General features: G+C 39.9%; 2 protein-coding genes across 5 annotated transcripts; both read left to right on the plus strand.

Moving 5' to 3' along the window:
- The first annotated feature begins 24,317 nt into the window (after positions 1-24,317).
- On the plus strand, positions 24,318-47,249 carry LOC131248369 (DNA repair protein RAD51 homolog 3). 4 transcript variants are annotated; one of them, XM_058248633.1, is made up of 10 exons: positions 24,318-24,456; positions 25,034-25,124; positions 29,230-29,332; positions 33,794-33,916; positions 34,110-34,143; positions 34,231-34,301; positions 34,392-34,618; positions 35,543-35,674; positions 35,986-36,052; positions 46,887-47,249. In XM_058248633.1, exons 2-10 carry the CDS (start codon positions 25,101-25,103, stop codon positions 47,060-47,062), a joined length of 957 nt encoding a protein of 318 aa, XP_058104616.1. In that variant the 5' UTR covers positions 24,318-24,456; positions 25,034-25,100; the 3' UTR covers positions 47,063-47,249. The 4 variants fall into 4 exon arrangements, with proteins under 4 accessions (XP_058104616.1, XP_058104618.1, XP_058104617.1 ...); XM_058248635.1 differs by lacking the exon at positions 35,986-36,052; XM_058248634.1 differs by lacking the exon at positions 29,230-29,332.
- A 15,759-nt stretch (positions 47,250-63,008) lies between these two features.
- Positions 63,009-67,215, plus strand: LOC131248371 (transketolase, chloroplastic). Its single transcript, XM_058248638.1, has 7 exons — positions 63,009-63,777; positions 64,393-64,483; positions 64,599-64,704; positions 64,823-65,105; positions 65,196-65,344; positions 65,723-65,876; positions 66,003-67,215. Exons 1-7 carry the CDS (start codon positions 63,289-63,291, stop codon positions 66,957-66,959), a joined length of 2,229 nt encoding a protein of 742 aa, XP_058104621.1. The 5' UTR covers positions 63,009-63,288; the 3' UTR covers positions 66,960-67,215.
- Positions 67,216-72,089: the final 4,874 nt, after the last annotated feature.

Consider the following 72,089-nt stretch of genomic DNA (forward strand, 5'->3'; position numbering starts at 1 on the left):
TTTCATGTTTGCCCCACTCAATTCTTAGTTTGCTCCGCTGAATTTCTAGTTTACCCCAATGAAATTCGTGTTTGCCCCGCTCAATTTATTGTATGCCCCACTGAAATTCATGTTTGCACCGCTCAATTTCTAGGTTGGCCTGCTGAAATTCGTGTTTGCCCAGCTGAATTTCATGTTTGCCCTGCTCAATTTCCAGTTTGTCCCACTCATTTTCCAGGTTGCCCTGCTGAATTTCCAATTTTCCCTACTCATTTTAGGCACAAATAATGAAATTGTATTAAAATTTACCCAATTCTAACAAGGACTTGATTGACAAGATAAGAATAATGGAATTGTTCTAGATATTATAAAATGAAAAACCATTGTTGTCAAATGCGATCATATATGCGCATACTATGGATCAGATCTCAAATACCATCATGGCATATGCAATCTCAGCAAGTACGCCATGACATAGTTTGATATGCAACTAATATGCAATCACATATGTGAGTACGTGATAGCATATTGCATATGCAATCACATATTACTCAACAGTCAGAAATATGACCATTGGGAGCAATCTTTTTTATTTTTTTTGCAATGTGGGACACTTTTGCCTATAAATAGGCACTCATATCCCCTCCATTTTCATTATTCTTAACTCTAAAGGTCTCATTCTTTCTCTCTTACTCTAATCTCTGTACAACAATTTCAAGTTTCTCCCTATTACTTTTCATTTCCCATTTACAAATTTGAACATTTCCAAGACCATTCAAGATTCCAGAATACCATCCAAGATGAAGATTCATCATTCGAGTATCCAAGATCGAGCTTCAAATTTAAAGTTTAAAGTTGAAGCGTTCAACCATCGAAGATCAAGATTCAACAATTACAATCATTTCATTTCTTCCCTTTTCTTTTATAGTTTTATTTCTCATTCACTCATTCATAGGCAAGTCTTCCCTTATTTTTTAGATTTTTTTAAAGGTTACATTGCCTTTTAAGGTTACATTCTCTATGGTGTCTTAATGTTTTATTATTATTATTATTTATTATTTATTTTGCTTTATTTATTTATTTACTTTTGCATCAGGTGTGAAGAAGAAAGTTGATAAAGTAATAGTACTTGTGGGGAAAAAAGAGGAGAAAATGACCACAGACCTATGGCTACGGATCATAATCGTAGCCATAGATCATCGATAATATCGACTATAATTCGATAATATCGAAGATGAATGCCAAATTGGCCAGCAACAAAACTGAAAAAATGGATAAATTTTCGATATTATCAACATATGTTCAATATTATCGAGCATAAGTCATCGATAATATCGAGACATGATCGATAGTATCGATAACTAATATCGAGTAATTACTGTAGACCTATCGCTATGGATTATAGCCGTAACAATAGGTAGCGTCGATATATCGACGACCTTTCGATATTATCGAAAACGCCCATTAACTATACAACGTGTTTGCCTAAAAATTCTACAATTTTCAATTCATTATAGCTACGGATTATAACCGTAGTTGTAACCGTAGCCAGACTGCACAGCTGCTACACCGCGACAGTGTGTTTTTTTTTTTTTTTTTTCTGTGTTGCTTTTGTGGGTCCCATCATGAGGTCTATATTATATCCAAACCATCCATCTATTTGGAGAGATCATATTAAGGCTTGAGACGAAAAATAAGATAGATCTAACTATCAAGTGGACCACACTCTAAAAGGCAGTCGAGAGTTGAATGTCTACCATTGAAACCCTTTTAGGGGTTACAGAAGTTTTGGATCATTATGAAATTTGTTTTTCCTCTTCATTCAGGTCTTTGTGACCCTATGAAGGAACTTAGAAGGGAAGGATTTCTCACAAACATCACAGTGGGCCCCCTAAAATTTTTTAATGGTCGACACTCATTCAACACTGTTTCTTGTAATGTGGTACATTTGAGATGTGAATATAACTCATTTTTGGTCTCATATCATAAAATAATCTGGAAAAATATATGGACGGCATGGATGAAGAGCAGATATCATGTTGGGGCCCACAGACCACCGACCATCCGCCATTGGCTGGTGGCAGGCGGAGTACCCAATCCGTTTCCGTGAAAGGAGGGGTATTTTCGTCCTGAAATTCAGTATCTGCGCGTGGAGATCTAAGTTGCAAAATAAGGTTTGTCTTCTTTCGTAAAAACAGCTGGCTAAAAGGTGGGGTCCACAGTCCTAAATTTCTCTCTTTTCGAGGGATTGCTGTTCACTTCCAGGCAGAAACCTGCATGTCAGTGGTGCGGATTAGATACTGACAAGGTCAGTAGCCAAATCGCAACTGAAGTGACGTCACCAAGGTTTGTGTACCCACCATGATGCATGTGTTGTATCCATACCGTCCAACCATTTGTAGAGATAATTTTATGGCATGAGAAAAAGAACGAGATAGATTTAAATTTAAATGGACCCACCACAGAAAACCGTGTGATCAGTCACACCCAACGTTGAAACATTTATAGGGCCCACCATGATGTAGTTTTTAGATCCAACCTAATTATAAGTTAACATAGACAAAGATGAAGTGAAAAAAAAGCTTGATCGGAAACTTCTATGACCCTTAAGAAGTTTTGAACGGTGGATGTCACTGTCCGCACTGTTTTCTATGGTGGGCTCCACTTGAACTTTAGATCTATCTCATTACGTTTCTCATGCTATAAAACGATCTCTCCAAATGGATGGACGGTATGGATACAACACATGCATCATGGTAGGGTCCACAGAGCTTGGTGGCGTCACTTCAGTAGCGATTTGGATACTGACCTTGTCAGTATATAATCCGCGCCCCATGTCAGTGTGCTGCCCAGCTACCAGTGTCAGCACTTCAATGGAAGGGTCTGCTGGACCCCAGTTAGGTGGTGTTGCCAACACCAACCCAGCAGTAGTGCGTCCATACGTTGATGCTCTAAGGCCAACGTGATGTACGTGTTTTATATCCCCACTGTTCTTTTCAAAAAAAAAAAAAAATGAAAAAAATCTAAAGCTCAAGTGGACCGCATCATAGGAAACAGGAGTGATTGGATGCTCACCATTAAAAACTTCTTAAATGGTCACAAAAGTTTTGGATCATGTTGATATTTGTATTTTCATTTCATCATGTTGGAGTGACCTTATTAACATTTCATTTGGAGCACCTAAGAACCTGAAAGAGACAAACTGGCAGAGCGGGTGTTGCTAATCCTGCTGAGATTTCTCGAACTCCAGATTTTACTGATCCTTCTCCAACGGGTATCTTCCCTGGACGTATAATGACCCGAAAGGGCTTACGTTAGCCTTAGGCACCGTTTGATCATAACCAAACTGACAGGCAAACCCGCTTGGATGATATATCTCTCTCTAGAATTCGCGCTGCCTTCTCTCAGCCGAACACTGTTGGACTTGATTAAGATAAAGAAAGCCCGTTTTTAGGGAGGAAGGGAATCATTATCCATCTGGGGGGGTTGTGTTGGCAACACCACCTAATCCGCGTCCGAGATTTGCTAACCTCACACGTACCAACCGTGGCGAGTGGGAAAACTGAGCGACGCCCCCCGCTGTGAAGATAATCAGGCGACCACGTGTCCATACCGTTTCATGTATTTTTGAACTGACCATTCTTTTCTTTTGGGAGTGGCCCACCTCATGAGCTGACCAGAATGGTTTTCTCCTATGGTTATCTTATGCAGGGCTCAGATGCCCCCACATACTTACCACTTTGGCACGTGTGCTGCGTTAAAATTGCTGGTGGAGACTGGACAGGGGCTGCCGAGAGCGGATTGCCTTGCTTGTGACCCCTGGCACAGAGACATCTCTGTGCCCGGGGTTGTGTGGAGTCCACATAGATGTCTGTGACAAATCCACTCCGTCTATATGTTTTTAAAGATCATAATAGTATATAATGCCAAAAATCAGGCATACAAAAAAATTTAGGTGGGCCACACCAACAAAACAGTAGGAACAGCAATGTCCACCATTGAAACCTTCTGGAGCTGATCAGGATGTTTATATGGAATCCAAACCGTTCATAGGATTATTATCATTCAGATCAAATGTACGAACAAATATCATACTGATACAAAACTTATATCATCGGCAGCGATTTAATCCCCGCTGTTTCGTATGGTATAGCCCACGGGAGTTTTTGATCTGCCTGATTTTTAGAATCCAGTCTTATTATGATCTTTCAAAACATATGGATGGAGTGGATTTGTCACGAACATCTCTATGGACCCCACACAGCTCCGGCGGGGTCACAGGCAATCCGTTCCCGGGGCTGCCGTGAGGCATGCAACCGTCTCCTGTCCCGCACATACATTTTCAAGCTTCATTTGGTGCACTGGCGGAGTACGGTTATCCACACACGTTCACACTCGGAATGTTTGTACCTTAACCCAAACCATCCAAATGCAGGCCCTGGTGCTGTTTCAGACCGATTAGAGGATCCTAGCCTCTGATTAATCAGCGCTTATTTCTTTTGTATCTAGACTGTTGATGATTCTCCGTTCAACTGTCCATTCAACGATTACAAATCCTAAAGTCAGGATCAACAATTCCTTTTTTTTTTCTTATTAACCATTAAATATGGGCCCACATTTGAATGGTTTGGATTAGAAAAGTTATGCCACTTGTATTCAGACCTCGTCCTGCGTGAGTATAACAGCATTTAAAGCAATAAAGAAATCCATCCGCTCCATAACTCGCTTGTTTTGCGTGTCTCGATTCTCTTCACGGAATGTCTGTTCGGTCATTCAAGGCTCGTACTGAGGTAGTTCGCGCTTTCCCATTGGCTTAACTGATGGGACCCCACGCACTGCGGAACTGTGAAACGTGGCGTATATGTAACTCAACTAAGCCGTCCAGAACATGGGCCTTTCCTTCGATGAGATCTAAACCGTCCATTAATTGCACTGATATGATGTCCTAACTAGCTGATTATGGAAGATAAAATGGACAGTTAAATGAAAAATAGTAAGCAGTGCGGCTTCAATAAACAAATGTTCATTTATCACAGGTTAGGTTCGTCAAATCAGTCAGTGGGTCACTTGGGTAAACAATAAACACGCATGCTTGTACGTTTGTACATTTTTTTTTGGATGCATGCATATGAACCATCACATCCTGCCGGAGTAGCAAGTAATTCAACAATGTAGTGAAGAGTGGTGGGCCCAAAGATTGGACGTATCTTTCGTGCATGTTTTGAGTGTAGTTAGGGCCCATTGTGCCGTGATCCTATTGTTCTACTGTGAATGGTCCATGCACGGGGAAAAAATAAAAATAAAAAAGATCCTCATCCTTTAAATAGAGAGCCACAACGTTAACAAACGGTGGAAAGAGAAATACATCAACGATTCTGGGTTACACTGGACCTGACATTATCAGATCTGACGGCTAATAGGCTGACAGGTGGTAGCAGCACTGTACAGAAAATGAAGGCGAGATCCTTGTAGCAAATACAAGTTACAACCCGCAAGAGAACAAAATCACCCGGATGATGCTAAGCCAAAAGCACCCAACTGACAAATAGACTTGGTGAAACATGAGTGGCCATTACTTCTATAATGGCATAAGAGAGTGAGCAATGGAATAGCCAATTGGGTATGATATGCTCAGCCACATTCGGCCTAACATAATTGAATAGGTTTAGTTAACAATTGGTTGAAAATGCGAAGATTAGGGAAGTTATTCTTAATACCTAAATATAATGTTTTAGATAATTGGTTGACTGTATAAAGATGATAAAGACTTATATTTAGTTGGAATTATAATTGACCATATTTGTTAATTAGTCAATTAATTCAAAAGGAGATCGTGGAGATATTCTAAATATAAGTATTTAGCAATCGCCTTATATCATTACAAATTAAACGAAGAATGAAGAGCTCAGGACCCATGCCACTCCAACATAATACTGATTTTTTAACACAACACTATCTTTCATCCTCCATGTACACTTATATTAGTTTTTACAATCTAACTCCTCCATTGTCAACTAGCATAATAATGCAAACCTACCCTGATCGATTAGATTATAATTAGTTAGCTTACCACCCTATATCCACGTTCACACTACCGAACCTCTAAGTATATCATTGTCAACCAGAGTAATGATGCAAACCTACCCTGATTGATTAGATTATAATTAGTTAGCTTGCCACCCTATATCCACATTCACACCAACGGACCTCTAAGAAGATCTCTAAGTTTCAAACGAAACGCTAGTAAGGCCTCTTCCTTACTTGCTTAGAGATTTCATAGATCATCTCATCACGAGGTTCAACGTAAGTAATGAACAAACTACTGGTAATCTTGATTGTCTCGCTACGGAGTTTAATTTGAACATCGAACAAGTTGTCAAATCTTGACAAACTTGCATACGGAGTGAGGTCCCAAGTAACAACAGATAATCGTCCTGCGACTATCTTGCTTTCAAAGTTTGGTTCCAAGCGACGAACATATTGTCATCCCACTGACATTCTCAACCACAAAGTATATGGCTAAGTAACAAATAGTTGATCGTCTAATCATGACTGTCTCACCCTTGAAGCTCAGTCATGCAAGGTGACAAACAGATTGTCGTTTAGTGACCATCTCACATCGAAGCCCAACTGATAGTCAAATATTCACTCGCCATCGGTCGTCTGGCAATGGAAGCCGATCAGGCATAATAAATAGGCAATAGCCCCCAACGACCACCTTGCCATCAAGGCAACTAATGACGAACAGATGGCCATTCCCGCGAACCACAATTGTCTCGCTTAACGAAACCTAGTGACGCAACGAATGGGTTGTCATTCCCAACGATCGTCTTGCTTACGAAACTAGCTAAGCAGGCTAACCAGTCTTCGTGCCCGTCGACAATCATCCTACGAAGCCAAGTATCTTACCAGGAAATGAATGAACTACCGTTAGTTGTCCTTTTATTTTTATTTACCTTTCAGTCAATTATAGTTATGCATATAAACAATATTTATATTATCAACTTTGTCATTGTTGTTACTTTTAATACATGTTGACCTATTGTTAAATGGTATTAGCTATTATATGCTTAATTGAAAGTCTTTTCTTTACAGGGGAAAAAAAAAAAAAAAGAACTTATGAGGACGAACCCTCCCCTTCCCAAATCGTCTGATTCTTTTATAATTAGTGGTTAGAAAAATGGTCGATCTGCACAGATCTAGTCTTAATTTATCTATTTTAGCTAAGGGTGTCAACAGCCTTGGTTAGAGTTGGGCTAAGCTTTATGCAAGCTTGACTTGCATTGTTCAAACTAAGCTTGGCTTCAGCCCGAGCCTATAATGAGCCAAAATAGTCCAACCTAAGCTCAGCTTAGAATGCTTAGATAGGGCCTAGCTTGAGCTAGATGAATGTTTTAAAAAATCACTCGAATGCATTCAATAAGGAAAAATTAGCAACACGCACATGCACACCACCATTGATTTTCAACAATCTGGGTTAGGGTTGAGCTGAGCTCTATCCAACTTCGGCCTACTTTGTTCAGACTAAGCCCAAATTCGGCCAAAGCCTATGATGAGACAAAATAGTCCAACCTAAGCTAAGCCTAGAATGCTTAGATAGGGCCTGGGTTGAGCTCGATGAATGCTTAAAAAATCACTCGAATGCATTTAACAAGTAAAAAATGGCAACACGCACATGTGCACCACCATTGATTTTTTTTGTGGAGCCCACAGTGATGTGCTTGTGAGATCTACTCCAACCATTAGATTTGTGATTCAGGTGAACCACACCAAAGGAAATAGCTGCAAATATGTCCACCCATAATTCTTATAGGGACCATCGTGGTGATTATATAAATCCACTCTTATCCATTAAATGTCATACCAATATTTAGGCATAGAGCCCAAAAATCAGGTGCATATATGATTCAGGTGGGCCACTCAAGGCCAATGCCTCTCAAGTTTAGCTCTCCATTGCATGCTTGTGATTCAGGTAAACAATAAACATGCATGCTTGTACGTTTGTACATTTTTTTTGGATGCATGCATATGAATCACATTCTGCCGGAGTAGCAAGTAATTCAACAATGTAGTGAAGAGTGGTGGGCCCAAAGATTGGACGTATCTTTCGTGCATGTTTTGAGTGTAGTAGGGCCCATTGTGCCGTGATCCTATTGTTCTATTGTGAATGGTCCATGGACGAAAAAAAAATAAAAATAAAAAATCTCTAAGATGAAAAGATCCTCATCCTTTAAATAGAGAGCCACAACGTTAACAAATGGTAGAAAGAGAAATACATCAACGATTCTGGGTTACACTGGACCTGACATTGTCAGATTTGACGGCTAATAGGCTGACATGTGGTAGCACCACTGTACAGAAAATCAAGGTGAGATCCTTGTAGCCAATACAAGTTACAACCCGCAAGAGAAGAAAATCACCCAGATAATGCTAAGCCAAAAGCACCCAACTGACAAATAGACATGGTGAAACATGAGCTGCCATTACTTCTATAATGGCATAAGAGAGTGAGCAATGGAATAGCTAATTGGTTATGATATGCTCAGCCACATTTGGCCAAACATAATTGAATAGGCTTAGTTAACAATTGGTTGAAAATGCAAAGATTAGGAAAATTATTCTTAATACATAAATATAATATTTTAAATAATTGGTTGACTGTATAAAGATGAGAAAGACCTATATTTAGTTAGAATTATAATTGACCACATTTGCTAATTACTCAATTAATTCAAAAGGAGAACGTAGAGATATTCTAGATATGATTCTTCAGCCACCGGCTTACATCATTATAAATTCAATAAAGAATGAGCTCAGGGCGCACGCCACTCCAACACAACACTATTTTTTTCTACGCAACACTACCTATCATTCATCCTCCATGTGCACTTATATTAGTTTTTACAATCTAACTCCTCCATTGTCAACCAGTGTAATGATGCAAACCTATCCTGATCGATTAGATTATAATTAGTTAGCTTACCACCCTATATCCGCGTTCATACCACCGGACCTCTAAGAAGATCTCCAAGTTTCAAACGAAACACTGGTAGGGCCCTCTTGCTTACGTGCTTAGAGATTTCGTAGATCATCTCATCACGAGGTTCAACCTAAGTAATGAACAAACTACCGGTAATCTTGATTGTCTCGCTATGGAGTTTAATTTGAACATTGAACAAGTTGTCAAATCTTGACAAACTTGCATACGGAGTGAGGTCCCAAGTAACAACAGATAATCATCCTGTGACTATCTTGCTCACAAAGTTTGGTTCCAAGCAACGAACATATTGTCATCCCGCTAACTTTCTCAACCACGAAGTATATGGCTAAGTAACAAATATTTGATCGTCTAATCATGACTGTCTCACCCTTGAAGCTCAGTCATGCAAGGTAAGAAAGAGATTGTTGTTTAGTGACCATCTCACCTCGAAGCCCAACTGATAGTCAAATATTCACTGGCCATCGGTTGTCTTGCAATGGAACCCAATCTGGCGTAATAAATAGGCAATATCCCCTGACGACCACCTTGCCATCAAGGCAACTAAGTGACGAATAGATGACCATTCCCGCGAACCACAATTGTCTTGCTCAACGAAACCTAGTCGTGTAACGAATGGGTTATCATTCCCAACGATCATCTTGCTTACGAAGCTAGCTAAGCAGGCAAACCAGCCTTCGTGCCTGACGATCATCCTACAAAACCAAGTATCTTACCAGGAAATGAATGAACTACCATTAGTTGTCCTTTTATTTTTTTTTACCTTTCAGTCAATTATAGTTACGCATATAAACAATATTTATATTATTAGTTTTGTCATTGTTGTTACTTTTAATACATGTTGACCTATTGTTAAATGGTATTAGCTATTATGTGCTTAATTGAAAGTCTTTTCTTTAAAGGAAAAAAAAAAAAAACTTATGAGGAAGACGAAACCTCCCCTTCCCAAATCGTTTGATTCTTTTATAAGTAGTGGTTGGAAAAATGGTCGATCTGCACAAATCTGGTCTTAATTGGTCTATTTCAGCTAAGGGTGTCAACAATCTTGGTTAGAGTCAGGCTAAGCCTTATCCAAGCTCAACTTGCATTCTTCAAACTAAGCCTGGCTTCGACCCAAGCCTATAATGAGCCAAAATAGTCCGACCTAAGCTCGGCTTAGAATGCTTAGATAGGGCCTAGCTTGAGCCAGATGAATGTTTTAAAAAATCACCTGAATGCATTCAATAAGGAAAAAATGGCAATACGCACATGCACACCACCATTGATTTTCAACAATCTAGGTTAGGGTTGAGCTGAGCTCTATCCAAGTTTGGCTCACTTTGTTCAGGCTAAGCCCAGATTCGGCCCAAGCCTATGATGAGACAAAATAGTCCAACCTAAGCTAAGCCTAGAATGCTTGGATAGGGTTTGGCATGAGCTCAATGAATGCTTAAAAAATCACTCGAATGCGTTTAACAAGGAAAAAATGGTTTTTTAATGTGCTTGTGAGATCTACTCCAACCATTAGATTTGTGATTCAGGTGAACCACACCAAAGGAAATAGCAGCAAATATGTCCACCCATGATCCTTATAGGGACCATCGTGGTGATTATATAAATCCACTTCTATCTATTAAATGTTATATCAATATTTAGGCACTGAGCCTAAAATCAGGTGCACACGTGATTCAGGTGGGCCACTCAAGGCCAATGCCTCTCAAGTTTAGCTCTTCATTGCTCACTAGTACAGCAATGCTGCTCATAGAATGGGATCATAGTTTTTATTCTTAATTTATCTATTCACCTTTCATTCATGGCATTCCGCTAGATCAAAAGAAAGATTGTTAAGTTTTGAACGAAAAGTTGTGGGACTTTCCTGGTATGTGCTAGGTGATTCTCTTGGCTATCTTGCTATAAAGTTTGGTTCACACTAGACAATAAATAGATAGTCGAATCATGATTGTTTAAATATGTGCTTGGTTTCTACCAAGTCCTCAAATAGATTAGAACTCACCGGCCATATCTCTACAAAATTGGAGTTTAACTGAGTGACAAACATATTGTTGAAGATCTATCCTCCATTCCTTGCTTACTACGAAGCCCAATTTTTTATTGAATAACAAATAGATGATTACCCCGCACTTCACGACCGTCCTGCTATGAAAGTCAGTATACGTCGGGGGATGAACGAATCGTCATTCCTCAGGCTGATTGTGAGTGCATATATTATAATATCATTAATAAAAAATAATTTCAGCTTTTCTCTCATTATATCTTCTTTATCTATTGTTCCATCGTTGAAATGCAGTTGTAATCATGTGAATATTAAAATTCTTCTTATCAAAAATCAAGAAAAAAAAAAAAATCCATTTGAAGAATAAATCCTTTCCTACGTGAATCACTTGGTCTCGTATAATTGGTGACTAGACAGACGGTCAATCTTCACCGCTCTGATTTTAATTGGTCTCTCTGTGCTTGGGGTCAAAAGAAATTTAATTTGAATCGAGTTGCATCCGGCCTAGCATAGCTGACACACGTGCACGACTAATGCAGAACACATGCAACAAATAAGGATCATTCATGTCCTATACCTTTACTATAGACGTTGACCGTTAGTTGGAACTTTCCCTGGCCGGTCGTCTTCTGTAATCCTCAACTGAACTTTGATCAGTAGGTACGGCCGAGAGATGAAAGGTCTGGATTTCATACACGTACACTGTATTTACAGATAATGAATGCCTGTTCACCAATCCAAATAAATATCCATAGCACCAATCACCTGTCTTTACTGTATTATGAAAACTATGATCTTGGTATCACTAAATCGCATGAGATGGTTGGATTTTGTACTACATGTGCTAATACATGCATGTACATGACGTGTCCTTCATCACTTGCGGTCCACCACGAACGTGACCTGGCCAAAAAGTAATCAGGCCACACGTGTATATTAAATATGGACGGTCAGCAATTTCTTTGTCTGTCAATGTCTGTGTTTAAATGCGTGGGCCACCTAACTAATAAACTGGCCTGGTGATTGGGCCAAGAAGTCATAGAGGATATGGGAGCCAGCTTGGATCTCACTCATGTAACGCCCATTGACATTTGTGGGTGGCAAGCTGAATATATATATATATATAAAAAGAAAGAAAGAAAGAAAAAAACAGTACAAATGCATATTTAGGGGGTGCTTGGATTGATGTTACTTTGGATAAGCTACTAATTATATCGTATAGCTTATTTTAGTTTTAATTATTCAGCCGGTAAATATATTTAGTAACCAACATACTCATCAACCAAAAAGTAAAAAGGTATGTTTAGTTTCCAACATCATAAGTAATTATCTCTTGAGCCTGGTCCTCCTCACATCCGCCATCCATTATGTGGAGCCAACCTTTAATGCGGGCCTTTCATTTGTGTGAGCCCCACTTTTGATGTGGACCGTTCATCATATGGGGCCCACTTTGGATGTGGGTCATTCATTACTATGGCCCAACCTTGAATGTGCACCACTCATTATGTAGGCCCACCTTAATGTTGGTCATCCATCAAGTGGGGCCCACCATCAATGTTATTTTCCATCATGTGGGGCCGACCTTCAATATCCACTGCCTATCATGTGGAGCCCACCTTTGATGTGGACCGTCCATCATATGGACCCCACCTTTGATATGGGCCATCCATCATGTAGGGCCCACCTTGGATATGGGTCACTCATAATTAGAGTTGGCCTTTGATGTGGATCACTCATCATGTGGGACCACCTCAATATCGGTCATCCATCATATGGGGCCTAGCTTCAATGTTCAGTGCTCATCATGTAGAGCCCACTTTTGATGTGGACCATCCATCATGTAGGCCCCACCTTTGAAGTGGGTCATCCATCATATATACCAACCCGCTTTGAATGTGGGCTTTTTATCGTTAGGGCCTAACCTTTGATATGGACCATCTATATGTGGGCTCACATTAATATGGAGTCATCCATTATGTGGGGCCCACCTTTTATATGGACCGTCCACCTTGTAGCCCTACCTTCAAAGTGAATAGTGCACCACGTGGGACTTCCTTTGATATGGATGGTGAGGGAGAGCCTTTTTTAACATATGTCGTGAGAGAGAAGCGGATAAGTCATAAGTTAAAAAACTAAACAAAATTACTTATTAAAATAAGTAGCTTTTGGCACAAAAGTTATTTTTGCAATAATGCTTACCAAATTAACATACGAGAAAAAAGTTTCTTAAGTATTAAAAGATAAGTTAAAAAGTAACTTATTTGTTGGTATCCAAACAGGACCTTAATAACATCTTCCCATGATTTCGAAAAATCCAATGGATCCATATTTACAACGAGCATGGTGCCCACTAGATAGCTTAATTAGCCTTGGGATGTTTGGGAGCGTGTTGTAGGTGATAATTTGCATGTTTAAAAGAGTGTATTTGATGTGAATTGGAACCCAATGTTTGATTTGAATTGGAATCCAATTCATATCAAATAAAATAAAAGCATTCTTCTTGAAAGCCCGGCAAAAACGTATAATTCCATTTCATATAGATTATGGTTACCAACTATTCTCAAACCATAGCTCTCTCCACTGATTCATTTCAAATATAAGCCATCAGGCTCATTCACTTGAATTCAAGTGCACTCCAGTCATATGCTGCCGAATACAATTGGGTGATTCCAATTCATATACATTCTACGGTACTTGTCAAATTATTTCTAATACATGGCCAAACAGGGCCCTCATGACTCACCTCACCATATGTATGTTAGCTGATCCATGTATTAAGAGAGCATTCATCATGTGGAAACTAAGCCTATCCTATTATTAAGTAGGCCATATCATAGAAAACTATAAACAATCACCCAAAAACCTCCAAATGCATGTAATGGCCTACATGATAGTTGGAAAAGCATGATTTATGGGGTGTCCTACATCATGGACAAGCTGAGGGCATACATACCATTTTATGCACAAGGGTAGTCTGTCATTTACAATTAGGTGGCATTAAATAAGAAGGGGCAATTTTGTCATTTATGAAAAAAGTTAACATCATCGAATTTGGAGAAAACTAACAAAAAGTGATGCAATGAAATAAACTTAATTAATGAGATCGCGTAAGGAAAAGCATTATTTAATTATGCACCGGAATATAAATATCTAATTATTGAGGTAGTCATTGGTGAACTCCTTTTAACTTTCTTACAAAGAATTTAGATCCTCTGCCTGGGACAAAAAGAAAAACCTGTTTTGTAGGAAAATAACTTTTGAGTGAGACATTTCATAAGAATGCACTCTTATAGCCCACGTGGCACAACCAGAAAAATTTTACTTGTTGCAATCTAATTGGACCACATCATTACACTGCATTTAATATAGCATTGCTGACAATGTCATCAACCAATCGGGATGCAGGAAAGCAGGATTTCCTTCTTGTGGCAAGCAAAGGATCCGGATTCTATTCCAATAAACCATTCAAAATCGTGGGCCCATTTTTAGATGTGTCATTACCCAAAAATTGCATTGAACTGATGTTCTAACTGGAAGAATCCTGGGCATCCGATGTGTCGTTAATCTGAAAAATAATAATAATAAATAGTCAATCGTCTCCATTCAATGAACAAATATCCCTTTAATCTAAGGCTATGATTGTCCAATCTGTTCATAGTCAGTGACCTATCTACAGAAGATAGCCCACTGGTGCATGCTAATTAATGGTCTGATTGGCTGCCATAGACTGCAAGCATCTAAAAATAATAATAACTCAGCAATGGTCCATGTTCAACCGCAAATGGGCCGAAGATGGGTGGACGGGATCTTCCAAATATTGTAGACTTTTGGGAGCAGATCCTTCCATGGTTGGGCCCATCAGATCAACAGTCTGCATTAACTAGACTGTGGGCCCCGCTATTACAAAAGCAAGCCCAGTAATAAGATGCATATCCCCGTCTTGGGGTTAGCCATGCCCGAGCGTCTCGGTCGAAACCGGCCCACCTGAGAAGTTACTTTATCCAATCAACCTACTATGTTTGGTTGCCCACGCTGGATTTGCCATATTCCATTGGATCAATGGTCAAATTTCCATTTTTATTTCATTTTTACTATTTATAGTAAGTTTTAGTTTGATCATAACTTTTTAATCCTTTTAAATTTAAGGAGAATAATGAGGTAAGGCCAAATTGGATACTTAATATTTGGCCAAAAACCATGAAATCTAGTAGAAATCATGAGAGTATATAAATAATAAGCTTAATATTTATAGTAAGTCACGTTTTTAGATTATGAAACTTCTTCCTAGGTTTGATATTACTATTTAAAGGATTCTAAATTCATTTTTATCATCAATTAATTTATTTTTAAATTTATTAGAATTTATTTTTATTTTCTTATTTTTCTTCGAGATTTCTAGAATCTCTATGGAGATTCTGGAGTAGAGATTCCAGAGAAGCTCTATGGCTTCAGAGTAGTTATCCTTGAGAAAGGTGGTAAGCGGCCTCATCACGTCTATACCTGCCTCACTGGCCCTAAACAGCTGAAAAGGCCAAGGTCATGCTCGCAGGATAGTAAGGAAAAGAGTAAAATGATCAAATATTTGAAAATAATTTAATTTAAGTTTTTATTTTATCTTATCTTATCTTGTTTTTATCCTCCATCCACAATGTGTCCCAAAAACGAACGGATTGGATCATTAAAACAGGACCCAAATCGAAAGAATGTCTTTAAACTACACGTCCATGGAACCATTAGCAAGTGTCTTTAAATTGGAGATTCTTTATGAATGATGGTGGCCCACTTGATGATTGATCTGGTGAATGGGCCATTCATCATTGGATTGCAAGCTTGAAAGTCAGTCAAAGCTTCGTCCATGTCTAACACCGGCGATGTGTGGGCCCAGGCTCACAACAGCTCCGAATGGAAAGATGTGGTAGCTAAGGTGTTGGGCTTGGTTCAATCTCTTTATTTTCACTGAAAATCAGGCCCATGTGTAAGATCTGATGGTGATCTGGGCCAAAAGAGCCTGAAGAGAGGATTTGAAAAGACATACCAATATGGCACAGGTGTACCCTATCCGGGCCATTCATCCAGTGGGTTCACAGTGATCATGCCAGGTCCCAAAAACTAGGCTAGCCTAAAAAGAATGGACGGTTAGAAATAGAGGATCCAGACACATTTAATAGCTGCAGCGCCAATTTTCTTGATTTTGGGCCAGTGCATGCTTGTGGTGCCTCTACCTGATGAAGCATCCTGATACCTCACATGCGTGACACATGTTGGCACGTGTTACACTGAATAGACTCCTCAATCCCTTCTTGCTAGGATGGAAAATGGGCCTGCTTCTTCGACCACAGGTAGATGCAAGCTAAAGTCCAGCCCAGTCAACTAGTGGGCTTGAACTCAAGCCCAAACATGGTCAAACGAAAGGTGGACTGGGTTGGGCTGGGCTGGGCTGGGCTGGGCTGGCCCATTTGCTCCCACTTTCTTTTGCTTCATTTACCAGTAGATCTTGGCAAATTTGACCTAGACCGATCATCAGATAGGACCTACATTATACAAGCCACATGTCAGAATTCGGGCAATCTTAGCCCTTGGATTTTTAAAACTATGTTATTTTTTGGAAAGTCCGGAACAGGATCTCGGATTCGGTTGTGACACCTCCTGTAGGGTCACTATTGGAAAAGCTTGTGGGTCCCGCCAAGATGTATGTGTTTTATCCATGCCGTACATCCATTTTGCTAGATCATTTTAGATATGATCCCAAAGATGAGGCAGATCCAAAGGTCAAGTGGACCACACCACAGGAAACAGTGGGGATTGAAGGCCTTCCACTGAAATCTTTTTTGAGGGCAATGAAAGTTTTAGATGAAGCTGATATTTGTGGTTTTCCCTTCATTCAAGTTTACGTGGCTTTGTGAACAGGTTGGATGTAAAATAAATATCATAGTGGGCCTTAAAAAGATTCAATAGTTGGCATCGTTATTCCATTGTTATCCTTGCGCTTATAACGTACTATGTTTCACCTAAGCTTTAGATCTATTTTATATTTAGGCTAATGTCCTAAAATGTGTGGGCAAAATGGATGGATTACATGGATGCTCATAGAGCTTTTCTAGCACTGAACTCGCAGGAGGGGTCACAATTGAATACAAGCCCCCAAAATTGAATGGTTAGGATCATCAGATTGGTAAAGTTTCTAGAGGGAAAAACTCAATACTAATTAGTGATGAATAATACACACTGTTGCTTCCTCTGATATTCAGTTACATGTGATACTTGCGGCTGAATTAATTCCAACTGAACAACTTTGACCCTGAGCAACAAAATAGGCAGATACGTCAAAACTGACAATATATAATCAAGATCTGAGAAGACCAATCACATATTTAGCCACTTGCAAAATGTTGTTTAAAATGATATGGTGATTATCATAGGGTAGAATTCATCCTCTAAGAATGGGTTATCTATTGCATTCGGTACAAAAATGACTTTCAAACATAAAAGCAAACAAAAAAGAAATATTTAAATGGAATAGCTACAAAGCACATTTTTAGAAGAAGTATTGCTTGTATTGCAATAGAAATTGTCTAGTGTACAAGTGTAGACTTGGATAACAACTAATCAGTTATTGCTGCTCCTAATGTAAGATTAGGCTATTGGTTAGGTAAGGAATATAAAGGACAATTTATGTCAAGGAACATGAAAGATGATTGAAAGATAAATTTAAGGTATGAGACATCTTATTTTATTGAAATCCTTTATTATTTATAGATCTTGTGATAATTATCTAGATGTTTTTTGTCACGCCCCGAAATTCGAGTATAGAGTGTGCACCCTCAGACCCGAGTTTCGGCCCATGACACGTACACTGAATGTGCTAATTTCATTCAATTATACAATTATTCATTTCCCTACTAGCTCTACCGTAGATTTACATTCCATTCATACTCAACAACATCTAAAAAATAAGAAACGATCATTTATTCCAATAATTAATCATAAACATAACTAAGGACCCTCTCAATTGAGATCTTATGAAATGAAATAAACACGTCCAACAACTTAAAAGAATTAATTTACAATTTAAGAAAATTAAATATAATTAAAGTAAAAATATCATGACTAGTTTGAGGCTGCAACTTCTTCTTTTGTCAAGTAAGGCAACGTGTCCCTTAAGTCCTTTCTGGCTTAACCACATATTTTTATTTTTGAGCCACCGGCCCACCCTCTTTCACATCTGTACGGTTTTTCCATCAATAAAAATATAAGCTGGCTAGGCTTAGTGATATAACCCAGCATGGTTCATAATCATATCAATTAAAATAATATAAAAATACATGTACAATGATGTAAAATGGGGTATAAATGCATCAGATAGGGTGATTGTCCATCTGCTTGGGTTGGAAGTCGTCAACCAGCATCCACCCGTTGGGTAGGCTTCCACCTTTCGGTAGACTTGGGCATAGCCCGCATCTGGTAACGCTCTACTAGGATCGACATTTCTTCTAGGGAGAGCCCCTAGGATCGACCATACATGCAATGCAATGAATGAGGGATGATATGTAAATGCATATTTTTCATATTTGGCATAGTTGTCTCGATTAAAATATTCACATATAAATTTATCGTACAATTATCATATCAAAATATTCAAACCAGTAAATCAATCAAACAATCACAATGATTTATTTTAATTTTAATGAATTATGAGACAAGTTGGGTTACTCACCTTAGTCTGATAGTGTAGAATCCACAGGGTAATTATATTGGTTTGAATTCAGAAATCCTATCAGTTATATCAACAACATTATTATTCATATGTTTTTATTACATAGTGGGGCCCACCTCTGATTAATATCTTAGGTGGCCAGATCCAAAATAATCAAATAATTAAAATTTATTTCCTATTTTTTTTCTCATTTTTAAGATTATAAATTTGAATGATAATTACTTGATCGGGATGATCCATCGGATGGTCAGATTATTCAGATTCTTGAGGTATTATGTTTTGCTTCTATACATTAGATGGATGGTGTGAATCTTACCACACATACACTGATGGCCCATCTCGACCTTCTACGCCAAGTGATACCAATACTTCGCAAAAATCTAAGATTCCTTTATTAAACATTTTTAGATCTGACTAATGTGGCCTACCTGATTGTTAGATTGATATAAAAATTATGGCCCTTATATATTTTGGCCTTAAGGATCATATGATTCGTACAGATCTATCTTAGCACAATCAGATTCCATCCATTTTATTTATTCATAAAATATTACTAATTAGATCAAAATCATAAAAACATTACTTTATTAAAATTGACTCTACACACCTATACAATGATGGTGTGGATGATCCACGCCATCCATTATATAGATGAAGAAGAAATTAACAACATAATAAAAAGATTTAACGATTAGAATTTACCTGATCGAGCCTTCTTAGAATTTCCTCTTCCTTTTACTTTAGGCTTCCTATCTTTTTTTTTTTTTTAATGCAGAAACCTTCGTATCCCTTTTAAAAAAAATTCTCCTCCCTTATCCTGAATTTGAATTTTTTAATGATATTTAATAAAAAAATTATTATTACCACTTCAAGAATCGATCCCTAAACCTCTCTCTCAACTAAGAATTTCGCTACCAATTCAACTATTGACTTGTTTTTATTTTTTATTTTAAAATAAAATCTTTAAATATTTAATTTAGTTTTTTAATAACGTACCCAAATTTAAGATTGTTACATTTTTTCTCACATTTAGTTGATTATGCCAATTACTTTAAAACCATTGTCCTATAAATTATTCTTGTACCCTTGTCTTATAATAGCTTCAACACCGTTTTTCTCTATCATATTTTGCTTTCAAAACTTCTCGGTCATACTTGGATGTTTGACACCTTGATAAGTGCCAACTATAATTCCACAAATAACATTCAAAATATTCTCACTAGTCTTAAGCATGTTGTATATTTTCATGTAATGAAATGTGTTCCTTTTTAATTGGCTGTCTAATAACAATAAAAAATAGAGTACAATACACATGCACTTAAAATTTACACACGTGAAAGACAATTAAAACAAATTCAACTATCCAAATTATGTCTCAGTTGAAATGTAAAAATGTATAAAAAATTATACTTATTTAATAACATTACTATCATATTAGTGGACATTTATTGGATGGTTAAAATTGAAAATACCCAATGGTCATATTTCAACGAACAAGTTTTCACAGATAGAGGTTACGATTGCTCAACTAATCTGATTTTGGGACTCAAAATGAGCAAAGTGGGTTTGACGACATTTCAGTTAAATGTAAGTTAAACTAACGCAACGCGTACAGATTTACAAGTGCCCGCGTATAAAGCATCACGCGCTGCCTGACTATTATATACGAGGCCTCACCCAAAACGGTACAGCTCTTACCGTGGGAACCTCTTTGATGTATGTATTGTATATCCTCGTCGTCCATCCTTTTTTTTTCAGATCATTTTAAATTATGAGTCAAAAAATGAAGCAGATCAAAAGCTTAGATGGACCATATTTTAAGAAACAGTGGTGATTGAATGATCCACCATTAAAAACTTCCTTGGCCTCACTCTTATGTTTATGTAAGGTTTATTTTCCATCCAACCTGTAGATAAACCCCAAAAATCTGGATTAAGGGAGACAAATATCAACTTGATTCAGAACTTTTGTGGCCCACCAGAAGTTTTTAATAGTCATTCACCACTGTTTCTTAAGGTATAGTCCACCTGAGATTTGGATCTGCTTCATTTTTCGAATCATTCCTAAAATGGTCTGGAAAAGCGGATGGACGGGGTGGATATATAATTCATATATCAAAGTGGGCCCCACGGTTAGGGCCGCACCGTCTTGGGTAAGGCCGGTGTCGCACCTAACCAACTCCCCAATTTCAAAACGGAGGCGCGAGACGAGTTTGGGGGTTTGGCGAACTACAAAACCCCTGCTAGGGTCGAAATCGAGAAATGGAAATCCCCGATCCGGCCTCTCTCACATTCTCTGAAATCGAAGCTCCTTCCCGCGGGCTACAGAAATCTACGGTTCTTCGCTTCTCTCTCTTCCACCGACTTAGTCCGAGGTAACCTCCTCTTCTACCTATCCTGTAGAAGAAATGTAGAAAAAAACGCCCCCAGGCGTACCCACCGAGGCGTATCGAATCAAGAAGGGGCCTTTTTTGTATTCTAAATGAGGAATGATCCAGTAATATTGGGCAAAAGTGGGCCCCACATGCTGCGTGTATGCCATCCAAACCCTCCATCAGGTGTAATCCCCGATCCTTGTCTTCATATCTGTAAATCAGGCCAATCCAATCATAAGATGGACCACACCGCAGAAATCAACCGAAAACGCCCAAAGAAGTACAAATTCACGTGCCTGATTTTTTGGGGCGTTCCGTCATCACGGTGGGGCACACCTGATTGGATGGCATACACACATCATGGCGGGGCACATCCGATGCTCGGGTTGAATGGCATACACACATCATGGGCACACCTGATGCACGGTTCTGATGGCAGATGTGCATTGCAATAGGCCCCTGCTTTTGCTACCGCCAGTTTGTACGGTTCCATGGTTAAAATGTCACAAGCATCACCAAAACATGGTTCTCTCTCTCTCTCTCTCTCTCTCTCTCTCTCTCTCTTTTGGGACAGATTTAAATATATCCAATAATGAAGCACTTGAAGTTTGCATCGCAAAGTAGTAAATCTGAAGGATCAGATGGAAGTCGTAGTATTGTTGCTGGTACGACTCTATCTCTGAACTATGTTTATTTGAATAGTTTTCTTCATGCAACTGTTTAGACATTAGATAAAAGAAACATCCATTCGCATTCACTGTCGAGTTCTAGAATTTTATAATGTAGAGATGGAGTCCATAGGAACATTAATTGTAAATAATTTGTCAGGCTTTTTGCCTATGAGTTTTCTAAGGTTGTAATTTCCTTTTTCTACCTTTTAACTGCAAACACATGAATACATGTATCTAATACAATATTAGATAGAATAACAATGTGATGGATCCAGACAATGAATGTATTATGTTTAGGGCCTTTAGGCATGTAAGTATAGTATGTGTTGATGACCCATATCAATTGCATGTGTTGTTTAGTGGGTCAACTTCTGTTCTTATGTGATTTGGTTTGGTTTTTGGGCTTAAATGTTTGTTGGGGTAAGTCTTACGCCCATGGGATGATGTATTACAATGACTTAAAGGGTGAATGGTATACTTGCAATTTTGCATTAATTAGTGAAGTAATTAAAATTTATATTCTATTTTTTTTCTCATTTTTAAGATTATAAAATTGAATGATAATTACTTGATCGGGATGATCCATCGGATGGTCAGATTATTCAGATTCTTGAGGTATTATCATGTTTTGCTTCTACACATTAGATGGATGGTGTGAATCTTACCACACATACACTGATGGCCTATCTCGACCTTCTACGCCAAGTGATACCAATACTTCGCAAAAATCTAAGATTCCTTTATTAAACATTTTTAGATCTGACTAATGTGGCCTACCTGATTGTTAGATTGATATAAAAATTATGGCCCTTATATATTTTGGCCTTAAGGATCATATGATCCGTACAGATCTATCTTAGCACAATCAGATTCCATCCATTTAATTTATTTCTAAAATATTACTAATTAGACCAAAATCATAAAAACATTACTTTATTAAAATTGACTCTACACACCTATACAATGATGGTGTGGATGATCCACGCCATCCATTATATAGATCAAGAAGAAATTAACAACATAATAAAAAGATTTAACGATTAGAATTTACCTGATCGAGCCTTCTTAGAATTTCCTCTTCCTTTTACTTTAGGCTTCCTATCTTTTTTTTTTTTTTAATGCAGAAACCTTCGTATCCCTTTTAAAGAAAATTCTCCTCCCTTATCCTGAATTTGAATTTTTTAATGATATTTAATAAAAAATTTATTATTACCACTTCAAGAATCGATCCCTAAACCTCTCTCTCAACTAAGAATTTCGCTACCAACTCAATTATTGACTTGTTTTTATTTTTTATTTTAAAATAAAATCTTTAAATATTTAATTTAGTTTTTTTAATAATGTACCCAAATTTAGGATTGTTACATTTTTTCTCACATTTAGTTGATTATGCCAATTGCTTTAGAACCATTGTCCTATAAATTATTCTTATACACTTGTCTTATAATAGCTTCAACACCATTTTTCTCTCTATTATATTTTGCTTTCAAAACTTCTCGGTCATACTTGGATGTTTGACACCTTGATAAGTGCCAACTATAATTCCACAAATAACATTCAAAATATTCTCACTAGTCTTAAGCATGTTGTATATTTTCATGTAATGAAATGTGTTCCTTTTTAATTGGCTGTCTAATAACAATAAAAAATAGAGTATAATACACCTGCACTTAAAATTTACACACGTGAAAGACAATTAAAACAAATTCAACTATCCAAATTATGTCTCAGTTGAAATGTAAAAATGTATAAAAAATTATACTTATTTAATAACATTACTATCATATTAGTGGACATTTATTGGATGGTTAAAATTGAAAATACCCAATGGTCATATTTCAACGAACAAGTTTTCACAGATCGAGGTTACGATTGCTCAACTAATCTGATTTTGGGACTCAAAATGAGCAAAGTGGGTTCGACGACATTTCAGTTAAATGTAAGTTAAACTAACGCAACGCGTACAGATTTACAAGTGCCCGCGTATAAAGCATCACGCGCTGCCTGACTATTATATACGAGGCCTCACCCAAAACGGTACAGCTCTTACCGTGGGAACCTCTTTGATGTATGTATTGTATATCCTCGCCGTCCATCCTTTTTTTTTTTCAGATCATTTTAAATTATGAGTCAAAAAATGAAGCAGATCAATATCTTAGATGGACCATATTTTAAGAAACAGTGGTGATTGAATGATCCACCATTGAAAACTTCCTTGGCCTCACTATTATGTTTATGTAAGGTTTATTTTCCATCCAACCTGTAGATAAACCCCAAAAATCTGGATCAAGGGAGACAAATATCAACTTGATTCAGAACTTTTGTGGCCCACCAGAAGTTTTTAATAGTCATTCACCACTGTTTCTTAAGGTATAGTCCACCTGAGATTTGGATCTGCTTCATTTTTCGAATCATTGCTAAAATGGTCTGGAAAACCGGATGGACGGGGTGGATATATAATTCATATATCAAAGTGGGCCCCACGGTTAGGGCCGCACCGTCTTGGGTAAGGCGGTGTCGCACCTAACCAACTCCCCAATTTCAAAACGGAGGCGCGAGGCGAGTTTGGGGGTTTGGCGAACTACAAAACCCCTGCTAGGGTCGAAATCGAGAAATGGAAATCCCCGATCCGGCCTCTCTCCCATTCTCTGAAATCGAAGCTCCTTCCCGCGGGCTACAGAAATCTACGGTTCTTCGCTTCTCTCTCTTCCACCGACTTAGTCCGAGGTAACCTCCTCTTCTACCTATCCTGTAGAAGAAATGTAGAAAAAACGCCCCCAGGCGTACCCACCGAGGCGTATCGAATCAAGAAGGGGCCTTTTTTGTATTCTAAATGAGGAATGATCCAGTAATATTGGGCAAAAGTGGGCCCCACATGCTGCGTGTATGCCATCCAAACCCTCCATCAGGTGTAATCCCCAATCCTTGTCTTCATATCTGTAAATCAGGCCAATCCAATCATAAGATGGACCACACCGCAGAAATCAACCGAAAACGCCCAAAGAAGTACAAATTCACGTGCCTGATTTTTTGGGGCGTTCCGTCATCACGGTGGGGCACACCTGATTGGATGGCATACACACATCATGGCGGGGCACATCCGATGCTCGGGTTGAAGGCATAAACACATCATGGGCACACCTGATGCACGGTTCTGATGGCAGATGTGCATTGCAATAGGCCCCTGCTTTTGCTACCGCCAGTTTTGTACGGTTCCATGGTTAAAATGTCACAAGCATCACCAAAACATGGTTCTCTCTCTCTCTCTCTCTCTCTCTCTCTCTCTCTCTCTCTTTTGGGACAGATTTAAATATATCCAATAATGAAGCACTTGAAGTTTGCATCGCAAAGTAGTAAATCTGAAGGATCAGATGGAAGTCGTAGTATTGTTGCTGGTACGACTCTATCTCTGAACTATGTTTATTTGAATAGTTTTCTTCATGCAACTGTTTAGACATTAGATAAAAGAAACATCCATTCGCATTGACTGTCGAGTTCTAGAATTTTATAATGTAGAGATGGAGTCCATAGGAACATTAATTGTAAATAATTTGTCAGGCTTTTTGCCTATGAGTTTTCTAAGGTTGTAATTTCCTTTTTCTACCTTTTAACTGCAAACACATGAATACATGTATCTAATACAATATTAGATAGAATAACAATGTGATGGATCCAGACAATGAATGTATTATGTTTAGGGCCTTTAGGCATGTAAGTATAGTATGTGTTGATGGCCCATATCAATCGCATGTGTTGTTTAGTGGGTCAACTTCTGTTCTTATGTGATTTGGTTTGGTTTTTGGGCTTAAATGTTTGTTGGGGTAAGTCTTACGCCCATGGGATGATGTATTACAATGACTTAAAGGGTGAATGGTATACTTGCAATTTTGCATTAATTAGTGAAGCACTAATGCTTAGGGCTGTCAATGGGCTAGGCCTGGTGTAGGTCTTGTCCCGGCTTTTGAACTGTTTCGGGCCAGGTCGTCGTTTTGGCCCTATTCAAAATTCTGATTTTTCTGGCCCAAGCCCGGCTCACTGACACCCCTACTAGTGCTAATCTAATTAAGAATAGAGGTGGGGGTGTGTGGAGGCTATTGTAGTCCCCTTTTTTTCTCGTCTTCGTTTTCCTCATTTTTCCTCTCTCTCTCTCCCTCTCTCTCTCCATTACATGTTTAAGAACATGGTATTAGAGTGCCATTGATCTAATACACCGTCTCATTTCCCTTTTCTCCCATTACTTCTTCTTTCTTCTTCTTTTTATGAAACCCTAAAGTGTTTGTTTAGTGCGGAATAGGGTAAGTATATGATAGGTGTGGCCTTGTTCTTTCGTGGTGCCCACCTGTATGAATGTACAACCAATTTTCTAATCAACAAAGTCACATCGGTGGTGTGCTACAGTCATGGCGTGCCGTAATGATGGTAACCGTTACATGTTATGGGGTCATAAAGGTCGTAACAGCCGTTACGGAAAAAAAAGAAGACCCCTAAAGGCCATTTCAGCCCTCGTAATTGCCTTTAACATCCCTTGTAAAGGTCGTAACGGCCTTGTAATGGTCCGTGATGGGGTCGATACATGTTTTTCAGGTTTTTTGTTTAATAAAAAAAGAGACTGTTATGGCTGTTACGGCAGCTGTTACAGCCCGTATCGTAAAGGTAACGGTGGTGGCCATTACAGCCACCGTTACAGTTGTAGGCCTCCCACCTTTTTGGAAAAAAAAAAAACCCTAATGTGTTTGGGGTTGATCTAACATAAATCCATTCCATCGTTGTACCTCCACTTGATGAATGGTGTAATCATGTTTTGTGAAGGTGTGTGGGGCCCACTTTCATATTCTACCACTATGATGGGTCAAAGTAGGCCATTGCGGTAAGATTTGAAGACAATAGTTGTGTGTGGAAGTTTTTTGATGGCTAAGATTGGAGATCAAGTGTACAAGTGAAAGACGCGAAGCAACTACTGTTCCCAATTGATTGTGTCTATGGATATGTGTCATCTTGAAGTGCATGTTTTGGTAAGATTAAGTTAAAAAGTTCTTCTCTCGTGTGTTTGATTTATTTATTTCTTTGAATATGGATGTCAAGAATGAAACCAAGAGTAATCTCTTGTCTACATCCGAGTTGATGAATCTGCAAATCGCATTGACTAAACTTAAAGGAGTAACTTACCTACTACAGTGGGCCACATCTGTAAAAGTTTTTCTTATGGGTAAAAGAAAGTTAAAGTATTTGATTTCCCCCAAGCTTACAAAAGACTTAACAGAATATGATGATTGGGTGGCAAAAGATGCTTAGAATAGAGTGTGGTTGTGGAATAGTATGAAAGTTCACATCAATGCGAATGCCATCTTCTTTAAGACAACCAAAGAAATGTGGGAAAACTTTAGGGAGAGGTATTTGGGTGAGAAGAACTTAACTTGCATCTATGAGTTATTCTAGAATATTTTTGCTCTCCAACATGGGGATAAGAGTGTGGGGGAATATTACTTAGCCTTGAGAGGCATGTGGGAAGAACTGAATATATACTAACCATTGTCGACTTGCTATAAGACCATGCAGTGGTAGAGGGAGGAATTTTGTATTGTTAAATTCCTCTTTGGTCTTCATCCTAAGTTTGAGCATGTATGAGCTCAGATCCTTTGGAGTGGTGAAATTCCATATGCCACAGAGGCATTTGTCCTAGTTTAGTGGACAACTAGCATAAATGCACAAAGTTCATCATTATTTATTTATGCACATGGTGGAAGGGATGGGGAAAGTCGAGGTGGTTGTGGTCTTGGTGGACTGTTTGGTGGTAGAGATTCTAAGGAAGGTCATTTTAGAGGCAGGGGTACATAGGGTCGTTGTAGCATAGATTTTGGTGGTCACGGATGTGGTAGTCGGTGTTGTATTCATTGTAGGCTCAATATCCACATATTTGGTATGTGTTGGAATCTTGTTGGTAAATTAACTTGGGAAAATCAAGTTCGTTCTTTTGAAAGATGGTTTTGAGGGTTGTCTCCAAGTCTATCTCCACCTATTCTAAACCAAGTACTTTAGGTGATACAATTACACGGTTCAAGGAAAAGTATGCCAAGCTTTTGAAAGATTGCTCCACTCATGCCTCATCCTCAACTACTCTTGCTCAATTAGGTATATATATATATATATATATATATATATATATATATATATATTTGTACTTTTGAGAGTGTTCCTTGAGTCATTGACTTTAGAACTTCTGATTATATGATCGGTAAGCATAGCGTGTTATCTCAGCTATTCCAGTCTTCATTTATTTCCTTTGTAACATTAGCGGATGGTACCTCAACCTGTGTATTTGGAGTTGGTACCCAACTCTTTCATTATCATTAGTACTTTATATTCTTATATTTCATTTGAGTTTATTGTTAGTAAGTAAAATAACCAAATCCTTAAACTGTTCTATCAAATCCTATCATTCCTATTGTGAATTTCGTGATCTAAAGACGGGGAGGATGATTAATGAAGGATACGAAGTGAATGAACTCTATTACCTTGACAGTGCAACAACTGGAGCTGGGTTATGAACAAATGTCTTTCCTCATTAGTGGCATTCCAGGCTTGGTCATCTGTCTTTAAGTAATTTAAAGAGTCTTGTCTTGTCACTGTCATATGTGTCTAGGCTAGAGTATGAGGTTTGTGAATTAAGCAAGTATCATATTGTGTTATTTCTTCATCTTGTGGATTTAGGAAGTGATAAACGTTTCTATTTGACACATTTTGATGTTTAGGGTCTAGTTCGTCTTACTAGTTTATCTTCTTTCAAATATTTTGTTATCTTTATTGATGATTGCCCAAGAATAACGTGGTTATACAACGATTGTTTTGAAGTGTTCTCTTGTTTTAAGGAATTTCATATGCAAGTACAAACTCAATTCAAAGCTTAAGTGTGTATTCTACATTCAAACAATCCAAAGGGATATGTATCTCACGACTTCGACTCATATCTTCTTTCTCATGGCATTTTTCACCAAACTTCATGTGTATACATGCCACAACGAAATGGAGTAATAAAATGTAAGAATTGACATTTGCTTGAGGTTGCTAGGGCATTGTTGTTAAATATGAAGGTTCCGAAAAGAGTTTTGGAGTGACTTTGTTATAATTGCATGCTATTTAATAAATTGGATGAAAAATCTCCTTTTTGTCTTACGTCATTATAGTCAAACATTTTCAATTTTCTCCTAAGGTATTTGGTTGTATGTGTTTCGTACATTAGTTTGACCATGATTCTAACAATTTTGAATAAAAAGTTGTGAAGTACATTTTTCTTAGGTATTCTCATACCTAAAGAGGATACAAATATTATAATCCTGTTACTCGTAGGTGTTACATTTCGGTCGATATACATTCTTTTGAACATACTCCATAATTCTTTGAGGGAGGACAATCATTGCAATTTGAAGAAGGCTCTACTACTCTACCCATTGTGCTAGACACAACTTCGATATGGAAGATGTTCATGTAGATCTACCTCTACAGGTCTACTATAGATGTTCCAAGAGAGAAGATGGAGTGCATATAAATGTGTCCTCAATCAGTCATTCTACACTGTCGAAGACTTCACCGATACCATCAAATGAAGGTGACTTGCCCATTGCTCGTGTAAGGGTATACATTTTTATAGTTAACATCTTATATCTCATTTTCTTTCCTCTACTGGCTTATCTCCTTCATTTCGACAATTTGCCATGTTCTTGTTGTCCGTATATGTTTCTCACTCTTTCTAGGAAGCTCTCAATAATGCTTAGTAGAAACGTGCTATGGAAGAAGACATGACTGCACTCTATCAAAATCAAACTTGGACATTAGCTGAGCCACCTATTGAAAAGCGTGCAATTGGGTGTAGATGTTGAAGTATAACATGATGGCTTAATGAACCGATTAAAAGCTCGATTAGTTGCAAAAGGGTTTTCTCAGACCCAAGGAGTTGACTACGTAGAGGCTTTTTCTCCTGTGGCCAAACTTCACTCTACATGTGTAGTTGTCTTCATTGCTGCAAATTTGGATTGACCATTGTATCAACTTGATACAAAGAATGCCTTTCTTCATAGAGATCTTATTGGAGAAGTTTATATGGAGCAATTGCTTAGCTTTGTTGCTCAGAGGAGTCAAATAAAGTATGCCACCTTAAGCAGTCAATTTATAGTTTAAAACAATTTCCACAAGCTTGGTTACAAGTTTAGTAAGGTGATATGTGAACTTGGGATGAAGCATGACTAGGCTGACCACTATCTTTGTAAGACGAAGTGAGATAGGTGTTATTGTGTTGGTTGTATACGTGGATGATATCATCGTCACTGGTAGTGACAATATAGGTATTGACAAGTTGAAGAAGTTTTTACAGCAACACTTCTATATAGAGGATTTAGGTCACCTTCAATACTTCTTGGGCATTAGGGTGGCAAGGTTGAAGGTGGGCATTGATTTGTCACAACGAAAGTATGTGATGGATTTACTGAAAGCAGCAAATCTCCTGGGAGCTAACCTGTCAAAATTCCAATGGATACAAATCAAAAGTTGTGTGTGGATCAAAGAAGAACTGTTTGATAATCCAAGGAGATATCAACGACTTGTTGAAAAACTGATTTATATAATAATTAACCAACCAGATATTACTTATCCAATCAATGTAGTTGGTTAGTTCATGTAGGCTCATCTTATTCTTCATATAGAGGTTGTGGTTCACATCCTTAGGTATTTAAAGGGAGTTCCTGGTCATGGTATTCTCTAAAAGGGAAATGCCCATCTCTAGATAGAAGGGTATTCAGATGCAAATTGGGTTGGCTCTTCATCCGATATGCGGTTTACAAAGGGTTATTGTACCTTCTTAGGTGGTAATCTTGTTGTATGGAGAAGTAAGAAGCAGAGTGTAGTTGTCGTTCAAGCGTTAAGGCATAATACATTACAAGGTAATAGCCCACGCAACGTGTGAATTCATTTGGCTGAAGGCATTAATGTGCGAGCTTGAGTTCATAATTGATATCTTTGTGAGATTGTTGTGATAGTTAAGCTGCTTCTTTCATTGTTAACGACCCGGTTTATCATGAAAGAACCAAGCACATCAAAGTAGATTGTCACTTCATCAAGGAGAAGGTTGTTAGTAAGGAAATATGTATGCCGTTGTATCAAGTCTCAAGATCAAGTGGCAGACATGTTAACGATGGCTTTAAATCATGTTCATCATGATCTCTTCTTTGTCAAGCCCAGCATTCATGATGTATATGCTCCAGTTTGAGAGGGAATGTTCTTTTTTTTCTTTTTTTTTGGAGGATGAACAAATTTTTTAAACCAAAAGAACCAACAAAACTATACAAAAGGGAAACAGAAAAGAGAGAATCGCCCACATTGATCACACGTGTGGTTTAGTGGGCCAACTTCGGTTCTTATGTGATTTGGATTGGTTTTTGGGCCTAAACGTGTGTCGGGTTAAGTCTTAAGCCAATGGGCTGATGTACTACAATGACTTAAAGAGTGAAGGGCATACTTGTAATTTTACATTAAGTAGTGAATTCCTAATCTAATAAAGAATTAGAGGTGGGGGCTTGTGGAGGTTATTGTAGTCCTCTCTCTCTTCTTCGGTTATCTCATTTCTCTTCTCTTCTCTCTCTCTCTCTCTCTCTCTCTCTCTCTCTATTACATGTTTAAGAACGGTATGACTTAAGAATAACAAAAGCATGCAAATAACTTCATTTGCCAAGGTGGTGGATTTACTATTGAATGAGGAGAAGCTACAAGGGATTATCCAAAAGGCCTGGAATACTTCTTACAATCTGCCTATTGCTTTACATGGACAGTTCTTTTTTGAAAAGGGCAACACAACAGAGACTCTTAATGTCCACCTGGGAGTGGCGAATGTTATAAAGCTCTCCGTTTCAGTATGCTTTGACAATTGGCATAGCATTGTAATTGGATGATCGTCGTCAATTTCATCATTTGGGGTGCTGTTTTGCGATGCCTAATTGTGGGTGTCGATTTTTGTTTAGTTTTATGTACCCTTAGTGGAGCATCAATCTCACACTCTATGACTGCTCTTCAATAGGCCTTCACTTGCTTTGAGACCTACTACCAACACCAGTTATGGCTGCAATCATTCCCTAATGACTAGCTTTACCTTGAGTTGTTTTATTTATTTATTTATTTATTATTATTTATTTTAAAGTGCAGACGTTCTTAAGTTTGTATAGGTATAATCAACATTCGTTATATATTTAAATACAAAAGCATTTCTAATTTTTTTAAAAATAAAACTTAGATGCTTCCTTTTCTTGAGAAGAGAGACTTCTTCTTTCCTTGAGGAAATATGCTCCCACTCTTTTCCACAAGGCATGTTCTGGTCTAATGCCTTTGGCAGTCTGGGTGCTATAATATACTTTGTGGCTCTTGTGAGTTACCTATTTGGGTTAAGAGCACGGGAAAATGCTGTGTCAGACTTGCCTAGATTGGGCATAACAGAAGACCTTAGATACAAAGTAATGATGAGCCATGAGGGTGGCTAAGTGCAACCTAGGGCTTGCCTAGTTTTAGAATGATCAAAGGAGGAAATGTCTGAGTTAATCTCCAATGAATGGAATCATCTGATGGCCTTGGCAGTTTGGGCTACTATAATTTGTTGTGTTTTTTGTGAGTTATCTATTGCAGGCATGGTGTGTCGTAACGGCCATTAAGTAAAGGTAACAGTGGCAACCATTACATGTTATCGGGTCATAACAGCTGTTATAGAAAAAATTACCCGTAATGGCCCTTTACACCCCCTGTAAAGGCTGTAATGGCCCCATAACGGTCCATTATGGGGCTAATACAGGTTTTTCGGTTTTTTATTTTTATTTTTTAAATAAGAAAAAAGAGACCGTAATGGCCGTTACAGCCCATATCATAAAGGTAACGGTGGTGGCCGTTATGACCACCATTACTGTTGTGGAATACCTTGATTGTAGTTGTAGGATACGAGAATGGCTTCACCCATTGCAAGCTAAGTGAACAGCTAAATGCCATTTGGATCTTCTTTGGATTTAGCATAACTCGAAGATTGAGATGACCCCAATGTAGGGCTGAACTGTGAGAGAATCCAGTTGCACTAGCAGTCTGAAAGGATTCTAGGCAAGTGGATCAACTGTGGTGGAAATTGCATTAGTGAGAACCATGCAGACCTGATGAATGTTTCAGTTGAAGACTTGAAGCAGTGTCTGACTTGAGGGTTGTGTCAGTTGGAAAGTAGCCAAGTGGGCTACCCATCATTGATTGATCAGATAAAGTTTGAGCAAACTGTGAGATGAACATGAAGAAGTAAATTAATGGCGTTAGGGTAGTGTATCTAGACTAGGAGGTAGGAAATGCAACAATTTTGTAACAACAATTATATTGACATTATAGATCTGCTTGTTTGTCGTGCTCCATCCCTTGGTCCCTGATTCTAGTTTTGAGGCTACAGGGGAACTCATGCTGTCATTACGACTACATGCACCTGAGTCAATACATGGCTAAGACTCCCCCGGTCAATGCAGGAACCCAAAAGTGGTCATGGATAGTTTCTGGTGACCTGGAGAAGAGTGTAGTTGATTTGCATTGAGTTGACTCATAAATTATTTCTGTGACCATGAATGTACCATCTGATGCAATAAAGTGGAGTTTGTTTTCTGTATTATCACAGAGATATCCAACCCATCACATTTTTAATCTAGATAAATAATATACAATTTTCTTATATTTGAGCTTTGCGGAGCCCACACGCACTTCTGCACGCTTCTACATTTGCCTAACTTGCATGTGTGTGGGACATCCAACCCTGCATCAGGTCAGCACCAATGCTGATGGCAGGCATATATGTACAAAAATGATGGATGGTTTAAAGAAATTGCTTGTCGTCCACATTCAATGTACAACATACGTGACCGTTCTGATGAATAAACTTGCCTGCTATTTCAGCCAGGTCATCTACACGGTGCTGACTGCCTGATGCTTAATGTTCCACAAACGTGTGAGGATAGCATTTGTGGACTTAGCAAGAATCTTTTTATTCCCTCTTGCTGATTCTTATCTCATGCAGGGGCACAGACTGCCTGGGATATGCTACGTGAGGAGCAGACTCAGACACACATTACGACATCTTCTGAAGATTTAGATGCCATACTGGGTGGAGGAATAAACTGCAAAGAAATTACTGAAGTTGGTTAGTGTTTTTTTTTTGGGGGGGGGTGGGGGTCGGGGTCAATTTGATGATACCTTTAAGTGCATACCTACATGTTAAATTTCTATTATCTTTAAATTTATTTTTTTTCAATATGATACAAAGCAGAGTGTATATTAGTTGTAAAGTATGAATCTTTCTCGATTTCCTCTAATTGCCTTGGACATGTTTTTAGGTGGAGTCCCAGGCATTGGCAAAACACAGCTGGGGTATGGTTGCTTGCTCAAGTTCAATTTGATCGATTTTTGTGTAGTCATCCTTTTTGTTAGCATTTCAATTCATACATGAATATGCAGGATACAGCTTGCGATTAATGTGCAAATTCCAGTTGATTATGGTGGCCTAGGAGGAAAAGCAGTTTACATAGGTTGTCCAAGCTTCTTTGTTGGCATATCCATTCACCTTTTTACACTGTTCTGTTATCATAATTAGTAAGATTATGCTTGCATGGTGCCAGATACAGAAGGCAGCTTCAGGGTGGAGCGTGCTTTTCAAATTGCTGAAGCATGTATTCAAGACACACTTAATAGTTTTGTTGTTCAACAGAGGGATGTTAAAGTATGCCAAGAAAAAATGCAGCCTAAAGCTTTCCTGGCAAACATATTCTACTTCCGGATCTGCAGTTACACTGAGCAAATTGCGGTGATAAACTACTTAGACAAATTCATCGCAGAGCAGAAAGATGTAAGCAGAATAATAAGCTATAGTACTTTCTGCTGAAGGTTTTTGTTAACAAGCAATGTTGACGGATGCAGAATTTCATGATTCATTCATTCATTCTTCTTCTTCTGTATGTATGTATGGGCCTATTTAATTTGCTGTATTTACTTGTAATTTGACCAAATTCAAAATTTATTATTTACGTTGGTAAAATCGGTCAGCTGTCAGATGTAAAATGTTGACATCTACACCTTTTGGGCAGTCTGTGTGGCAAAACTGTGGGCCCCACCATGATGTATGTGTTTTATCCACGCCATCCATTCATTTTGCCAGATCATTTTAGGGCATGAGCCCAAAAATGAGGTAGATCTAAAGCTCAAGTGGACCACACCACAGGAAGCAGTGGGAATAATGATGCCCACACGTAGGGCTCACCATGATGCTTATTTGAGATCCAACCTGGTCATAAGGTCACCCAGGCATGGATGAAGGGAAAACACAAATATAAGCTTGATCCAAAACTTCTGTAGGCCCCAAGAAGTTTTCAATAGTAGGCGTTCAATCCCCACTATTTTCTGTGGTGTGGTCCACTTGAGCTTTGGATCTGCCTCGATTTTGGGTTCATGCCCTAAAATGATCTGATGAATGGACAGCATGGATGTAACAAATACACCATGTTAGGGCCCACAGAGTTTTCGCTTGGAAACACCTGTTACAAGGTGAGCGTTTTGCCTGGTCAAGGTGAAATTCTGCACCTCTTCCAAACAGTGAAAGGAAATGATTAACCTTTAATTCACAGTAATTACAGTAAATGAAACAGGCTCTATCCTTTTTGTAGACATTATGATGTAACTTCTCTAATTTTACTTTTTAATAGGCACGTGGAAACTACTCTGTCTCTTGCTTCATATTTCTTGCATTGTTTTACTTAATGGGACCTTTTTGCAGGTAAAAATCGTTATCATTGACAGTATCACCTTTCACTTCCGTCAAGATTTTGATGATTTGGCTCTCAGGACTAGAGTACTTGGTGGAATGGCTTTGAAGTTGATGAAACTGGCCAACAAGTACAGTGTGGCGGTGAGGATCAGCTCTTTCTCTTGATTGAACTATAGCCTTGTTGATTTTTAACAACCGAATAATAAAAAAGGATTCTTTTTGGCTGGAGATTAGAAAACATTTACTGTGCTTGGTAGTTGCTATACACATTTTCAAGCTTTACTCCAATATTATAATATAAATGGTCTTCATTAATCTTCAAATAAAAAAATAAAAATAAAAATAAAAATAAATGGTCTTCATTGACTTAAAACTATGGGAATGGGTCATTTCTCAAGTAAATTTGTTTTTCCAGTAACTTTGTTACATTCATCCATATCTTCTTTGAGCAGGTTGTATTGTTGAATCAAGTAACCACTAAGATTACGGGAGGTTCATTCCAGTTAACTCTTGCACTAGGTAATGTCTGCAGCTCTTCATTTTCTCTTTGCCATTTCTAAACACTGCACTTGGAAAAGCTCATCATAGAATTCTGTGCATTTAGGGCATGTTTGTATGTGACGGTTGATTGAATACAATAGGATTAGCCTGATCTATTCATTTCAAGCAGGAGATGAAACAGATTTGAAACAAAATTTTGGCACCCTTTTAAATTTTAATGCATTTCTGCTTCTTCTTCTTGTTATTTATTTATTTATTTTGGTTGGGGGTTGGGGATGTTTGGGTAAATCATGTGTCTGACTTGTTTGGATACAAATCCTTTTGGAATTTGGATTGAAGTACTGAAAATATCACCATTCAAACCCCATCCAAACAGGCCCTTAATTACTGTTTCTAGTGTTGCCTATTGTGTATGCTATCTGTTTCTGGACTTGTTAAGTTCTTGCTCCCTTCTCCCAAATTAATTTTCCACAATAGTTTTTTGGTAGTAAAGCACTAATGCTTTTTGTCTGTAGATACTTCAAGGACTTTTGAGACCAACTTGAGCCATTTTTCGTGCCTACTTTCTCCTATGAATTGTAAACATGAACAATACACTTCGCTGGCTCCTCTGACAGTTTCTGAAATCATTTTTGATTCTTAGTCCTTTCTTGTTCAGTTATCTTTTGCTCTGCTCTTCTGACGTGTGTCTACTTGGGCCTCCCCCTTGGGGGGAATCCATGATCTGGATCCGATTGTCAAGAGGATTGGTACGAAGCTTGATAGATGAAAAGGTACTGGAGGAAGATTACTCTTATCAAGGTGGCCTCGGCCAATCTTTCGGTATATTACCCGTCTCTTTTCAAATTTCGCGTTGCGGTGGCTTCAAAGATTGAACATATCCAAAGGTTTTTTGTGGGAGGGCTGCCAAGAGGGACACAAGTTCCATGTAGTAGTTGGAAGGAGGTGCAAAAACCATTGCAGTATGGGGGTCATGGGATTGGTAACATTAAGGAAAAGAATTGGGATTCGTTTAGCAAATGGGTGGAGATTTGGTGGGGAACCAGAAGCATTGTGGTTTGTGGAGGAAATTAATAGGGGGAAAGTATTGGGAGACATATGGTGGATGGTTTCGGGGTTTTGGGGACAGGTGGAGTGGGTTGATATGGAAATATGTGAGCAACATTGGTAGACAGGTGCTTAGCTGCAAGAATGGGAGGCGAATTTGGCAGAGGCATGGGTTTTTTAGTGGGAAAAGGTGATAAATCAGGTTTTGGATGGATGTGTAGCTGAACGACAGTCTGTTATCAGTGACATACAAGCTTCTATTCCTGATTGCAGCTAGCAAGGAAGATTTTGTTAGTAATTGTTACAACTTTCGTGGAAATCCAATTGTTTGGAACATTGGAATGAGAAGAAATCTGGATGATGAGGAGGCAGCTTAGTTCGAGTCTCTATCAAGCAGAATCTTGCTATGCACATTGATAGTGCGGTGATTGACAGAAAGGTTTGGAGTGGATGCCGGATGGTCAGTTCTCAGCAAAATCCATGTTCACCAGATCGTTAGTAAGTCCAAATGATTCTCCCCCTTCTGCTTTGTGATGCAGGGACATGTGATGGTGATGGGGACATCATGCGCACACGCGCACGCACACCACCCCCTGCGCACGTACGTACGCAGAAGGAGGATCCCACCATTGATCTGGCTCGATGACGACGTCCAGGGAGGGCCTCCTAGCTAGAAGACAAGTTTTGGTTCAAAAAAAGTGGGCCCGATAGTCAAGAAAAGCCCATCATGGGATCTCATGATTGTGGCCTACTCGTCGAATTGATTTCATATTTTAGGTTTTGCTTATTGTTATTATTTAGAACATCGTGAACGCTTTAGATTTCTTTGTTTGGTTTTTATTTTAGTTTACTTCATCGCCAAGTAATAGGTTGCGCATATGGTGCGAGTTTTTGGGGTATAGGGTTTTCCCTATAAATAGGCACCCCTTGTAGTTCTTTTCATTCATTCAAGTTAAATAAAAATCTCTGCTTTATTTTTCTACTCTCTTTGTGAGTTGTGGAAGAATTCAAAAGTGGGTGCGAAAACCTCCTTCTTCGAAGGGCTAACTATCGTGGTGCGAAGCCACATCTATCCCCATCCACCCCTACCCTCTTCCATTCATATCTCTCGTCTTCTATCATCATTATTGCTTTGAATTTCCCAGCTTTTGCAGCTATTCATCCCCCTACAGCGAGTTTCCAAAATCTGGACCTGTAGGAGGGCTAAAACTTTGGCGGATCACTACGCCTCGACCTTACGTCGGATCGTCGTCAAACTTAGAGGGATTGGAGGTCTCCTCCGGCCGATCAAGGCATGGGTGTCACTTTGAGGAGGCGGGCTTCCATCACACATGCAGCCAGCCCACCCGTGCACGTGTGTCATCTCCGGGTCACCATCTGCACGCAGGAGCTTTCTCTGGGTCAGGTTTTCCTCTTTTCATTCCTATTTTCTAAACCCTAGCCTTAGTTTGCATTAGCCCTAATTTATTTGCCCCATTTTTTTCACCCTAGGGTTCCTTGAATTGAAATTGGGGAATCCTTTAGATTAAAGACTGATTCTTATACATGTGTGGTTGATTTCTATTTCCCTTGGACATCGTTTGGCTTATAATTTTTATTGGTCCAGCCCTAGCCTGTGTCGGCATGGACCTGCATAGATTCCCCTTTCATTGAATGTTTGGACTATCATGTGGGATGTGGAATTTGTGTAACTGTTTCTGAATTGGTATGATCTAAGCCTGAATTCTTGCACATCATACTTGAATTTCATGTCCTGCATCAAATTTGGTATCAAAGCTTAGGGTTCTTATAGGGGAATACATTACATGTTTAGGATTAGTTTGTTTGAGTCCATCATGCATTCAGTTCATCATATGTAGCTTTTAGGAGTCCATAGTCCCTAATATTAGTTGCTGAAATTTCTGTTAGCAGGAAGTTACCAATTTACATTGCTGTAACTTTCTGTTATTCCTTTATTTTGACAACTATATTGTTGGATTTTAGTAGCACTGCGTAGTTTCCCTCATATAGAGTCTCATAGGATCATTTAGTCCCATATAGTCGTCATAGAAAGTCCTTAGGTGGAGTTGCAAGTTGTACGTCCAACACATACAGGTCATGGTTTTGGCTAACACCCTACACTAAACATGGAACAATTGCTAGAGTCATTAAACAAGCTGTCCCAGCAGATCGAGTCTTGGGGTAAGCGTTTGGAACAAAACATAGATCAACGCCTTAACCAAATAGAGGCCTCCCTCAAGACAAACCCCACCATTAAGAAAGATGGTCAATCTCAGGCAGGTGGCCAGGAGGATAGACCAATGAATGGAGGTGGCTAAGGAATCAGTCATGGGCGTGCACCTGTACCCTCACCCCATGAGGGACATCAAGACCATAATTTTGAGGGGTACAACATGTGCAGCCTCGTGGCTAGAGAAAGTACACCAGATGCTAGTGTAGAGTTACCTACTGAGGCCATTCCGGTAGTGGATGAGTTTCATGATGTCTTTCCTGATGATCTACCGGATGAGTTTCCCCCTAAGAGGGATATAGAGCACACCAGAACATGGGACACCGTAATACCTACAGCCGAGTTTGCGTTTAATAGTTCTGTCGATAGGTCCACAGGTCTCAGTCCTTATGAAGTTGTTACTGGTTATAAACCTGAGAAACCTATTGATCTTGTCCCTATGTCACTGTCCCATAGGCCGTTAGAGCCTGCAGAGTCCTTTGTGCATCACATTCATTCATGGCATCAAGAAATCAGGCAGAAGATCACTACTAGTAATAAACATTACAAATTTTCTGCAAATCAGTATAAATGTTTTAAGGAATTCAATGTAAGGGACTCTGTAATGGTCCGCACCAGGCCCAAGTGGTATCCTCCGGGGTCCGTTCGTAAGTTACATGTGCGTAGCGTTAGACCCGTCAAAATTATAAAACGAAACGATCTCAATACGTATGTGGGAAATCTTCCACCCTCCATGTGAATTAGTTTTACATTCAATATGGAGGATCTAGTTGCATTTCGAGGGCTCATTGATGCATTGTCCAGCCTTTCGCCTAACCATCCTGATTCATCAGACATTTTCCTTGATCCATGGTCCCCTCCCGACCCATTTTCCAAGCCTCTACCTCCTATACCTATCCGTCCCGACCCATCTTCCTAGCTACTACGTCCCATACCTACCCCTCCCGACCCATTTTTTCAACCTCTACCTCCCATACCTACCCGTCCCGAACCATTTTTTCAGCCTCTACCTTCCATACCTACCTGTCCTGACCCATCTTCCCAGCTACTACGTCCCATACCTACTCCTTCCGACCCATTTTTCTAACCTCTACCTCCCATACCTACCCGTCCCGACCTATTTTTCCAGCCTCGACCTCTCATACCTACCTGTCCTGACCCATCTTCCCAGCTACTACGTCCCATACTTACCCTTCTTGACCCATTTTCTCAGCCTCTACCTCATATACCTACCATTCCCACACCTAGAGAGGAAATAGAGGATATTCTGGACCATCAGATAATATTCACGTCGGACGGCGGGTTTCAGAAGTACTTGGTTAAATGAAAGTCACGCCCAGCTTTAGACAACACGTGGCTCACTGAGGAGCTTCAGAGACCTGATCCTGACATCCTAGATCGGTCCAGGAGTTTTATTTCGCCGGTGGTGAAATCTTCACAGCCGGGGAGAATTGATGGGGACATCATGCGCACGCACACCACCCCCTACACACGTACGTACGTAGAAGGATGACCCCATCATTGATCTGGCTCGATGACGACGTCCAGGGAGAGCCTCCTAGCTAGAAGATAAGTTTTAGTTCAAAAAAAGTGGGCCCGATATTCAAGAAAAGCCCATCATGGGATCTCATGATTGTGGCCTACTCGTCGGATTGATTTCATATTTTAGGTTTTGCTTATTGTTATTATTTAGAACATCGTGAACGCTTTAGATTTCTTTGTTTGGTTTTTATTTTAGTTTACTTCATCGCCAAGTAATAGGTTGCGCACATGGTGCGAGTTTTTGGGGTATAGGGTTTTTCCTATAAATAGGCACCCCTTGTAGTTCTTTTCATTCATTCAAGTTTAATAAAAATTCCTACTTTATTTTTCTGCTCTCTTCGTGAGTTGTGAAAAAATTCAAAAGTGGGTGCAAAGGCCTCCCTTCTTCGAAGGGCTAACTATCGTGGTGCGAAGTCACATCTATCCCCATTCGCCCCTACCCTCTTCCATCCATATCTCTCATCTTCTATCATCATTATTGCTTTGAATTTTCCAGCTTTTGCAGCTATTCATCCCCCCTACAGCCAGTTTCCAAAATCTGGACCTATAGGAAGGTTGAAACTTTGGCAGAGCATTACGCCTCGACCTTATGTCGGATCGTCGTCAAACTTGGAGGGATTGGAGGTCTCCTCCGGCCGACTAAGGCCTAGGCATCACTTTGGGGAGGCGGACTTCCATCATATGTGCAGCCAGCCCACCCACGTACGTGTGTCATCTCCGAGTCACCATCTGCACGCAAGAGCTTTCTCCGGGTTAAGTTTTCCTTTAGTTTTCCTCTTTTCATTCTTATTTTCTAAACCCTAGCCTTAGTTTGCATTTGTCCTAATTTATTTGCTCATTTTTTTCACCCTAGGGTTCCTTGAATTGAAATTAGGGAATCACTTAGATTAGGGACTGATTCTTATGCATATGTGGTTGATTTTTATTTCCCTTTGACAATGTTTGGCTTATAATTTTTATTGGTCCAGCCCTAGCCTGTGTCGGCCTGGACGCGCATAGATTCCCCTTTTATTGAATGTTTGGACTATCATGCGGGATGTGGAATTTGTGTAAATGTTTCTAAATTGGTATGATCTAAGCCTAAATTCTTGCACATCATACTTGAATTTCATGTCCTGCATCAGATGGCCTAACCATAGATACATGTATAATTAGGTTGAAGAGATTTAAATAATAAAATTAATCAAAATTGTTTTCAATCACGTCGATTAAGTAAATCTCAACATAAAGATGAAATCATTCTGTTAGAATCAGGCTCCTTAGCATAAAATCACATAAACAATAAAAATGGAGGACCTAGAGATATGAAGATATCTCTGATCTAGCATAAACCATTCCACAGTCAAGTTTGGATTCGATTTTCCTGACTAGCCATGCCTCTTTTCTGTTCAAACAAAAAAGGAATATCTAGAGAGGAACAAAAGAGATGAAGAAGAGTTGGGTTCGAGATGAAAGAGAGTACGAATTATAGGGCAGCAAATTCTTATCTTTTACTGCACCTCAAAGATTTATAAAGAAGGAAAATCTGAAATCGGGGTAGAATCCTCAATACCCAAGGGTCAATCCTGAAATCCTAATATATTTGGTAAAAGAGGAAGAAAACATACGAATTCTCATTCATTCACTAAATAAAATAGAGTTTCTCATAGTGTATATATAAGCCACGAAAAAACAAAAAATGCACTAAAGCCTCCTGAAAATAAGGAAAATAACAAAAAAAATCCCTAAAACTAAAACACATGCGCAACAAGGTGTGAAATCTGCCCCATGGGCCTGTGGTCAGGGTGCGGTCATGTTGCTCTTGCACTCGTAACGTGTTAGAAAATGGGTCTGATGGACCTGACGTCCATCCACATCAACTTTTCCACTCCAGTACTATGTCGGCGACACCTCCTCCTATGATACACTCTAAAGGGTGCACCACTGATGTCTGCATTACTTTAGCATGGAAAGTCCTGGCTCCCCAAAGCCTTTGTGTGGTGAAGCGGGTAACCATGGCACTTGCCATAGGGAATTAGGGATTCCTCTCACTCTCTCTCTCTCTCTCTCTCTTAGACATGATTTTGCAAAATCTGGTATTGATAAAAATAGTGACGGAAGGAAAAGCCTTAATTTTAGTGCAGCACAAAATCCATAGAGGAAATACAAAGATCTAAGGTCAGAAATCTCATCTTCCTCTTCTTTTTTTCCTGGTTTTAATGAATGCACACAAGGAGCATAGCACTTTTAATCCAGTATCTAGTCTAGTTCTAGTTCTACTTAGTTTCAATTGATGGGGAACTGATTTACTTTTCTCCATCATCAAACTCCATAATATTAGAACGAATTCACCACCTGCCCATCTAATAGGTTGATGAGGACATCCGACTACCTTTAGAGATAGTCAGAGGAGGAGGAGAGTTGCTCTGTTTCTTTATGGCTAGGTGATCATTACATGGAGCCTGGTGGGCCCAATTCGAGTTCCTAGCCATGTTGAAGACCCCACATACATGATCGTACATTTTTGAAGACCCCACACTGAGAAGATGCATGTGGGCTGCTTATTTGAGAGTATTGGACCGTTGGCTCGATTGGACCATCTTGACCGTTGGACCATTTTGATCGTTGGGTCATCTTGATCGTAGACTCATATTAGACACTAGTGTTAGTTATTTTGTTTAGTTAGTTTGATTATTTCGGTTTATTTTATGATTTAATTGATATTAGGGGTGATTGGATATTTTATAGTATTAAGGGTGTTTTTGTAAAAACACCACAAATATGGCATATAAGGCTTGGACGTATGAAGCTTAGGGCATTATTGGCTATTGAATGAAATTTTCTTCTTGCTTTGTTTTGGGGCAAAATTCCTCATGTGATTGGAGTTTGGTGTGAAGCCATGGAGTGATTCCTCTTTTATTCCCTTTTCAGATAATCTTATCCCCCCCCTCTTGCTTCTTCGTTTCCCATCTTCAAACCCTAATTCCCAAACCGTATTTCAAAAAGATAAAAAAAAAACTTTGAAGTCTAAAAAATACCCTAATTCATAAAAACATAATTATCAAAACCTCAATTCCCAAATCTTAAAACCCTAATCCTAACTTACCCAAACCTTAATAAAACCAGGTGATTTCCTTTGAACTAGGATTTATCCCTATGCTAGATGGAAGTTCTACCTTTCATAGGTCTTAATTAATTAATATCCTCTAAGACCTACACTGCAGAATTGTATGTATTCTTGAACTGAAGCATCATTTAATGCTTGAACTCTTTAACCTTATGATAGATTAGCTTTATTTCGTGTTTTGATTTCTCTAATTAATTCGTTGATTAATTTCATTGCATCATTTTAGGTTAAGACTATCCGTCATGCGTCATAGGCTCTTCCAAATAGGCTCAGAAATGGCTTGGTTTCTCAATATTACATGTGGGCTACTTCATCTAAAAACCATAGAGGACATATGGGATAATGCTGTCAGGTCCTATTTACAGAAGGATGATTCAGCTAGAAGTAATCAATTGCATCATAAAAGCACAAATATGCAGCAAGACAATATGTTTGTGGAGGAATATTTTGCGGCTATGTGTAAGAAATTGGAGGAATTAGATCATAGCCAAGCCATAGCCCTCACATTTGATAGCCTTACTTTCAAAACATGCTGACATTTGAAACATGACCAAATTCAAAACCTGCCATCACATAGTGCTCACATCCACTTAAAAGGACATGCATATACAGCTAATGTTTAAAACCTATCCAAATTCAAAACGCGCCATCACACTGGTGGTCAAATTCATTTAAAGGACTAATAACCATCACATGACAAAAGTATCCATAATGTACTTGAAAAACACAATCACTAATTCATAATCTGGTACTATCAACTGCACAAACATCTGGTACCATCTTAAGAATGTGCTCTTTAATCAGCAGCTTCTGACTCCAAAATCTGCTATCATTTCCTTGCAACCTTCCCCTTTAAAGTGGTCCTTTTCCGTTGATAGTACATTCATATTCACATCAGTAGCTCCAACTGATAAGTTGCCGTGTTGAATACATATTTCTTCAATTGCTTTAAACCAAACCACTTCCTTTTTAGATAATACTAGCTCCTTTTGAATGAGTTCCAGCTCCCTCTCCTACTGTATCAACTCTCGTTCCCTCTCCTTTAGTTCCAAATCTAGCTCCTTCTCCCTTTGTGCTAGCTCTAGCTCCCTCTTCACAAATTTCAGTTCACTTACAATGTTGGAGGAAAGCTGTTGTGCTTGGTAGTCATTGCACCAATGGAAGAACTTGCAATTGTTATGCACTGCAATGATTTCCAACAAGAAAATCAATGTAATATCATTTATATAAAATTTCTTTGCTTAAAAGTTTAATTGCATATACATACCTTCCTAGGGCACTTTTAAAATGCGTGCTAAGATTTTTTTTTTTCAATGCGTGATAGCGGGATTAAACATTTCCTACCCCACAAGGACAATTTACTTCCGCAACTTGAGTAGTGGCCATTGCTACAAATTGCACCTACACAATTCCAATATTAATCTCATTCAATGCAATGCAACTCTGTTTGAGAGTAATCAGATGTAGAAGTTCAAAATGCAAGACCCGTTGAGAAAACCAACCATACCCAATACCAAAAAGCCAGATATGATGAAGTCCAAGCACATGTAGAAGTTCAAAACGCAAGCCCCATTTGAGAAAACCAACAACACCCAATATCCAAATTCAAGATTGGAGAGGCCAACTGGATGTACAAGTTCAAAATGCAAGACCCATTTGAGAAAACCAGAAACATCAAACATCCACAAAAAAAATTAAAAATCCAGATATTCTAAATAATTCTTATGCATTCCAATTACAGTCATTCAAACACAAATTTTCAATTACAGTGCATTCCTATACAGGCTGCCAAACACAAATGAGGATTCCGCTTCACATCGGTTCCATTGTAATTGTTAATTAGATTCAAATCCACATTCCAATTAGAAGGTGCCAAACGGACCCTAAATGCATTCCATTGGAAGGTGCCAAATGAGCCCGAAATGCATTCCAATTGGAAGGTGTCAAATAAGCCTAAATGCATTCCAAATACAAAATTTGCAGACGGTCTGGGTTGTTTTGTGAAAAAAACAAATGGTGACCAAATCATCTTTGTAAATGGGGCATAATTAACTACTTCAATTAGAATAAAAATGCAATCCAATTACGTGGGATGGACCACAAGTGTTACCGCCGATCACAAACCCCATACCACAATATTGAGACAAAAAGAAAAAGAAAAGAAATACAGTTTGATGATGGAGAAAAGTAAAATCAATTCCCCAAAAATTGAAATTAAGAGAGCATGAAATAGTGGGAAAAGAAAAGGAATTTTTTTTTATTGATACTAGATTAAGTGTGCTATGCTCCTTGTGTGCATTCATCAAAACCAGGAAAAAAAAGGAAGATGAGATTTCCGATCTCGGATCTTCACATTTCCTTTATGGGAGGGAGGGAGGGAGGGAGGGCCAATTGGTGCGTCATGTGCAAGTCCGGACTGGAGACAGTGAACCCCATTTTTCTTGTTTTATGATGCGGCTATGTAAGTTTGGGCATTCTTTTGAGGAAGATTTGGTAGCAGTTGGGTGTTCAATGGGTCGTGGGAGATGTGATTTGTGTATAGATCCACGGTCCTTCTAAAGGGGGGAAAAAAATCACCTGAGTCTGGTATTTTTTGGATTCCATGGGTGATATGGAGGGAATGGAACAGCAGGATCTTTGAAAATAAAATTCTTCTTGTAGTTCCGTGGCTTCAGCCTTTCTCAATAAAGTGATTATCACTTTAAAAAAAGTCAACAAAGACAAAGGATCCGCCATTCTTAGATGTGATGTTTATACACTACATTGCGCGAATTGAAAATAAAGCCAGTAAAACTAGAAGTTTCAGCTCATCTCTTCCATTCTTTCTAGTACATGACTAGTAAATGTCTCATTATCGGTCCAATCATCATTTCCCCCGGAAGGCTGATGCAATTATCTTGTGATTCTTGTCTATCCATGTCAAGCAGGTGATAGTTGGTCTCATGCCTGCACCAATCGGATCATTTTATACTGGAGTGGCAACGAGCGACATGCATACATTGATAAGTCACCCTCTCTGCCGTCGGCCTCAGCACCTTTCTCTGTTACAGGTAAAGGGATACGAAATGCTGTTTCAAACTGTAAAAGAATTAAAATGATGTGAATACTTATATGGGGTGAGAAAGTGGATGCTTTACACCCATTGCAAGAAGTTGTTGTCATGTGGGGCAGGAAGCTAAACACAGTCTCAGAAATTTTGCAATGCTCTCCACTGAATATTTTCAAAACTTCTGGTGGGACCAGAAATTTTGAATATTGCTACATGGGGTGGTTGGTGGAACCTTATGATACTCTGCCAAGAGTAAATGATTCATTGCCGTACACAGGCTTTCAACTCTGACAACTTGGATCCACGTTTTGGTAATCCAGACCATTTGTCTGTTGTCTCTCACTGTGGATGGACTATGCTTCAAAGATCTCGATGGAGCGATCTTAATCATCAATTTCTGGACTACAGATGGATTCTTAAGAAAGAGAAATACAACGGCTCGCATTCAACTGAAAAGGGTTCTGATTCTAGTGTTGGTCTTTTGGATCTTCTGATATTGAAGGATTTTGGGTATTCCCCATTGGGAGTGGGACTCAACAGATCAATGGTCTGCATTACCAAACCATGAATCCCACTTGTCAGAATCGGGAAGAGGCAAAATGATAGGACAATATTGTTAAAACTTGGACGAGGAAAAGTTGGAAGTGAAAGGAAACAATCTACCATTAACATTTTTTGTTAGGGAAATGCTTTCTTGCAAAACAGTTCTCAAACAGCGACTCAGATCAAAACTCAGCTTGTGAGTCACTGAGTAAAGATCCTGAGTTTGATTTCGAGCTGTAGCCCAAAGAGCTTCACATTGGGGCTGGGACTGGAGGGCAGCGTTGCAAGAAAAGGACAATCCTTGAGTTGGGAGTGTAGACCTCCTTGAAAACTGGTGTCTAGCCAGGTCAAGTCCCTCTTGAAGACTTGATATTTTATTAAGTAAAATTAGTGTAGGCTCATAATCATCATCATCATCTAAGCCTTATCCCAACTAAATGGAGTTGTCTATATAAATCCCTTTTTCACCATTCCACTCCAAGGGCCATAACTACAGTTTGACCATAGGTACTCCCAAGTCTTTTCTTACCATCTCACTATCATCCTTTTGGGCCTTCCCATTGTCCTTGTAATGGATATGACTAAATCATCTAAGTCTACTTTCTCTCATCTTATCACCTATTGCTGATTCTCCTAAATTCTTCGAATGTATTCATTTTTAATTGTATCCTTCTCTTGCCACGCATTCATATCCGGATCCTCGTTTCAACTACACTTATCCTATGAACACTGTTTCTTATCTGCCCAACATTCTATCCTATAAAGTATGGTTGGACTTACAACCATCCTATAAAATTACCCTTTTAGTTTGAGTGGCACACAATGATCATATAGAACTTTAGAGGCATGTCTCCATTTCTTCCACCCGCTTTAATTTTATGGGCAATAGGTTTCCAATATCTCCACTCATGACTAATTGACTTGAAAGTGATCATTTGGGAAAACTTCTTGGTCAACATCTTAACTAATTCCTCATTCCCTCACCATTTTTACTAAAATTGCACTCTATATGCTCTATTTTAGTCTATTAGGTTAGTAGGGGCCGGCTTCATGGCTCAGTGGTAGACAGACTTTGTATATGTGGTGTGGGTGTGTGTGAAAAAAAAAAAAAAAAAACACAGGTTGTGGGCAAAATTTTAAAATTGTTGGAATAAAGTTAAAGTAAAAAATAACCAAAAAAGTGATAGTACTTTTTCAGGTTGCCTCGAACTTCTGCATTGGGTCTTGTCCAGTCCTAAATGAGCTACGATCGTCAGCAAATTTTCAGGAGATTCAGCTGGGGTGTGGATTTGGTGTTACCCTGTATGTGGGACCCACCTTGATGTATGTGTTGTATATCCATGACTTCCATTAGTTTTTGCAGGCCGTTTTTAGGATATCAGCTGGAAAAACTGATGAACCACGTGGATATGCAGCACATACGTCAAGGTGGGCCCCACGGTCAGGATAACTACCTGTGTAACACCTAATCTGAAGGGGATGCCGATTGCTATTGAGATAACACCCGATTTAACGACACCCTCCTTTATTCGACTTCCTACAGTGGTGTCTAACCCCAAACGGACAGTTCTGGGGGCGGGCCCACCATGATGTATCTGTTTATCTAAGCTGTCCATCCCTATTCTCAGATCAATTTAAGGTACGAACACAAAAATGAGGCAGATCCAACGTTCAAATGGACCACACTCCGGATGACTCTTGCATTTAATGCAACCAAGCTTATTATTTGGTGTGGTCCACTTGAGCATTGGATCCGCCTCATTTTAGTGCTCAAGCCTTAAAATGATCTCAGAAAATGGATGGTGGCTTGGATAAACAGATACATCGAGGTGGGACTGCCCACAGAACTGCCTGTTCAGGCTAGAGACAGTCGGGGGTAGAACGAAATCCACGTCCTTTCTAGCCACAAATGGGCATTTATGTAGGTACGAACACAAAAATGAGGCAGATCCAACGCTCAAATGGACCACACCCCAGATGACTCTTGCATTTAATGCAACCAAGCTTATTATTTGGTGTGGTCCACTTGAGCGTTGGATCTGCCTCATTTTGGTGCTCATTCTTTAAAATGATTTCAGAAAATGGATGAACGGCTTGGATAAACAGATACATTACGGTGGGCCCGCCCACAGAACTGCCCATCCGGGGCTAGAGACTGTTGGGGGTAGGAAATCCGCGTCCTTTCTAGCCACGAACACGGGCAGTTCTGTGGGCGGTCCCACCTTGATGTATCTGTTTATCCATGCAATCCATCTCTTTTCTCACATGAATTTATTATGCGAACACAAAAATGAGGCAGATCCAACGCTAAAGTGGACCGCACCACAGATGACTCTTGCATTTAGTGCAACTCAAGCTTATTATTTGGTGTGGTCACTTCAGCGTTGGATCTGTCTCATTTTTTTTCTTTTGTATATACTTTAAAATGATACGAGAGAAGGGATGGACGGTGTGGATAAACAGATGTATCACAGTGGACCCACCCAGAGAACTGCCGATTCGGGGCTAGAGGCGGCGGGAGGATTGCCTGCCACAGGAAACTAGGTGGGGCCCACGGTCATGTTTGTGAACAATCCACTGGTTTTTTCTGGATCAGTTAGGAAAAGAGAAACATTGGTATTCTGGCATTGTGATGATCTATAAGCATATGCAGCAGCATGCAATCCAGGCGGTTGAATAGTTGGATGCACTTTGTAGATGGGCCATGGTCCAAAAATCACCCGGAGAATTTTAACTATTGGATAGAATTCGACAAAGCAAATGTCCACTGATCAGAGATCAGGGTCGTCCAATCAATCTGGTTTTGAGTCTGGATAGTCTGGGTTCAGGCACCATGTATGGCACGTGCGTGTTGACTGTGTGCATGCACACGGCCCATCCTACTCTGCCAGCATACAACTCCACATGAAAATGCAAGGGCAGGTGGGCCCATCCCGTTTAAGATGTGGTGTGTCATCTGATGGCCTGCTTTATCAAACCACCAAACGAGTACAACATATATAAATTTAGACCTTAATTCAAGAATATTACTCAACCAGCAAAACACGTGAAAAATAAAAAATTATGAACTAGCAAAACACGCGAAAAAATTATTTAATTAATTAAATAACTCTTGTGTGTGGATTTAACACTAAAACCAGGGTGGGGCCCGCCCAAGACTCAGACCCCGCTTTTCAAAGTGACCTTTAAATAATGCATCTATCTACTTTACAAAACATTTAATAGCTAATTAGGAAGAGCAGCATTAATTACTCCTTTTAATTAAAAAGATCTACGGTGGGACCCACTTCTCTAAAAAAATTTGTCAAGCCTACCATAATGTGTACGTCAGATCTATTTTAACCAATACATGTATAACACCATGCTGGGCCTAGCACAAAATAATAATAATAATAATAATGAAGCAGATCTGTGATTTGTACGTGGCCCATTGTGATGAATATGTGAAATCTACTCTAACCATTAGATTCCACACCAAAATGTAGGCCTAGATCCCAAAAATCAGAGCCATACATGGTTCAAGTGGGCCACACCAAGGAAAATAGATTGGAGGGTGAATTTTTTCCTATACATTTTCCAATCCTGTTGTCTAGTTGAACCACAGATGGGAATACCTTTTTAATCCCTTGATCTAACATGCCGTGACATAGATGAGGTTGGGGTATATTTCACACTAACACCATTGTGGGACTATATATATATCAGAGAGAGACGAATGCTCACATGCGCGCAACAGTTCTTGAGAGAATTTGGGAGAACTTTTTCAAAACACATCACACGTGATGTGAGCCCAAAATCTGAATGGTCCATGTGATGCAGTACTCCATGAAACTCCTGATGCTCTAATTTTACCCTTATCCAAAACTTTGATGGGCTATGGAGAGACAAATCAAGGAAGAAAACTATTTCTGTTGTCCATGGCTTACCAAAGTTTTGGAATGGCATGAAAGTCGGGCCTGGGGGTTTCATGAGTGCTACATCATATGGATGGTTTGGATTTTGAGCCCACATCACATGTGATGAGTTTTGAAAAAGAGAACTAGTACATAGGAGAGCATTCATATATATATATATATATATATATATATATATATATATATATATATATATATATATATATATATATATATATATATATATATAGGAGAGAAAGATACCTTTGGAAAAGGTTAGGCGAATAATTTTCACCATAGGTTTGCTCCCTATAAGATGGGATGCTGCATCACATGGGCCATTTAGATCAGAGGCCCATGACACGTGTGCAAAGGTGTGCATATGCATAGGTGAGCATGCCTATATATATATATATATATATATATATATATATATATAGGGGAATTTGGGAATTAGAAGCTTGAAATGTTGTAACCCTAAGATCCGTGTGGTCCATGGTGATGTCCACATGTTATCTATTGTGTCCATCCATCCGTCTTTCTGGATCATGATAGGATTTTATCCCAAAAATGACAAAGATCTAAAACTTAAGTGAAACGCACCATATGAAATGCCTACCATTGAAACCTTCTTGGGTCACAGTAATATTTCCAAATCACTCGTAAAATGAATATCCACCATCGAAACCTTGCTGGGTCACATTTCCAAATCACTCATAAAATGATTATCATTAGAATGAAGGGAAAACACACCTATCAACTATCCAAAACTTTTATTACCCTAAGAAGATTTTAATAATGAGGGTTTAATGCCACTAGTTCTTAATGTGAGAGGCCTACTTGAGGTATAAATTATTTAATTTTTGAGTTCACATGCTAACATGAGCTGGCACAAGCAGTAGATGGAGTAGATATTGTAAGAACTCTTTTTAGTGGGCCTTATTGATCAACGATCTGGATTGTCATTCAGTTGGACTGGATGATTGAGTAGAATAGTGGGCCCCACTTCAGGTGATGCGCTGCGCAGTCTATCTGCGCAGCTTTGCGTACTAGGGCTGGAATGCTATAACTGTCTTACGCAGACAGTAATTTGAGCTGTACTAGGATGCTACAATGTGGAGCATGGGAGAGAGAGTTGTGATGGGTTTCAAACTCCCTCTCCATAGACTCTATAAAAGAGAGCTAGGTCCCCGATCCTACACCACGGCAGAAATTCGAGTCCCATCTTGTGAATTGCAGAAAGGGTGTGAAGGAGAGGAAGATCCTAAGCTCTACAGGAATTCTGGTATTATGGTATTCTTATCCGGCTTCCATGGCGGCGTCCCATCTAGGTAAGCCATCTGAACCCCTGATCGCCATGTCCCTTGCACAGACAGATCCGTGGGCCTATTTCGCATATAGATTAAGTCTCACAGATATGACATGTCATGGCAGCCCCACAGCGCTTGCCAGTGTAATCCGAATCATTTGGTGGCCCCACACAACACTTGCTAGTGACATGTAATCTGAAATATTGGCGGCCCGCTTGCTAGTAACATGTCATGGCATTTTAATAAATAGCTGGTCGGGGCTACATATAAAGAAGAGGAAAGCATTAAATAAATTTTTTTATTTTGGATCAAATGTAAGTTATTGTAAGTTTTTTGCTAGTGAAATATGAATTATTGAATTGACAATAAAACTCCCAAAATACTTTATTTTTATTAGAAATGGCTCCGTATGTCATTTCTCTGTCCTCTAAAAACTAATTGCAAAAGCAAAACTATACAAAAGCTGCTCGGATAATATAAAGCTTAGATAATCTTTCGTTTAAAAAAAAAAAAAAAGTTTATTTTATTATTTTATTTTTTTTGGGTTCGCTTGTTAGTACACACACTCCATTTTAGCCACCCCCGCAGGGGATCCATACCAAGACCTCAAGTGTTGAAACGAGGTATCTCCACTAAATCTGCCAGTTGAGCTTTGGATCTGGGTGTTAGATAGATAATCTTTCATTACATGTTCCTTAGTGTATGTTTTTCCCTTCGTGTTAATTGAATTTTTCCTGTGAAAAAAGAGAGCTCAAAATTCATACTATTAAGACCGTTGAATTTGGAACACTGACCATGTTACATTCAACCTCCATTCTGATACCTACAATGCATCCCAAAGCATTCCTTTTCTTTTTCATTAGGAATACATTTCAATCATCCACGTTGCTTGGATGGTGGGTCAAGCCTGCTTTTAAAAAATAAAATAAAATAAAATAATAAAAAATAAAATAAAACTCTGAGATTGAAATATTTCAATGCATTTATTGTTTAGTGTTTTTTTTTTTTTTGAAAGTAATTCAGCTGGTATAATTAGCCGAATCAAAATTCACTACGTCAGGGCATCATGGTGTTGGGTGAGACCTGGGCCTCTCACCAAACCCCACCAAATCCCCTCCTATTGTAAGAATGACAAGGGTCAAGGTCTGTAAAGTTGTGGGTAGTTGAGGGGTTGAAATTTGAAGCTTGGAAGCATAGGAAATACTCCTTTAACATCAAATCAAACCATTTTATTTGATTTTTTTTTTTCTCTCTCTCGAAAAATCACTTAATCAATAGGATTTCCCTGGCCTACACTCCATCCACATTGGGGCCCATGGATGTACAACCTGAACGGTGGAGATACATGCCTGAGTACGGTCCCCCATGCCAGCCAGAATACGATATGATGCTTACCAATAGTCGAAAAAAAAAGAAGTCTGCGTGAGTGGACTGATACCATCCAATATACGGACTACGTTAAACTGACCACGCTTTATTCAGCGAGCATCACGTGGGAGAGAATATGCATCAGATCCCCCATGCATCCCATGCGCTGCCACGTTTTTAGGCTGAATCTTAAAAATCAATCCAATGGTGGTAAACTTAGGTGGGCCACACACTACATGCAACGGTGTAAAATCATGCTTAAAAACTCTAAATTCACATGGTGTGGCACACGAGTCTTGTGATGTTCTGATTTTCGGGAGATGAATGGATTGGACGGCAAATATCCAGCAAGGTGGGCCCCACACTAGATGATTTTAATAGTCACCTGAGTTTTCGAATCTTCCAGATTTTTGGGTCCCAGCCCAAACGGGTGGATCTCATCCACGTCGTGAAGTATTCCATTCATGTCAGCGAATGGTGAAGCCGCACATGCCTAGGCCTTGTTGGCAAAAATCACCCATGAGTAAAATAAGAAAAGTAGGTAGATCTTGAACCCTCACCTACCATTTGCGAGGTCGGACCATGCTGGTCCGGTCCGACCCACTCTCAACCATTTTGGACTGAATGGATCAGTTTCAGGTGCTGTGATTAAGTGGGGCTTCACCATCCTAAAGTTCACACAAGTGGGCCCAGTTCCTAGTATTTGGATGGTCGGCTTGGATGGGCCTGAGCTCTAGTTTTTACTAGGATGGGCCAGATCTCAGCAGGTCCTTGGCTCATGGGCTGGCATGGCCCATTTGTATAATCCTACCTACTACGGATCTTCAACTAAACTACCCACCTCGTTGGGGGAGCTTGTCAGATAGGCCGGATTTGTTGGGAAACGGTTCGGCTACTCACTCTGCCACTAGCCACGGTTCTCTGTGGGCCCCAACATGATGTGTATGTTTCATCCATGCCGTCCATCCATTCTTCCGGATCATTTTATAGTATGAGCCCAAAAATGAGGTTGATCCAAATCTCAAGTGGACCGCCCAGTGTTGATTGAACGCCCACCATTAAAAACTTCTTGGGCCACAAAAGTTTTGGATGTATATTTTTCCCTTCATGCAAGTCTGCATGACCTAATTAACTGGTTAGATGTCAAATAACCATTACAGTGGGCCCTAAAAGGTTTTTAATGGTTGACATTCAATCACAACCATTATAATCAGGCCAGCACAGTTTTTGTTCCAGAGCATAGAAACGATGGGCCCACCTGATGGACGGCTCGGATCTCAAGCTCTTGAACTATACTGGCACATGGGATAGCGTGTAGATGTACTCCTTGTACACGCGGGTGGGCTTAAGGAGAGCTTATTTAAATGAAATGAATATCATGGACTTGAGCCATCTTCGTTGACCAGGTGTAAAAGCAGCGAACTACTTCGGGCTCTCCCTAGATTGAGTGTGAACCAACACGTCTCTTCGATCAGAACCGTTGGTTTGATGGACCATCACATGGATGGTTCATATCACAAAGGCAAGGTGATCAGACTGTGTAGCCACTGAGATCAGAGTCCTGAGAAAAGGAAAGTTTTAGTTAAATCAAAGAAGAGTTTTGGCAGGGTCCTTACTCTTGCCGGGTGGTAGACTCTCAAGAGTTTCAACACCCGGTCAAGGGTTTTGAGTATCCATAGGTGGTGAAATTCCACTAATGTGAGTGTGTGGGGTCCGTGTGCGTGTGTTAAAAAAAAAAAAAAAATAGAAAAAAAGAGTTTTGGCATACCTTGTTTCAACACTTGAGGTATTGGAATCGATCCCTAGTGATGGAGTGCGTGTACTAACAAGCTAACCCAAAAAAATAAAAAAAATAAAAAGAAGAAGAAGAGTTTTGGCCCATATCTTATCCATCCGGTGGCAAAGCAGACCGTTGGTCCCAAAAACAGTTGGATAGTCGATATTCATCAAGGTGGGTCCCACCCAACTATTTATGCACTTCTTGCCGTCAGTTTTGATGGGGATGATAATGACGCAAATGGGTTTTTCTAACGTATCCCCCCATCATTCCTAAAGCTTTTGACAAACACATGCAACCTGATCGATGATCGGCACCGTTCATTCAATAGCAAGCATTGTGGAAAGGAACGGTGCAACAACCATCTAGTTTTAGGAGGCATAGACTGTAGTTGGAATCATCAACCCAAAATGCTACTTTAATATCATAAGCAATTTAAAATGAGACCTATAAGATGAATGGTTTAAAAAGACGATTGGACCTATTTCGTTTACCTTCTCAATCTTAGCCGTTCATTTTTCATGTTATTAATTAGATGCTTACGATCATCTGATTGGTGTGATTTTTGCACCATGGATTATCCCAGCTTGTATGAAAGAATGGACGGTCCAAATCAGGACCCACATGTCAAGAGCCTTGGGGACGCTGCTGACTCCCCTCCGAGGGGAGGGATGGTAGCTAAACCCAATGCACATGATCACTTATTATAAAATAACGCAAGTCTACATTCTAATTTTCGCAGCACTGATGAGAATTATATGATACTCAGGCCGCTGATGATGCTTGATACTCAGGCACTCAGAAATCATACACGTGGCATATATTAACCTAAATGAAACCGACTAGATTGTGCATCTCAGTAACTAAGTCACAAATCAAGATTAGGTTTTTTGAACAATAATAACCTCTGATTTCTGGACACTTGTTTGTAGAATAAGACCGTTGATTTTTTTATTTTTATTTTTTGAATTTTACTGTGCAATAAATGTCCACCAATCCGATAGGTAGATAATTAGAAAAGATTAATTTTTGTTTCATGATACACTGATAATGGTTAACATAATTTGGACGGTTTAATTTTACTACACGTGTACCGCGTAATCAATGTCTAAGTGCATGGGTGTCATCCATCATAATCCGCCGGAGTATCAAAGGTTTTCTCATCACCTGATATGGTCAGACGCCTCTGACCAGTAAACAAAAACAAAACAAACCTGCAGGAGAGGTCCGCAAGGTTCGCCGCTAGCTAACTCCACACGCATCTTGTCCACGCACATGTGTCTACGCGGAACACATGCCAATATAGAAAGTATGTTGAAAATCTGATCCGTTAATAAAGTGGTTCCAGCCGTGAATGTGACCGCACACAGAAATCAAGCTGGATAATTTATTATGAAGGCCACATCAGTACATTGAATATGAATCATTGATAAGTTTTTTATAACCATCCATTTATTTTCTTACGGGAGTGGCCCACCTGACTGAAACTGTTTACGAAGCGATCTTCAAGATGGGACCCAACTCGCGCACAGAGTAGATGCTCGGCATTCCATGTGCGCTTGGTTGGCACGTGTTAGATGTTTTGTGCCGGTAAAGGTGCATGGAAATGGAAAGGGTACAGGTGGGGCTACCAACAGCAAGAATAAGAGAGCGAATCTCTTCCTTATTTTTATTTATTTATTTAGGTAACATCTTAGATTTTCACTGTTTTGAATTTTCAAAAATTTTTATAATTTTTTGGTAATTAACTTATAATATTACTTACTGACCATTAACACTAAATGTTAGTTTATATACGGGTAGTACTAGTAAATAACCGTATAAGTCCGATTAATCAACTGTAAGAAGCTAACGAATCCGCCCTATCACTTGAACATTAAGTTTAGCCTCATGATTTATTCACATAGGACTCAAATTTAATCAACCCATCGGTAACTAATTAAAACAATTATAACTAAATTAAAGATCTAATCGAAGTCGAGTCGGATAAGGCTCAGATCCTGACTAATAGACCAAATCAACCCCGTTACTCTTTTAGCCTAAAACTGACAGTTTAGAGTAATCATGACCAAATCTCCACTTTCACTAGCTATAAATAGGCCACACTATGAACATAGTTAATCCAAACCCTTATCATTACTCACGAGAAATCTCAATACCTAATTCATTCTAGAAATTTTTCGATTTTCCGAACAAGCTCTAGACCGTCATTAGTGGCCCATTAGTTTCAAAACTATAGAATAATGTCCGTTTTACTGGGCTCGACGTACATCGCAGGAGTCGGACTTGAGTAGTGTATAAAACCGCTCAACTTGAACTGAAGGACAAGTGCATAAGAAATGCAAATACCCTAAAGGAAGAAACTGAAACTTAAGTGAATTGGGTCGTCCACTCTTATGCAAAGGTGAGAATTTCAGACCGTCGGTTTACGACCAAACTTCACACATGGAGTAAGGACATTTCCCTACTCATATCCGTATAGCCGCGGCTCCGATCGACCATCATTGACTGTTGAATAGATTTCTAATCATATATGTCGATCGACGCATCCAAATGGTGGGCCGATCATGTCCATACGTAGATCACCATTAGGGCTAACTATCCTACAGTGTATATCAATATGTACACCCCATAGTGGATCCTAGAGGTTAAAAAATTCTCCCATAGGGCTAGTATAGTAAAAATCGAATCCTTAAAGCCATTTACACCAAATCTGGCATTATAAAAGGGCCTCATTTGGGCACCCCCTTCTCCCATACGAATTTCATGCCTTACTTTAGGTGAAGGAGAAGAGAGAGAAAAAGAGATGGAGAGTAAATGGAGAGAAAGATAAGGGAGAGAGTGTTTGTGTGAGTGAGGGGAATCTTGATGCTTGTAAGGTTGATATTTCCTCAACAAAACCGGTGGGTACTATAAAACCTCCACCAAATCCGCCAATGTCAAGAATCGGATGTAAGAATAGTATATTTTTCCTTCAATTAAGCAACCTAGTGTAGATTTCTAGTCATTAATGTTGTTTTCTTGATTTTAATTTAGGAATTGGTGGTTTTACCCAAATCTCCAAACCCTAAGATCTCAAAAAATGAAAATCTCTTCTTAAGGTGCTAACCATTATCCTTAGGTCGCCAAGTACCAATTTTAGAATAAATTTAATGATTATGGATATTATATAGATTTTTTTGAATAATTTTGAAAAAAGCTAGCTAGGAACCTACATGATAAGTTAACTCAACATACATGCGTTAATAGATTGTTGTTCGAATGATCTTCAAATTGTTTGGGCATGGAATTGTTGCTGCATGTTCATCCTTGCATAAGATCTTTGCATATTCATCCTTGTAGTGTGCATTATTGTATTTTTACTGCTGTATTTTCTCCATTATGGATGTTGTGTTGTCCTTGGTCTCTTCGGTAATCCAGCACTACACGCACAGATGTCTAACTCATGCTATTAAGAGTAATTACGTTTATATTAACAACCTAAAACTTCATGCTCGATGTATTGTGCGCATAATTTCACTTGTGCTAGAAGATGAACTCTTAATTGTTGAAGTGATATTGAATACAACTCATTCTCTGGGTTAGTTAGGAACTAAGAATTGTAAGGGTGGACTCGTTGGTTGGACCGCCCTGTGACCATACTGATTGATTTGGGCGGACACGAATGGGCAACAGTAGTGGAACTACATGGGTTGCTTGCACTCGATGTCGTGCGTTACCTGCTCGCCTGAACTTGAGCAGTCTAGTCCACCGACTAACCAACCATGCTTGTTAACCATATTTGCTCATACCTGTTTGGAACCTGGAACACCCCTCGCCCACTGACGTTCACTGGCAACAACTAGAAACGGATCCACAGTCTCGTGAGCTGGGCATGGTGGAGTGGGAAACTGCGTCTAAACTGTTGGCCTACGCTGGGGTGACGAGCCTCCCCGTAGTGACCGCGAGCGATCCCGCTTTCTAGCACTCCCCACGTGCTTGCAATCGGTGGTGGGGACCCCGATGAGATCAAGGATTGTGGGGTCCTGGCCTCGCGTGTTAAGGGGTGTGGGCCTCGCAAATGAATAAGGGCATTAATATCGTTAGGGTGTACAATCCATGCATCGCATTAGCTAGTATTTGACGAGTAGGCAGTTGAGGTCGCAATGAAGGATTGTTGGTCATGCGCGACTATGAGACGAAGTCGCTCGAGGGAGTGTTGTGGGTGAGGTCATGCATCATACCATAATTCAAGTATACGCATTTAACAAGATTAGTTAGAAATGTGTGAATTTATACTTTTCATTAAATTCATTATAAAATTGTTATTTGATATAACTTATGACTAATGACACCCACTGAGTTAGCTACTCACTACCAATCTGGGATGGTATTTTAAAACACCAACCAGACCCTTTACTAAATGTAGGTGAGGTGGGGCTCGTTGAGCTGAGCGAGGTGAGCATATAGGGAAGAGGAGCTTTCCTGCTTCCAGACTTTCGGCGGATCCTTCTAGTCTGAGTTCGGGCTACCGCGAGGTATGGGTTAGGGCTCTAGTCACTTTGGGGTCATGTATGAGTGAGAATAGTTCCCTATTTAAATGATTTAAGATTTGTGGTTTGAATATTTTTATATTTAGTGTCACTTGATACTGCTTTATAACTTACTTATACTTCATGCTTTGCTAAACTCTACATTGTTTAAGAGATCATCCAAATGTAATTAAAATCTGAAGCCCATTAAGGCACCCGTGGCACCTGAGAATTCGGGAGCTGAGTTCCTACACGGCCCCTAAAAACCCGGGGTGTTACAATTTATTCAAAGTAAAGTAAAAAAAAACCATATGCACGAGTTGTGTGGGGCCCACCGAGATGTGAGAGTGTCATCCAACCCGCCAACTAGATCGGTGCCACCCTGTTAGGCCTCATTCCAAAGTCCAATCCACAACTTAACTGAGCCACATAAATTAATGGGAGACACTCAGCAATAGAAACTTTCTTATGGAATGTGGGGTCCACCATGTTGTGTATATACAATCCAACCCATTCATTAGGTGAGTATCACCAGGCCGAAGGGACGCGCTAAAACTCAGGTGAACTGGAAGAGGTGATCATGTGGTTTTAAGAGTGATGGTACATTGTTCACTGTGGTGTCCCACATGAATATTGCATCAGGATGATTCGTCAAAATGCACAACGAACATGAGGCGTGTAACCTCATATGTACGTTTTGGGTTCCTAGGAGAAGCGGATGGCTGGTGGACCGCACACAGCGATATGGCTTATGTGTTGACGTCACCAAGTTCCTTGGGTCCCATCATGAGGTATGTATTATATCCCAACCGTCCTTTCATTTGGAGAGCTCGTCCTAAGTCTTAAACCGAAAAGTTTGAAAGATCCAAATATCAAGTAGACCACACTGCAAAAAGCTGTGGAGGATTGAACATCTGCCATTGAAACCCTTTTGAGGGTCATAGAAGTTTTGAATCAATACGATATTTGTTTTTCCTCTTCATCCAGGTATGTGTGACCTTATAAACAGATTGGATGGAAAATACATGCTATAGTGGACTCTATGAATGTTTTAATGGTGAGAATCACTGTTCTCATTATTATTTCTGGTGTGGTCCACTTAAGTTTTGGATATAAATAATTTTTGTTATAACGCTTTAAAATGATCTCACAAAATGGATGAATGGTTTGGATATATTAAATACATCATTTTAGGGGCATGTAACTTTGATTTACTTTAAACCGTTCGTACACCTGAGCTCGAGGAGCTGCAACGCTATACTCCGCACGACACGTACCCACACTAGCCATATTGCAGCTCTTTGGTGGACGCGGGATTAGCTACTGACAGGTTGAGCAGCGAGACTTGCTACTGAAGTGAGGTTACCGGTTCCGTAGGCCTCACCATGGTGTATGTTTTGTATTCACACCGTCCAGCCATGCGGAGATATCATTCCAGGGCACGAGGTAAATAATGAGTCAGATCCAAAGCTCTAGTGGACCCGCCACAGGAAACTTAGGGAGAGTGATGTCCAATGTCAGAAACTTCTGAGGGCTACAAAAGTTTCCAATCAAGATAATATTTATTCTTTCCCTCATTTAATGTATTTTTTAACTTATTAACAGGTTGGATCTCAAATAAATATTATGGTGGACTTTACCATGGTTTTAACAGTGGACATCACTCTTCCCACACTTTTCTGTGCTGGGGTCTACTCCAGCTCTGGGTCTTCCTCATTCTTTGTCTAATCCCCCAAAATGGTCTCTCTAAATAGATGGGCGGTAAAGATACAAGACATACATCGTGGTGGGGTTTACAGATCTTGGTTCGCGGCTACTCAACCTGTCAGAGTGTCAGTAGCTAATCCGCGTCCATCTTCGGTGAAAACGGATTGGCTACTCACCCTGCCACCAGCCCCGTGGCTGGTCGTCGGTGCTCCATGGGCCCCACTATGGTGTATATGTTTCATCCCTTCCCTTCATTCATTTTGCATATAATTTTAGGGCTTGATACCAAAAATGAGAAGGATATAAATCTCAGGTGAACCATGCCACAGGAAAACAATAGCGAGATATCCGCCATTAAAATCCTCCTAAGGCTTACTGTACTGTTTATTTTACATCCAATCCGTTCATTAGGTCATATGGGCCCAGTTGAAGGGAAAAAACATTGTTTACTGTAATGTGTTGCACTTGAGAGTGAAATATACCTAATTTTTGGTGCTGTAACATAAATAATCTGATGACCCGTGACCTTGATGTTGACTACCGTAATAATCATACCTTTCAGGTGATCCTAGCCGCTATTGGAGGAATCCCGCAAATCCTAAATAGGCAGCTAGGTAATCAACGGTTGGCACTCCACATGAGAAAACCCTCTAGTGAACGGACACAATTATCTCACAAGTGTGATATTTACCACATTTAGTATCCACGGTAGGGCCTACTACATGAACAATCCAGATCTAGCGCACGTGCCCCACGTGAAAGGATATTTGTGTACTCAGATGTTAGAGCATTTAGGAACGGAGTGCTTGGATACTTTCTCTCAGGGATGGTAGAGCAGCCGAAAAATGGAAACGGAAGGCTGTCATTTTCCTACCCTTACACAACGGTCAAGATCCATCCTTTCCTGATCAACGGCCAGATCACACTCTCACCTCGTGCGTACCGGAAAAGAAAAGATCTATTGGCTGATTAGCTCTGATGTCTCGTCGTCTTCTTTTCCTGACTCTCGTCACCACCACCTAACAAAAACCTCTCCTCAAACACGAAAGGGGGAGAAATCCACAGACAGACAGGCGAAGAGAAGAAGAGAAAAATCGTCTCTCTTCATCCCTCACTAGCACCCCCTTAACGTACGCACCGCTCCCTTATCGTACGCACCCCGCTTCCAGCAATGGCCGCCTCCTCCTCTCTGACCGTCTCCCAGGCCCTGGTGGGCCGCACCATGCCCCACCACGGCTCGTCTAACCATCCCGACCGTGTAGCACTGCCTGGCTTTAGCCTCAGCAACTTCTCCGGTCGCAGCCTCAAATCGTCCGCCTGCATGGCCCGCAAACCCCAGCCGGGCCCCCGATCGTCTTCGAGGGCTCCGGTCCGTGCCGCAGCTGTGGAGACGCTGCCAAATACGGAAACTTCTCTGGTGGAGAAGTCGGTCAACACGATCCGGTTCCTGGCCATCGATGCCGTCGAGAAGGCCAATTCCGGTCACCCGGGATTGCCGATGGGATGCGCGCCGCTGGGCCACATACTGTATGATGAGGTGATGAGATACAACCCTAAGAACCCGTACTGGTTCAACCGGGACCGGTTTGTGCTGTCGGCCGGGCACGGGTGCATGCTCCATTACGCCTTGCTGCACCTCGCTGGATACGACAGTGTGAAGGTAGATTGGATTTGATTTTCGATTGGTTTGGTTGATTAGATCTGTTTTGTTTCTGGGTCTTGCTTTGTTTCTCTTCTGTGTTGTTTTTGCTTCTTTGGGGAATTTTAACATATGCCTGGTGTGTGGTTGGGAGTTTTGGTCTTTGAGGATGCATCTGGATTAGATTTCTGGTGGGGACGTTTGGATCTGCTTTTGAATTTTGAATTTTTGCTATATTGGGCACTGAATGTAGAAGTTTGTTCTTCTGCTTTGATTTTTGCTTCTTTGTAGAATTTAACATGCGCTTGACGTTTGGTGGGTTTGTTGGAGTTTCAGCATGCTCATCTATGGATTTCTTTTGGGGTTTTGGATCTGGTTTTGAATTATTATTTTTTTTCCTTCTGGTTTTGCTATTTGGGTATTGAACATTGAATCCACATGGTTTGAAGAAGTGGATCTGGGCTTGTGAAATTTGCATTTTGGCTACATGCAGATCTTCTTGTCCTATTTCTATATATTGATATTCTAATTAATTTGATAAATTCTGTTTCGGTCTTGAATTTCAAGGGGGAAAAAAGATTTAGTTTAATTTATCTTTGTTCCTGAAATCATCCACATCTGAAATCTGTCTTCTAGGAAGAAGATTTGAAGTCTTTCCGCCAGTGGGGAAGCAAAACTCCTGGTCATCCAGAGAATTTTGAGACACCCGGAATTGAAGTCACAACTGGTTTGCTTCTACCTCCTGAACTGACCAATGCTGTTAGCATTGAGAGTTTTATTCAGAGCAATATATCAAAACCTTGAGATTTCTTAAAATTTTCCTCATTTGTTTTCTGGCACAGGTCCTCTTGGTCAGGGTATTGCGAATGCCGTCGGATTGGCACTTGCGGAAAAGCACTTGGCTGCTCGCTACAATAAACCTGACTGCGAGATTGTTGACCATTACACGTAAAGACCCCTTAATCTCATGCTTCTTGTAGCTGCTGTTTTGTTTCTAATTCATGTATCCAGATCTAAGTCATTTGATTTTTTATTTTTTTATTTGTTGGCTTTTGTATTTCATTAGATATGCTATTCTTGGGGATGGTTGTCAAATGGAGGGCATTTCAAATGAAGCTTGTTCCCTTGCTGGGCATTGGGGCCTTGGGAAGCTCATTGCATTTTACGATGACAACCATATCTCCATTGATGGTGACACCGAGATTGCATTCACGGAGAGCGTTGACACCCGTTTTGAGGGTCTCGGATGGCATGTTATCTGGGTGAAGAATGGAAATACTGGCTATGATGAGATCCGCACGGCGATTGAGGAAGCAAAGTCTGTCAAGGACAAACCCACTTTGATCAAGGTCCGTTATAAGACGTAATTTAAAGAAACCTTCAGTCTGGCTAGTTTTAAATATGCAAGAAGTTTTTTAAAGATTTGTTTCCCATTACAGGTAACTACCACCATTGGTTATGGCTCACCCAACAAGGCAAACTCATACAGTGTACATGGAAGCGCATTGGGTGCTAAGGAAGTGGATGCAACAAGGCAGAACCTTGGGTGGCCGTATGAGCCTTTCCATGTGCCCGAGGATGTGAAAAGGTATTTTAATTTTAGAAGGCTTCCTTTGTGATGCAGGACAAGTAAGCAGTTTCTCTAAAAGCTCGATCTGATAGAGCATGACGAATTAATCCCTTTATCTTATAGCCCAGGCCCTACATCCCATGGATTAGGAACTCGGCTGAACCTCCCTTATGGGCCCCACATCAGATGGGTACCACCTCAGATGAGCCACTTGCCTCACACGAGCCACCCACCTCACACGGGCCGCCCACCCTGAGTGTGCCCCTGCATCCCACAGGCCACCTCACTTGAGCCCGGTGTAAAAATGCCCCTGCATTACTTTGCCTTGCAAATTTAGTTGATTTTTTTTTTTTTTTCCCCACCACTATTAGTGAGTGCATTGGGTTCTTGTTCCAGTCACTGGAGTCGTCATGTCCCTGATGGTGCTTCTCTTGAAGCTGAATGGAATGCTAAGTTCGCAGAGTATGAGAAGAAGTATAAAGAGGATGCAGCGGAGCTGAAGTCGATCATTACTGGTGAATTGCCTGCTGGGTGGGAGAAGGCTCTTCCGGTGAGTAGTTTCGCTCGATTTCTCTTTATCATAATTTTTCATGTCTAGGTTATATCAGATAATGGAGACAGTATTATGAATTTATCGTCATTCACGTCACCTTTGTCATCACTTGCTTGTTACCAGACATACACTACCGAGAGCCTCGCTGATGCTACCAGAAATCTGTCTCAACAGTGCCTGAATGCACTGGCAAAAGTACTCCCTGGACTTCTTGGTGGGAGCGCAGATCTTGCCTCCTCTAACATGACATTGCTGAAAATGTTCGGCAACTTCCAAAAGGACACGCCACAAGAGCGTAATGTCCGCTTTGGTGTTAGGGAGCATGGCATGGGTGCCATATGCAATGGAATTGCCCTCCATACCCCTGGCCTTCTCCCCTACTGTGCAACTTTCTTCGTCTTCACCGACTACATGAGAGCTGCCATGAGGATCTCTGCCTTGTCCGAAGCTGGAGTTATCTATGTGATGACCCATGATTCAATTGGGCTTGGAGAGGATGGCCCAACCCATCAGCCAATTGAGCATTTGGCAAGTTTCCGAGCAATGCCCAATATTCTGATGCTCCGCCCGGCCGATGGGACCGAGACAGCCGGTGCTTACAAGATCGCTGTTCTTAACAGGAAGAGACCCTCAGTCCTCGCCCTCTCCCGTCAGAAGCTTCCTCAGCTTCCTGGAACATCCATTGAAGGAGTTGAGAAAGGAGGGTACACTGTGTCTGATAATTCCTCGGGCGCTACACCAGAGCTCATCCTGATTGGGACAGGCTCTGAATTGGAGATTGCTGCAAAAGCTGCAGATGAACTCAGGAAAGAAGGGAAGAAGGTCCGGGTCGTCTCCCTTGTTTGTTGGGAGCTGTTCGACGAGCAGTCAGAAGCCTACAAGGAAAGTGTCCTGCCACCTGGTACTGCTAGAATTAGCATCGAAGCAGGATCCACGTTCGGTTGGGAGAAGATTGTTGGAAGCAAGGGCAAGGCGATTGGGATAGACGGGTTTGGGGCGAGTGCTCCAGCAGGGAAGATATACAAGGAGTTTGGTCTATCAGTAGAGAATGTGGTTGCATCAGCCAAAGCACTGATATAGGCTAATACCCTTTCCACGTTAGAAGATATTCTGCATTTGGGTATTGAGTTTTGCTCTCCAAAGTTTGAAAATACAGTGGAGAAGAGGCCAGTTTTTAGAGTTTTTTGAGCCTTGTGTCCTCTGGATTAAAATAAAGCTTTCTTCTCCTTCTCTCGTTTGTTTCTTATATTGCATGGAGCTGAGTCTCCAAAGCTTCTTGTTTGACTTTCTGAAAGAGTTAGATATGATGAATTCATGAACATTTAGTTTCTTCTTCCATCCCTGAATTTGGCTGTGTTTTTTATGGAGAATTGTTGGGCAGGATTTGAATCTTATGTTCCTGTTTTCAGTGCTTTGAAAATGCATGAATCTGGTTTTAATATGGCGAAAGAGAGATCTTTTATAACAGTATGCAAGATACCCAACAGCTGACTTTGAACACCCATGTCTCTCGTGGGGTACTGTTTATTTATACATAATAAATGTCAAATTCATCATCATCGTCATCATCATATAAGCCTTATTCTAACTAATTGGAGTGGGCTATTCTCCATTCCACTCCATCAAGGACCCTGCCCCATCGGTTACATGGCAAATTAGGAAAATTTGGCAGCTAAAATAGTTGAAAGTTTGAAGATGCTGCAGTGTTCTTGGAAGTGGCAGTTCCGTCTTTTGATTTGAAGGAGCTCTTTCAAATCAGAGTCTCTGAGTTTTTGTTTTCTTCTTCATTTGGAATTATTTCTATAGTAAGGATATAGCGGGAAGGCTATTTTAAGTAAAAATATGGATTGGGTGGTGGATTCAAGCCATGCAATGAGGCTATGATTATGTTGATCCTGAGTGGGGCCCACTCCATATCAGTCCATGTCAAGGAAAGTGCCCTGACTTCTCTAATAATTTGAAATAGAAGGAATATGCCTGCATATACCCAACACATGAACTTGCAATCCTAGTAAAGTATAATAGACACATCTCGTTCGCTACCCGAATCTATGCATGGAGTTTTCGGGGACTTTTGAAAGTCCTATTTACTCATGACGTGGACCATTATCCACCGCACAGATATCTCCATGGACCATATCAATCATGGGCCCATTTTAGACAAGACACGCATACAAGAAAGCCAGTGTAACAGCAGGTATTTTGCTTAGTACGCTTCCACAAGCTATCATGAATGGAGGGGGCACACCACAATTTATTCTTAACTAAGGGTAGTGCACGTGTTATGCATGTGGAGAAATATGAGCACGAGCGGGATCTTGCAATCCTTGTGATGACCGGACGACGTCCACCGTCCATCCATCAGTTATTCTGGATCATGATAGGATTTGATCCCGAAAATGATGCAGATCTAAAACTCTTTAAGTGGCTCTCACCGTATAGAACGCCCACCGTTGAACCTTCATGGGGCCACAATGATTTTCATCTGGGGTTTTCCACTATCCACACTGCTTGGATGGTGTGCCAAGACGGCCTTTTAAAAAAAGGATACTCTGAGATCGAAATATTTCTAACGCATTTATTTCACCAAGATTTAGATGGACGGTCCTGTTAGGGGCCCTGTGGGGTCCATTGTGATGGATATATTTTATCCACACCGTCCATCTATTTTGAAAGATCATTTTAGAGCATGAGCCTAAAAAGGAGATAGATCAAAGGCTCAAGTGGACCACACCACAGGAAGCAGTGGAGATTGAACTCCTGTCGTTGAAAGCTTCCTATGGCCCACGGTGATGTTTATTTGCCATCCAACCTGAAAACATATATATCAGCTTGATCCGAAACTTATGTGGTCCCCTAGAAGTTTTCAAGGGTAGGCTTTCAATCCCCACTGCTTCCTGTGGTGTGGTCCACTTCAGCCTCCGATCTGATCTGACTCCATTCGGACATGCCCTATGATCTGTTAAAATAGATGGACGGAGTGGATAAAAGATATACATCAAGGTGGGCCCCACAGCCCCTGATAGGTGCGTCCGTCTCCAGCTAGGTCCTGGTGGGGAGTAGTACGCAATCCGCATCCCAAATAGGCCTGAGCTCTATTTTGACTGGGCTGGGTCAGATCTCAGCAGGTCCATGGCTCATGGGCCGGCATGGCCCATTTCTATAAATCCTACCTACCACGTATCTTCAAATAAAAGGACGACCTACCTCGTTGGCTGAGGTTGCAGGTACCGTGGGGCCCACCGTGATATATGCATTCAGTATCCATTCCACTATTCATTTTGTTAGATCATAAGAAGATCCAAGTCTCATGGGGACCATAACATAGGAAACAATGGTGATAGACTATTAATGGGCCTAAAAAGTTTTGAATCCTGCTGATATTTGTGTTTTTTTTTAGCCAAACTTCCTAAAATGGTTAAAGAATATCTGAAAACTCCGGACAGGAAGTTTCTTGTTGAAGGACAGACTCATCAGAGCAGGAAGTCTTGCTGAGAACGAGATTCAGCCACTGGTCTCACAAATAATAAATGGCCTTTCATCCAGGTTGATGTGACCTTATCAATGGATTGGATGGCAGATAAACATTACAGTGGGCCTTTAAGGTGTTTTTAATGAAAGCGATTTCAATCACCACTGTTTTCCTATTATATGGCCATCGTATTTATTTTTGGAGCCATGCTTTTCATTACCTTGCACAGATTGCCACTCCTCGTGAAGGTGGAGACTTTAGCTAAACTCAGTACAAATTGTCACTCCTCGTGAAGGTGGGGACCTTATCTAAACCCAGTACATATTGTTACTCCCAGGGAAGCGGATTGCATGCTGAGTAAGTCGGTGTGCTATAACTCTGTCGAGCCCAGTGTGATATATGTCTTAACTATGCCATCCATCCATTTTACCAGCTAATTTCATGGCATCAACCCAGACTGGAAGCATGTCCAAAGCTCAAGATGACCACACCACAGGAAACCGTGCAGGATTGTTATTTTTAAATTACTTTTTATTAAAAGAAAAAAAGAAAAAGAAAAAAAGAAAAAAGAAGTTTATTTGTCATTAAATCCCAAATTGATAATTTTCAGGATCAGTCAGAGTAAAGTAGCGTTGAGAATAAACAATTAGAGCTCAAAGCTAAGACTCTTGGGCGTCATTTAGACAATGTTGTACATGTTCTCAATCAATGCATGAATGAAGGCATATATTGGAAAGATAAAAGATGTCAGCTCAAATATATCATACTACGAGTATGTAATGTTCTGAATTTTCATTATTTTAGACTTTAAAAAATTTATTATTATTATTTTTTTGGTTATATGACTAGCTTATATTGTCATTTACTGACCCTTGACGCTCGAAGTGAGCCTATACGCGTGTAACACCTGTAAAAAACTGCGCAAATTCGATTAATCAACTGTAGGAAGCAAACGAATCTGCCCGATCACTTAAGCATCGAGTTTAGCTTCAGAATTTATTCATATAGGGTCCAAATATAGTCGACATATCATTGACTAATTGAGACAATCGTAACTATATAAAGACCTACCTAAACCTGAGACAACTAGGGGTCGAATCTTAATTAACAAACCAAATCAACACAATTATTCATTTAACCTATGAACCAATGGTTTATAGTGATTATGACCGAATCGTCATTTTCGTTAATTGCGAATAGGCTATACTATGGATTTAGCTAATCCAGACTTAAACCATTGCACACAAGAAATCTTCCTACCCGTTTCATTTTAGAGATACCTCAATTATCCGAATAAGCATCGCTCATTAGTGGGCCACTAAAGCCATGGCTATAGAAAGACGTTCGTCTTAGTAGGTTTGACGTCCATCACGAGTGGCGAATCAAAAAAGATTCCAAAACTGTTTAACTTAGGCCAGAGGCCGAGTGCTTGAAATACGCGAATGTCTTAAGTTGAAACCTGAAACTTAAGTGAAATAGACCTTCCGTTCTTTCGTAAAGTCGTGACTTTCTGACCGTTAGATCGCAACCAAACTCGAAGTGCGAATTAAATATATATTTTTTCTCATATCCGTATAGTCGCAGCCTCGATCAATCACCAATGATCGTCAATCATATACCATGGCTAATTGAAGTGTCTGATGGTGGCCCGATTGTGATGAAACATAGATCCTGAGGGGCACCTACCACATAGTGTAGGTAAACCAGTGGGTCCCCGGAAGGCCTTGTAAGTTGAAAATAACTTTTCCCAAGGCAATGTTATTGAAGAAATATTTACCGGGGCTATTTGTGCAAAATCTGACATTATAAATAGCCCCATAATTTGAACCCTCTCACTCTCATATGAATTTTTTAGTTGTAACGAGAGAGAGAGAGAGAGAGAGAGAGAGAGAGAGAGAGAGAGTGTAGGAGAGGGTGATTGGAGGATTTACCCTACTCTTGTTTGTCGGCAACATAGCCACACCACACCGCACCGCCGGAATTGCCCCGGTGACAAGTAGAGGTAACTGTTGAGTCTTTCCTTGAGATTTGGGCCTTGAAGGCCGATTGTATGTACCCTTACGAGCTAATAGTGTTGGTGCAGGGCACCGGTAAGCTGACCTACGGAACCCTAGCCCTAGGAGCAAGTCTAAATTCAACATGCTAATCCAAGGTGTGGACCATTACTCTTAGATTGTTGTTTATCGAACCCCGTGTCATGAGTAATGATTTGTGTCATGAATGAATGAATTCATACTAACCAGTGCATACTCATATGGCTCGTTTACGTTTCCATGAATTACTATCCATGTATAATGAAGCCTGTATGTTTGATTGGTTGTTAGAACAAGTTGAAATTGCTAATTTATTGCTCATGCTTCTTATTACTCACCTACCTATGCACTCAATTTTCCTTACCTCATGTAAATTACGATGTTAGTCGTAACGCGCCTGCATGTTCGATGAAATGCCCAATGGAGTATAATTTCCTGATTTATTGCTTGTATCCTTTCCTGTAACTGCGTAGTTAATATATTAGTGTTATTGCTCGACTGAAACTATTTGGGTAGTTGGGTTGGTTGGTAAACCGCAGACTCACAGGGGAGGCCCTAACTAGGTCGGCCGCCCCGACTAGTCTAATTAACCCAGGCCGAATGCGGACAACTGATAGTTGTCAAACTATACGAAATGCTTGCACTTAATGCTGATTACGTCGAGGTTCATCCGGGTCAACCAAACTATCCTAATAGCCGACCAAC

This window comes from Magnolia sinica, chromosome 6 (genome assembly GCF_029962835.1).
Source record: "Magnolia sinica isolate HGM2019 chromosome 6, MsV1, whole genome shotgun sequence".
Lineage (NCBI taxonomy): Eukaryota > Viridiplantae > Streptophyta > Magnoliopsida > Magnoliales > Magnoliaceae > Magnolia > Magnolia sinica.

Coding starts and splice junctions, on each gene's coding strand:
- LOC131248369 (XM_058248633.1), top strand. CDS start 25,101: ATGGAAGTCGTAGTATTGTTGCTG. Junction 25,125..29,229: donor AAGTCGTAGTATTGTTGCTG/GTACGACTCTAT, acceptor CTACCTCTACAG/GTCTACTATAGATGTTCCAA. Junction 33,917..34,109: donor CAAAGAAATTACTGAAGTTG/GTTAGTGTTTTT, acceptor ACATGTTTTTAG/GTGGAGTCCCAGGCATTGGC.
- LOC131248371 (XM_058248638.1), top strand. CDS start 63,289: ATGGCCGCCTCCTCCTCTCTGACCGTCTCCCAGGCCCTGGTGGGCCGC. Junction 63,778..64,392: donor CTGGATACGACAGTGTGAAG/GTAGATTGGATT, acceptor TCTGTCTTCTAG/GAAGAAGATTTGAAGTCTTT. Junction 65,345..65,722: donor GTGCCCGAGGATGTGAAAAG/GTATTTTAATTT, acceptor TTCTTGTTCCAG/TCACTGGAGTCGTCATGTCC.